The 72,089-nt window shown below is 32.1% G+C and overlaps 3 protein-coding genes and 1 long non-coding RNA gene across 9 annotated transcripts in view; 3 read left to right on the forward strand and 1 right to left on the reverse strand.

The window, feature by feature from the left end:
* Positions 1-13,767: 13,767 nt before the first annotated feature.
* Positions 13,768-19,492, forward strand: LOC104880915 (uncharacterized). Its single transcript, XR_009467085.1, has 3 exons — positions 13,768-13,961; positions 18,755-18,806; positions 19,418-19,492. It is a non-coding gene; the product is annotated as an uncharacterized LOC104880915 (long non-coding RNA).
* Positions 19,493-20,440: 948 nt separating this feature from the next.
* Positions 20,441-21,356, forward strand: LOC132252627 (diacylglycerol kinase 6-like). The gene is made up of 3 exons (XM_059741121.1): positions 20,441-20,517; positions 20,681-20,797; positions 21,048-21,356. The coding sequence occupies exons 1-3, from the start codon at positions 20,455-20,457 to the stop codon at positions 21,258-21,260; spliced, it is 393 nt and encodes a 130-aa protein (XP_059597104.1). The 5' UTR covers positions 20,441-20,454; the 3' UTR covers positions 21,261-21,356.
* Positions 21,357-41,235: 19,879 nt separating this feature from the next.
* Positions 41,236-47,155, forward strand: LOC100251961 (uncharacterized). Its single transcript, XM_002265199.5, has 4 exons — positions 41,236-41,673; positions 42,283-42,406; positions 46,363-46,552; positions 46,661-47,155. The coding sequence occupies exons 1-4, from the start codon at positions 41,470-41,472 to the stop codon at positions 46,881-46,883; spliced, it is 741 nt and encodes a 246-aa protein (XP_002265235.1). The 5' UTR covers positions 41,236-41,469; the 3' UTR covers positions 46,884-47,155.
* Positions 47,156-55,240: 8,085 nt separating this feature from the next.
* Positions 55,241-72,089, reverse strand: part of LOC100257088 (protein LNK1) — a 35,815-nt gene continuing 18,966 nt past the window's right edge. For 4 of the 6 annotated variants that reach the window (XM_002264887.5, XM_010659100.3, XM_059741361.1 and 1 more), the window contains exons 3-8: positions 68,521-69,110; positions 68,012-68,363; positions 66,553-67,263; positions 65,356-65,504; positions 55,862-55,994; positions 55,241-55,780 (exon numbers count right to left, since the gene is read on the reverse strand). In XM_002264887.5, coding sequence (XP_002264923.1) covers positions 55,673-55,780; positions 55,862-55,994; positions 65,356-65,504; positions 66,553-67,263; positions 68,012-68,363; positions 68,521-69,110 — 2,043 coding nt within the window. In that variant the 3' untranslated portion in view covers positions 55,241-55,672. Of the gene's footprint in view, positions 55,995-65,355; positions 65,505-66,552; positions 67,264-68,011; positions 68,364-68,520; positions 69,111-72,089 lie in introns of all 6 variants that reach the window. The other 2 variants (XM_059741360.1, XM_059741359.1) reach the window with 1 other exon arrangement.

Raw genomic sequence — 72,089 nt, forward strand, 5'->3', positions numbered from 1 at the left:
TCTACTCAAATTTTCAAATCAAGGTGAACATTTCAACTATAAAATAAGGAACTAGATCTGTAATTAAACTTGCCAATAATATGAAGAATTTGTGATAGGAAATTGACTACTACCATAACATTCAAATTAAATGCTGTGAAGATGCAATAGTGCCAAAAAAAATTATAGAAAAAGAATGAATTTTTGAATTTCTTGCTAGGCTCAATTTATAGTTTGACCAAGTATGGGTCTAAGTTCTAGGAAAAGAGGTGCCTCTAGCCATGAATGAAATCATCTCCATCATTTGTACTAAAGAAAATTAGAGAGGTGTGATGCTTGAACCGTATTTTATTCATGGTTTTTCCATGGTTGCTATAATGCTAAACAAATTCAACTTAAATCTTGTCAGAGAAACTGGGCGTCTTGATAAGTTGAAAATTCTCAATCGTTAAGGACTTTAGTGTACTTACTACTAGAAGCCCTAAAACACCAAATAGAAGTGTAGGAAACTTAATGGAAAACCTTAAAACTTGGATTGGAATAGGGAAAATAAAGCATGGAAAAAACACAATCAAGAAATTATGGCAAATTTTGAAGGAGGCCCTCAAGAAAAACATAGTTTCAATGGTGAAGAATTGGGAGAACTAAACAAAGAAGAGATAGAAAGGCTAAGATATTTTTTGGTACTCTAAATAAATAATTATGTGTTCTTTGGCACAAACAAGTAAGTCTTCTATTTCTCATACTTTAAGGCAATCTTTTATTTCTCATACTTTAAGGGCCTCATATTTGTCCTTCATTGGCTCTTGGGTAATTGACTTAGGAGACATAGACTACATGATCTAATCTTTTCCTAATGCCACAATGCTTGAATTAAATCAGTTTTCAAAAAACAATGAATTGGATCTTTCTACTAACATTAGTCTAGAAACTATTGTTATAAAACCATTACAAGTTTACTCAACAAGAAGAACAATCACCATTGAACCCGTGTATACTCAAGAGTTTGAACTAAGACTAGGTAATAGCTCTATCTCTCCTAGTACTTCAAATGTTGACAATGATCTTGATTTAACCATTACCATTAGGAGCATCTGTTGTCATTATTTATGTCATTTGATAACTTCTTCCACTTCCACACAAATTTTCTCACTCATTTGTACACCATCACCACTCCACAAAACCTTTTTGAGGCATTAAATAATGAGAATTAGAGACAAGTCATGAGGGCTAAGATGGAGACCTTAGAGAAAAATAGAACATGGGAAATAGCAGAGGTGTCTAAGAGGAAGAAACCATTGGGTGTAAATGGGTATATAGAATTGAGTATAACTAGAAAGATATAAGATTAGGTTAGTAATAAAAGGCTAACACAAACCTATGAGGTTGATTACTGAGCAACCTTTGCTCTCATAGCTATTATAAATATCATAAGGGTGTTATTATCATTGGTAGCTAATTTTGGTTGGAGCTTACAACAATTTGATGTAAAAAAAAAATGTATTTTTGCATGAGGACTTAGAAGAAGATATCTATATGGAAATTCCTTTAGGATTTTGCAAAAGTCTTGGTAGAGCCAATGCGTGAAAATTAAAGAAAGCTTTATATGACTTAGAACAATCTCTAAGAACACGGTTTAGGAGATTTTCTAAAGTGATGTTTGCAATGAAATACAAATGAAGTCAAGGTGATCATACTTTGTTCATTAAGCATTTGACTTTAAAGGGAGTGATAACTTTGTTGGTGTATGTGGATGATATTATTGTGATTGGTAATAATCCAGAGAAAATAAGGCTCTTTGACAATATTTAACTAGAGAATTTGAGATTAAAGAACTTTTTAGATTAAAGTATTTCCTAAGAGTCAATGTGGCTCATTCCAAGGAGGGTATCGTTATTTCATAACCAAAATATGTTATTGATCTTCTTAAAGAAACCAAGAAACTTGGATGCAAACTAGTGGACAACCCCAAACCATAAATTAGCAGAGGCCCTAGAGGATAGGATTGTAGATTGTGCCATGTATTAATGACAAGTGGGCAAATTAATTTACTTAGCACATACTAGACTAGACATTGCATATGTTGTGAGCATTGTTAGTCAATTTATGCACAATCCCAAATACACTCATCTTTAAGCTATTTATTGAATCATGCACAACCTTAAATGAACATTTGATAAAGGTTGTTATTCAAACCAGCTATGAAGTTGTGCCTGAAAGCCTACATGGATCCAGATTATGTTGTATTAATTTTAAATAGAAGATCAACCTTAGGAGACTATACTTTTCTTAGGGGATATCTTGATACTTGGCAAAGTAAAAAACCATTAGAGGTCACAAGATCTAGTGTTGAGACAGAGTTTCAAGTAATGGCTCATGGAATTTGTGAATTGTTATGGCTTAAGATTATTTTTGATGATCTTAAAATCAAGCAGAGACACCCTATAAGAATTTACTGTGATAACAAGTTTGCATTCAACATCACTCATAATCTGCTATAGTATGATCGAATAAAGCATGTGGAAGTAGATTGACATTTTATAAAGGATAAGCTTGATAGTGGTCTTATTTGAATTCCAAGTATTGAGACACGTGGCTAACTTGTATATGTTGTAACTAAAGATTGGCTAATACCACATTTTAAGGAATTATAGGCAAGTTGGGAATAAAGAATCATTTTTCACCAATTTAAGGGGAAGTGTTGCAAGTTTGGGTCTTATAATTTAGGATTCTTCTCTTTTTAGGACTCTTCTTATACAATTGTAAATTAGTTAGGACTTTTTCTCCTTTTAGGACTTATCTTGTACAATTATAAATTAGTTAGGACTTTTCTCCTTTTAAAACACTTCATGTACAACTATAAATTAGTTAGTAGGAGATTTGAAATTGATTTGAATTACTATGTATAGAAGGATAAATGTGTGTGTGTATATATATTTATATATGGCAATAATATATAGAACTTGCCAATATATTTTATATTAAAATAGTAAACTATATAAAACATGATGGTATAAGTGTAATAATATTTTATTAAAAAAATATTTGTAGTTATATCATAAATTTATATTTATTTTATATTTAATTATTTTTAGTATCATGTATTTTATATTTTTAATAATTGATAATGAGTTCAATGAAATTTGAAAATTGTATGGATATAATTATATACATAATTACAAAAAATGTAATAAGGGTAGTTTATCTTTTTAGCTAGATGCTTGCCATTCTTGCCCTTTGAATTCTTACCAAACATGGCACTAAAAAATTCATGCCAAACATGGAGCACAAATGGTGAGAACACGACACACAATGAGCTAATTTCATGTGCGGTAGTGAATTATCTGAAGAATTCCAAAATATTAAGAAATAGGAAAAAAATCGTGAAAAATGATGAAAAAGTAAAAAAAAAAAAAAAAAAAAAAAAAAGTCCATTGGATGACATTTCTCCACTAATTTGTTAGAGTTGTCTAATGCATGATTTGTAATTTTTTAATCAATTATCATATTAATATTTTGACCTTATTTTTAACCTTTAGCCACTAATATTGCTTTGTAATGGTTTTAACTCCCATATATCATTTGTTGATAGCATCTCTCCATCTCTTTGTTTTTCATTCCTTCTTCAAACCTTATTGATTGGTCATAATAAGAAAATAGATTAAAATATATATTTTTTATTTATTTCTTTTTACCTCAAAACATTTTTATAGGCTTTTGTAATATTATGCACTTTTATTTGTACTTTTCAATAAAGACGATGGAGATGAGTCTTCATAAGTAGATGGTGGTGATAGAAGAGGAGTAATGATCTCTTACAACTCTTTATTCATTTGTCTTCTTCTTAAAAAAAAGGAAGAAATTCATAGTCATCTTCTTTGTCATACGAATCCCACATTTCATCAAACTTGCAATCTCTACTAGTGTTGTAATATTTAGAGTATGAGTCATAACAAATAAAAATAAAGTTCACTCTTGATATCTAACTTTTACTAGTTTCTTTTGGCACATGGGCACATTCAATACTTTAAAAAGAATTCTCAAGTGTGAGATACACAATATTCTTTCACTAAGACAATCCTATGTTATGTAGACTACATGTAATCAACCTCTTTGGTTTAAAATTCATTAGATATTTTCTTATATTTTATCATACTTCAAGTCATGTCAATAATAGATTTATTTTTTCTTACTCTTTATCATGCTTCAACTCATGTCAGGAATAGATCTATCTATTTCATTTTATTGTGAAGAAATGATACTCATACTTTAAAGGTTATAAGGTTAGTAAAGATACCAAGTTTAATGAAACATAAAATTAGGCTTTCGAAGAAGATAGCTATGAATTTTTTCTATTCTTTGAATGAAAAGTTCAGATGAATAAAGCATTGCAAGAGCTCTCTACTCTATCTCTATCATGACCACAATTTTCTTAGGAGGACCTATGCTTTTAGTAGATTTTACAACAAGGTTTTTACTTGAATAAATGAAACCAACTTAGTTGTTGAAACTCTTAGTCCTTGAACCAAAAATAAAAAGAACTAATAGCTTGTATAGTGGTTAGCTTGTCTCCATAGGGACTTCTACTTGAGAGTAGCAAAGGTAAAGAGCAAGAGGTATGAATGTAGTTTAAGAGCCCAAATAGAATTGCTTCTCTTGAAGTCATGGGATAAAACATGAAATTAAAAAACAAAAAACTAATAGAAAACAGACTTTAAGAGTAGAGATCCATTGAAATCACCACTTCTATCTATAATTCTTTTACAAGGCACTAAATTAGTGTTTGTGACTCCAAGTCTAAGCCAAGGGTTTATACCTAAAAGTACATACTTAAGAGGAATGGGAACCATATTAAAAAGGATTAACTCACTCTAGTTGTTCTTGTTTAGGTCCTTGCAACTAGAAGCTTTTGTTGGGTTTCATTTCAACTTAGTAGGTTTGTGCTCTACTCAAGGAAATCAATACTATGATCCCTTAGGCATTCTCCTAAGGTTTCTTAACTTGCAGCCCTCATAACCATGACAACATATACTTGCTCTGCATGGTTAGTCCTTTTGGTCATTATAACCACTACAAAAGGCTAGCTTTACTTGAGTCTTACACAAATCAAACCACTAGAGATTTGAACTGGGATATGGAAAAATCTTGGCTTTACTTACCCCTTGAAGTGTAAAGCTAGCTAAACATGATGAAAATTAAATGAAAAGCAAGAACTGTATAGGCATCCTTTACTCTTAGTTATACTGAATTCCTTAGGTTGGACTATGGGCAAACTTCATTCTTCTAGATTTAACTCATTGCTTTAACATTCCAACATTTTTTTCAACATAAAGGAATACAAACACTCTCATATCCTTGTTACTTAGCCTATGAATCCCATACTAGTTTGTCTAAGGAATTGAGTGATAAAGCACCCTTGAGGACCTACAACTAAGCTTCAAGTGGTGGAAATGGATTTCTCAAGTTTTTTGCTTCGCTAAATCCTCATACGGGATGCAAGTGGCATTAGATCTTTTTATTAATCTTCATTTCCTTTTTGCAATATATCATTATTTTCCTCAGTTTGCCACAACTTCCCTTCCTTGGGAACTTTAGTATTTTAACACTAACAGATGTGCACAATGTGTGAAAATGATTTAAGGAAAAATTCTCAATGGGAATACTTTTTTTTTTTTTTTCTCCAAGTACCATGAGATTCTTTACTATCTATCTAAATGTCTCTTTTTGTTTCTCCAAGGACCTTGAGATTCTTTATTGTCGATCTAAAGGCATCTAATTAGTCATTTGAGCAAATAAGTTCATAAGTGGAATTAAAGCAAGAAGGTTAAAGCTTAACTTGCTTTACTTAATCTAATTATTTCCCATAAAAGTAAACTAAAAGAAAATAAAAGATATGCAGGTAAAGAAGTTATTCTAACTAAGGACCTTTGAAAAACTCAATTGATTTGACACTCCAAGCTCCCTAAGGTATATTCCTCTACTCATTTCTTCTTTTCATTGTTACATATTTGAATTCTTCATTGAGTAAGAATCATCAACAAAATTCAATATCTCCCCTTTTTAGTTTTAGATTCTCATTATATGTTAATATTGGACCATGATTTATGCAATAAGAGTTGGAAATGAGGTTAAGATATATATATATATATATATATATATATATATACATATATAATGTTGTAAGTCTTTTTTGCTTGGATGTTCCTCTAATTGAACACTTTGTTGGGTTGTTATGATATTACGGCTAGCATGGTGACTGGTTCAACCACCTTGGCTTTCATAGATTGGCTTGGTCATTCATCTACAGCTCGCTTTCTTCTCTACCTTGTGCTTGACACTTAGTTCTTACCCTTTTCAAAGTTGCATGCTAAGCTCTTGTGTATTCTTTGGGGTGCATACAATGGTAGTAAAAATTCTTCCACCATCTTGTCTAGTGAATATCCCTGAAGTGCGCCATCATTGTTCTTCAAGGAGCGCCAATTGGTGAAGATGACTAGAAGCATGCATAGGATGTTGGAGAAGATGGTGTGCAAAAGTGGTAGTTGGAGGAGTTCCAATTGTGAAGAAGGATGCAAGGTTGGTTTTAATGAAGGTGAGCTACTTAGTTGGAGGAAAGTGGTGCATAATTTAAGCGAGTTGGGGTATGTAAGTTAAGTGAGTTAGAGATGGTGCCTAATTTAAATGAGCTTGGAGATGTGAAACTTGAGTCCCCTAAGTGGTGAACAATTTACCTAACCCATTTGAGAGGTGTGTGGCCTCAATCTGACGTGCCTCTTAGATGCGTCAACTACTTTAGATACCTCTTCTCCAATTCTTAAGTTTTCTTACTCTTTAAGCTTCATTCAAGTCCTCCCCAAAAATTCTAACACACTTTAAAATACCTTGAAGACCTACATAATTCTCACAAAAACTTCAAATATAAAAGACTAAGGTATTAAAAACAAAAGTAAGTAGTGGATCAATTATGAGTCCCTCAAACATACTAAAATAAGCCTTTTAGAGCCATTAGAGTGTTGAGTTTGAGTTCTTATCACATATCTCTGTCATTTGCTTTGAAAAGTTCAAATGAAATGAGACAATGCTATAAAACTTACAAGAACATTTGAAGGTAACAAAAAATCCAAACAATTAATCTAATTCTTTTTATCTATTCTTTTATTGTTATCAACAAATAAGATTTGAAGAATCCACAAAAATAAAGAAAAATAGAGAAATGTTATCTATTGTGACATTAAATTTAATATTTTTCATACCTTACCCTCTCATTTCATTTTCCATTGCTCCATCTTCTATCCTTCTATAGAATTACAATATTGACTTTTTTCATTGTTGAATGAATTGTAATTATGTGTTCCACATTTTCCATGTCTACCATCAAGATTACTTTGACTTATTTCATTATTATAAAGTAAGATTGATGATTACTACTCAAAAAGTGCTATTTTATAGCTTGTAATTAACTCTTTTAAACACTTTTGAGTAGTAGTTATTACCTTTTAACTCAATTGGTATGTTAAGGACCCTTGCAATCGTTTCTAATCAAATTGTGTTAAGTTTTGGTGTTTTTTATAGCTTTTTGATCACCAAAGCAATCTAAGATAAGGGAGATCTTTATATAATCCATGGCAAAGCAAATGAAAGCTCATTTACATGAAGAATCCAAGCTTTGGAGCTTTGCAGTCTTTTGCTAAAAGCAAATCAAGAATGCAAGGAGGAAAAACAAAAAGAGGAATCTAACATGAAGAAATTCAAGAGGACAGCAGCTGTAGGACACATTTCGAGAACTTTCTGGAGTCCATTTTATACATACTATATATCGTTTTGAATCTCGGGAAGTCAGGAGTCCAACGCTTCAAACGGTGTGCGAATCGGAGCTGAAATGAAGAAGTTATAGCCATTTGAAGATAATCGCACCAAGCTGAGCGAAAATTTCGCAGCTGCGAAATCATCTTGTGAAAATTTCGTAGCTGCGAAACCACCTACAGGCACACGTGTGCCACTTTGCAAGTTCAAATTATGTTTTCGCAGCTGCGAATCTTGTTGTGAAATCATCTCCAAACTGCGAATCTTGTTACGAAATCATCTCTAAGTTGCAAAATCACCTCCACCTTGCGAAATCAACATTTTCTTGTGAAATGGACACTTCCAACTTGCGAAATCCACCTGTGTAACCTTAGATATTTACAATCGACTCAGTTAGATTTTTTCTGAAGATATTTTGTGTAAATTTCTATTTTCTCCTTGTAATCAGCTAAAGATATTATCTGGATATTCTTAGAAAATATCTTATATATATATATATATATATATATATATATATATATATATATATATATATATATATATATATATATATATATATATCTGAACCAATGTAAAAAGATATATGTAATCCACGAGAGGAGGATCATAGTAAGAAATATATCTACAGAACACTTGCTCTGTTTTTTCTTCACATTTTTGTTTTCTCGTTATTTTTATTTCTAGCCAAACAAACTCTGAGGATGTTTCCTTAGAGGATGAGTGGCTAAGCTTTTTGTTTCTTGGAGTGAAGGGAGCTGGGTAAGGTGCCGAATGCAAAATTTGGAAGTTTTGTTGTTTCAGCTTTTAATGAAGAGAAAGTGTGACCCGTTAATGGTTTCTATGTTTTTAGTTAACTTAAAACGCCTTAAAATCACCTGGGCCAACACTTGGTAAGGCAAGTGATCTCCGTCCATTGAAATACACTAGTTTATCTCTTACGATCCTTTGGAAGGTGGTTTAAAGGTAGGATTTTCTAGAATAGCCAACACTTTGTAAGCTTTTGGACTCTAAGGGGACATCCATTAGTTATCTCTTGCGAGCTTTTGACGGGTAATCCAAGGTTAAAGATCACCTTGAATGGCAAATGCTAGGTGAGAGGCACGAGCCATTACAAGATGATTCAATGATAGGGAATTAGTGTTTGAATCCATTAAAGGGAAGCATCTGTACCACACTGGTTCAGGAAATAACTATATGTTAAATCCCCAATGTGAGGAAAAGATTCAAGTGACCAGAACTCCCTTTTTGCAATAGGAACCTGAGCCCAATGATCCAAAAACTCCAAGAAGCACTTTTCTTTATAAGTAATTTTCGTTACTTTATTTTTTGTTAGCTTAAAACCAATCCTTTTTCAACCAAAAATTATGTTTTCTTTTAAAGCTAACCTTGAAATGAAAAAGCACCAATTCAGCTTTGAATTAATATCAATTGTGAAGTGAAAACCCATCCCAGTGAACGATCCTAGAGCCACTATGCTATGCTAGTTGAGGTTATCCTAGTACATGGTGATATAGGTTATAAATTTTGTTGATTATTCCCGTCTAAGGACCGAAATCAAGGTACACCAGTTGATTGAGCACCAATCAACAGGACATACACCAGCTGGGCACGAAATCAATTGATTTGAAGAAGTTTCTCCAATTTTCTTTCTTCTTTCATTTTAATATTATTCATGGACTTGTAAAGATCCCATGAGTTGATCACTGGTCATGGGATCATGATTTTTGGACTTTTGAATAATGATAACAACATAATAACTTCTTGGATTAAAATATGAAAGGATCTTTTCAATCACTTGAATACCATTCAAACTTTCAATATTTCTTTTAATTGATCCAAAATTACTAAAACTTTCAATATTTCTTTTAATTGATCCAAAATTACTAATACTCTAGAAAAAGTAATAGGAATATTTTTTTAACTTTTTTAAGAGGTTTCCATTATCTCCAATGCATCCTTCATGGCCTCACATATTTCTTGAGTAAGGATAAAATTTTATCATTTATTGTCAATAATCATTGTCATTTACTGTCACAAGTTTTTAGATTAATTGTCGATCAATGGCTAAAAAAAGTTTTTAGCCATTGGTATTTTTTTTTTACGTGTCACGACATCAATAGTGCCCCTAAAATATAAAAATCCCTCTTGTATGGAAACACCTTACAAGTGGGGCAACTTTGCCCTTGTTATAATATTTATGACTTTAATATAATATCTATTTGTGATATATCAATGATATTTCTCATTTGAGTGATTATTGAAAATATAAAAACTTAAATACAAAATAAACACAAATATATATTACCAATTTTATCATACATATATTATATTTTCAATAAAATAATTTTATATGTTATTATTACTTGTTTGATGATTTCTTGGAATTTTTTTAATATTTTTTTGAGTCGTAATTAATTTCCTTCCTATTGAGATTTTTTTTATTACTATCAATATTATCTTCCTTTAAAAAAAAAATCCAACCATTAATATTTCATTAACTCCTAAATTTTGATCCTTGATTTTAAGAACCAAGTAAAGCCTTCATTTTGTTTTTTCAATTCTTGAATTTTTTTTTTCTTTGGTTGAGACTTCAAATGGAAAAATACCTATGCACCATCTTTGCCTTTTATTCATATATGTGTGTGTGTGTGTGTGTGTGTGTAGAATCAAATTCCTAAAATTCTATGATGTGCCTATTATACAAAGTCTATGGTCTTTCATAACTAAATATTCCTAAGTGTTTGATAGCATTTAACTTTCTAATATTACAACACAAGTTTTAAATTTGACTCCATTATTAATAAAATACATTAAATCTATTATGGCTAAACAATCACATTTAATTCCAATAGCCTGTGATATGGATAGATATATTATAATTACTACCATTGACATTTTTTTTTTTAAGTAATCCAATTAAACTAGTAAATTGGATCAAAACATTGACTTTTTTTTTCAGCAAATATATTAGGGACACTATAAACTTATCCATGCTTATCATGAATAGCTTGATAATGGAATAAGTGAAATTAACATCAAATGTGGACTTTATTTGTGTATTGCAAACTTATTGGTACATTTGTTGATCACTTATGAGATTATATAGGGATTAGATACCAATTCAAGCAAGAAGACAATAATGATTGGTGATTCGACTCATGGTAGCTTAGCTTTAAAGGCGTATCAACAAAATTTATACCTTAAATACTATTACTAAAGTAGCCAAGCTACTATAGCATAGTGGTTCTAGGATCGTTCACTGGGAAGGGTTTTCGCAAACACAAGTGATATTCAAATTAGGAAAATAGGTGATTTTCTTATGGATGTTAGCTTTAAAAGAAGATGTAAATGTTTTAGAAAGATTTAAACTAATCTAAGCTAAAATTAAAGACTAAAATGAAAGGGTGTAAAAACAAGTTTCTCAAAGATAGGATAGCTATGCTCTGGCTTTTATGCAAATTGGAAATCTCAGGATAGGCTCCTCGCGTTGGGGTTGCAACTATGGTGATGCTTGCTTCCCGAACCGGTATGGATTTAGCAAATCAAGTTTTAATCCTTTAAAATGGCAAAACAGATGGTAGTGAATTTCATCAATGGTTATTCAACTTAGACTTCCTTTGAATGGCTCATAAGAGATAACTAATGGTCTAAAGCCAAAAGCTTACCAAATATTGGCAACTCAAAGTCATTCCAGGTGATAAACTCACCTTTCAATGGCCATTGAAATTGGTTCTAATGGATTAATGCAAAACTTGGAATTGAAAACCTCACCTTCCAATAGCTCGTAGGAGATAACTAATGGATAGAAATCCAAAAGCTTATCAAGTATTGGCCGTTGGAAGTTGTCCAAAGGAAATAAAAACCAAACTTTGCATTAATGAACCATTAATGAAAAATGACTACCTTACCTTCTAGGTGCGAGAAATTTCCATGGGAGTGCATCCAAGCCATCACATAACATCCATACTTTAAGAAACTAAAAGTTTTAGCCAATCATCCTCTGAGGAAAAGCCCTCAGAGGCTGTTTGGCTACTAAGAAAATAAAATAGTAAAGAGAAAAGAGAAACGAGAGAGCTCTGTATATCACTCAGTGTAAAACGTAACACGCATGTTCTATATCTTCCAAGAGGTGATTTCCACCCCTTATATAGTCTTTACAAAAGCAAAAGCTTGTGATTGGTTAGTTACAAGGATAAGAAAGGAAATTACATCAAAAAATACATAGGAAAATATCTAAAGTGGAGTCGGCAAAAACAGAGGAAAATTCGCACCACGCATGGGCTGTGCGAATTTGGAAGGTGTTGTGCGAAATTTTCGCACAAGCCTAGAGCAGTTGGCTTCCGAAGGCCATATCTTCCTCATTTCAGCTCCAAATCGTACACGGTTTGAAGCGTTGGATTCTTGACTTCCTGAGCTTTGAAATGATATATAGCATGTAGAAAATGGACTTTGGTAAGTGCTCCAAAAGTGCAAAAGAAGACTGAAGCTACTGTCCTCTATTTTCTTCACTCTGTTTTCCTCTTCTCCATTGTTCTTTCCTTGCATACTTTGAACGACTTTGGAAAAGGGCTATGGAGCTCCAAAGCTTGGTTCTTCATGAATTTGAGCTTCCCAAAGCTTTGCCGTAACTTGTCCAAGTAGCTCCTCCATCATTTGGCATGCTTGAATTGATTCATAAGTTGATAAAAACATGTAAACTTGCCACAAAATGGTTAAAACCAATTACTAAGGACCTTAATGAATTAATTGGGTTAAATGAATATGATTACTACTCAAAGATGCTTAAAACCATTATAATTAGGTTTACAAAATAGCACTTTTTGGTAGTAATCAATTGGCTAATGAATTGATTGATATACTTCAAACTCTAGTACTCACTATGACTTTCATGTAGTTGTTCATGCATACTTTAGAGGGAATTAATTCTAACATAATTTAAGTTTGCCTAAATATTAACTGGTTAGTCTTTAGGGTTACAGACATGAAAATTCCTACATAAAAGTAGATTGGGAAAATGTTGTAGTGCATAACAAAATTACATTAAAATATCACACCTTTAGAGAAGTGGCCCATTTAAGAGTGGAGGCATATCCTAGAATCTATAAGGCGTGCAAAATAAAACCATGGTTAGTAGTGATGAAATGCTAATATAGTTAATCAATATATTGGAGCTATATATAGAAATTCTTTAAATACCAAATTATCAAGCCAATAATTAGGCATGACCTAACCAAGTTGCTTTTACAAAGGTTCTTCTTCACTACACTCTGGTGCACAACAAAACTATCTTATATTTTCCATTCAACTTGTTTAGCTTACCTCGACAATTGATAAGGTTTTATGAACTTCTCTAAAATACTACTTTAAGGTTAAAGAAAATTTATTTTAGTAGATGAAACGCAGATTTAGTGAGCGAAGACATTTATGCTACTCTCTACTAATTGCTATTTGCTATGGTACTTTTACTATAAAATATATTTGCATTTCATAGGTACATACTCTTATTTTCATAGTAATCATATAAGTACAAATAGTTTATCGAGCATTATTTTGAGCAAACACCCATAAAGGTGGAACATATATTTCAATGGGTGAAGACACTTTCTCCTGCTTTTTGCTACCTACTATTGTGCTTCAAAATATGTCTACATATCATACATGTGTACTCCTATTTTTATAGCAGTCACATTAGTATAAATGGTTGATTGGGCATCATTTTCAGTTGACTTATGAGGGTTTAAACTTGCTCCACCTCTTTTAATTAAATAAGTTTAGATATTACAAATTATGTATATGGGAGAGAGATTATGATCTATATCATACTAGTTAAGTAAAAAATGTATAGTTCACATTTTCTTTACTAGCTACATGGTAGCATTTTCTTTAATTGGTAAACTTTTTTTTTTTCCTTTGTCTCTTTTTTCCTGGTGGGACTCCAACCTATAATCATTTGTCTTTGCTAAGTGAGCAACTCTCCTAAAACATCCTTAAGATTTAATTTCTTCTAAGACAATCTTAAATTTATAAGAATTAATTAATTAATGAATAATTCATTATTTGAATTAATGCTTGAAGTGGATAAGACTTTTTAACTTATTAATCTGTACTTCTTATGATGATATCTTACCAGGAAGGTGACAAAGATCTTTGTGGGAGATTTTGGAACTATCTTATAATAGGTAATGGGTTTAGCTTGCTTATACTTTTTTTTTTCATAAATATTGTGCAATTCATTATAATATGAATGTTCTTAGGAAACATAAGTTGAAAGAAACAAATCTATACTCAAGAAACCTAAACCCTAAATATGAAGAGTTTCCAATTTTTATATCTCTTTAAAATCAAGGCTTTTGTAATTCAAAATGTAATTTGAAACTTTAAAACATAACAAACCATTTGAATGCTCCTCTTATGTGTTTGAACTTCCACTAAGTACATTCTCCAATTTCATAAGTTTCAAACTATTTTCAATTGCCTTTTCAATACTTTTGCATATAATTACCATTAAAAAAACTTTACCATATAAAAAATACATCATTTTCTCAAATTTGATGACTTTTTAGCTTCCTAAACTCAAGTCTATGGTACCTCAAAGTTTTTTTAGTTGTTAAGACCTATAGAGATAAGTTCATCGTAATTAATAAGAAATGGAAGAAAATTGTCAATTTATATCTCGTAGGATCTCCATCCCCAAGATATGCTTTGCAATACCCAAATTCTTCATGTCAATTGTCTTTGATAACTCTCTTTTTAGTTTTCGAATCATATCTGCATCTTGTCCTACAATCAACATATCATCAACATATAATAAGAGAATGATGAATTTATCATCAAGGAATCTCCGAACATATACACATGGATCTACAACTGTTCTCTTGTACTCTTGACTCATCATGAAAGAATCAAATTTCTTGTACCATTGTTATGGTGCTTGTTTTAGTCCACACTTTTCTTTAACCTATAGACCATGTTCTCTTACCTTTTAACCTTGAAGCTTTCTGGTTGCTCCGTAAAGATTTCTTCATCAAGATCACCATGCAAAAATGTAGTATTTATGTCGAGTTGCTCCAATTGGAGATTCATACTTCTAATCATAACTCAAACACATTTTCACAACAGATGACAATATTTCATCAAAGTTAATACCTTGCTTTTGACCGAATCCTTTTACCATTAATCGAGCCTTGTACTTTAAACATTAGAATATATTAATTCCAATTTCTCCAATTTTCGATTGGAATTATTCTAGAATGAAACTCTGTGATGCTTTCCAAATATACAATAGTCATAGGGGTTCGATTGCCTTTGGCCATAGGAATGAGGGACTATTTGGCCAAAAGTTGTAACATTTTCTCACTCATATGCGCCAGCCGTTTATGCTATAAATCTAGAGAAGTATCATCTTCAACTGCATTTAGTTGACTTCCACACACTTTCACGTGTGTTTTATACAATAAGCAACATAATTTGCCTCACACCACCACCAAAGATCCTTTGGTGAGTTTCCAATTGTTGTTACCAATAAAGTGGCTATATCCATCCTTGTCTAGCATCCATATAGAAATTAGGTTCAAGCGTAGACATAGAATGTGTCACACATCTTTTAATGTTAATGTGTACCTCGTACTTGTTTGTGTGCAGATGTCGCCAAGCCACTATCCACTCGTCATCTTGATCTGCTACATGAAAACAATCTTCTTGGTTGTAGAGTAAGGTCACCTCGTTGTCACTGGTAGAGGTGGTAGTAGTGGTATTCCTATCATCTACCTACTTCTGGTTCTTGTCTATTCCCTGTTTTAGAAATTTACAATTCCTTTTCATGTAGCCTATTTTACCATAATGATAACATTTTATCTTCTCTTTAGACTTTGATCTACCACTTGATTTGTTTGCCCATAACGTCCTTTGCTTCTACTTCTACCCATGTTCTCCATGACAAAGGCATGTGTGTCATTGCCCATCAAATCCTTCTTTTGAATTTCCTCATTGAATATGCCATTTCTAACCATACCCAATGTGACTTTTCCTTCTAGGGTTGAATTTCCCATAGTACCGCCAAAGTATTCCAGCTGTCGGGTAATGAACCGAGTAGCAAGCATGTCTGGGTCTCATCATCAAGAGAAAGGCTTGCAATAGATAATTGAGTGATCAAACCTTCAAAATAATTCAAATGTTTGACAATTGATCATCCTTCCTTTAGCTTTAAATTTATCAGCTTTTGCATCAATAAAATTTTTGTTTGTGCGTTTTTTATCTCATACATGCTCTCCAAATTCTTCCAAAGAGTTTGGGGATCCGTCTCTTCGGCAACATGGTTGTAAAGACTAATATCCACCGATTGGAAAATAACACCCAATGTTTTCTTATTTAATTTCTTTCAATCTGCATTTGGCATTTCACTTGGCATTTCACTTGGCTTAGCATTATCTTCCTCAATAGGATCATATAAATCCTTGCAATTGAGGAAATCCTCCATCATGGGTTCCCAAAATGAGTAATTTGTAGCTGTAAATTTAATCATGGGACCCAAATAATATTTGGCCATGATTCTACCCAAACTTGAACTTCCTAATCATGCTCTAATACCAGTTGTTAGGAATGCGTGTGACCTATTAAACATTACAGCAAGTAATATTTGAGTGGCTTTGCCAATCCACAATAATTTTCAATTAGTAATTAGTGGCAATGCTAATCCATAGGAAATTAAATGAACAAGTTGGATGGCTATGTCAACCTTTAGAAATTTAAATAAGCAGTTGGGTGGCTATGTCAACCTTTAGAAATTTAAATTAGTAAATGGGTGGCAGTGCCAATCCACAGAAAATAAAAGTGACAAAGAAAAATGAACACCTAATTTACGTGCTAAAACCCACATAATGAGGGAAACCTCCACTAGGCAAAGACAATAAAAGAATTCACTATGTGATAAAATTGGGACAAAATATTACTCAAGTATTATCCTTACTTGAGTTTAACACACCCCAGGATATGCTCATAATCCTCACGATTTTATCACTTAGTGATATCTTTGTGGAACACTAATTTTTTTTTTCTCATACACTCTCCCAGGTGTGATACCCACTACTCTTGTCTCACTTTTCTGCACAACTCTCAATGGTTGGAATTTTGTCTCACCAAATGATCCCTAGAAGCCTGTTATTTATATGCAATAATTGAAGGCCAAGGATTGCTTCCATTGGTTGAAATATAGGCAGGCTCTTATTAGAAGAAAAAATGCAAGATTTTACTAGTGTAAAAAATGGGATTTGGCAATGGCAGCATGGAGCGAACAAAAACCAAAATAAAATTTGGTTTCTTAAGATGTCAAATTAAATGGCTACCTACTGTCTTCATAATAAGGATGGACCCTACCAATTATCTTCACTTTGAGTTAATTCTATAGACTCGTTATCATTAGACTCGGAATCACTCTGAGTCATTTGCAATGTTTTCTTTTTCTTTTTAGGTATAGGGAAATCTAAATGAAAGTGCCCTTTACCTCCATAGTTAAAACACTCAACTTAAGATAATTTTATTAAGTACTTTTTTTTTTCTTAGAGAAAGATTTTTTTTTTTTTCCTTTCTTTGAGCCATCTCTTATGTTTGTCTCATTTGTATTCTCATGTACAATGAAAGTGATGCAAGGCCTAAATACTCAACATAGGTAATGCATGAAAATGATAGTGAATACGAAACCAAAATCATCTTTAAATAATATTGAAATCCATTTATTATTACATCAAGTCATGTTTTTAAGGGATTTATCCTAATAGGAGGCAAGTAAATATGTCATCATGATTAAAGTCCTATATAAAGAAATATGTTATCAATCCTCTTAAAAGAAGATAAGAATGTTATACTATCATAAAGCTATTGATACCTCCATTAATATAAAGATAGTGCTGACTTCCTTATTGATACCAAACGTATTAGAGGCTTCTAAGGAAAGTTTATTAGCATTTTACATAGTAGGCTTACACATTACTTATACTCAGGAGGGTTAGCCAATTTATATATGCACATGGAAAGAGATCTATGGATGATATATACTTGATTGTGAATGAAAAATTTAACTAATTATAAAGACTAACGAGAAATTAGATATGCACATATGTGTGTATACATATATGCAAAAGGTGGAGTTGTCAATAACAAGGATAATTTTGGATATGGTACTTTTGTTGAGAAAGACTAAGTTGCTTAAAAGAGAAATTTAATTAGGTTTCCCTTAATCCCAAGTAGATTTTATATATATATATATAAAACACTCATGAAGTATGTAAGACATTTTGTTTGAGAGTATTTTGTGGTGAAAGAGCTTCTCAACTAAAAAGTATGATGTTTTTGTGGTATTGAGTTTGTCTTACACATAATCTAATCTAGAATGGTTGAAATAAGCATATATATACTAATAATTTGTGAACTCATCTAGAATAAGTTAAAATTTGATTTGATTTTTATTTCATTTTTTCACATTAGAATCAACTTGTTGGTGTCTTAGTAAAAAAGGCATGGAATTTAAATTTTTTTATGGTACTCTTAAAAAGTTAGATATTGATGTTTCGAATTCATTCTATATAGGTGGTCAAATTTATGTGATTATTCTAACTGGATGTTCACATTGTTTAGTTATCACATTTTTATCATCTATAGTATATACCTTGGTCTTCAATTTTAAACAAGTGCAAAATATGATTTTAGTAATGAACAAATCACATTAAGTCATCTACATGACTTGAGTGCTTACATTTAAGTAATCATTTATCACGCTTACCTTTATTTTCTTTCTCCACATATTTCTAACATTTTCCACACCAAATAAATTTAAGAATGTTTCCAGATTTAGGCACAACAAGGATACAAATAATATTTAGCTCCTTGTGCATTAGATTACATGCAATAAGAATAGGATGATTGTTTGTACTCTATGCTTTAACTATATGACATTATATATTTCTTATATTTGTATTAGGGTTGGATGCTCAAGAATGTTTTGGTGATTCTCACTTTAAATCTTGGCCAAGGTAACTTTTTGATGCACAATTTCTATCATTATGATATTATTATACTACTATTTTTAATTAATTTTCAATGCTTTATAATACTTTTCCAATTTAGTGTAATAATCAAGGGGTATATGTTTACTATTTTGGAATACTTTGGGATATTATTAACTTGCTAATTAATTTGGATGGAATGATAGTAAAAGGTAAGAATTGTTTTATTTTCTTCAAGGACTATACTACTATTTGAATTTTTAAAATAAGTGAAAAATGAACTAAAAATATGCCAATAAGTGACTCTATGTTTGCCAACAATTATTTTGTCATTAATATAGACTAACACTATAATATATTACTAAGAGAAAATATAATAATGTAATAGCCTTGAATTTTGTGAGTTCAACTAAAACTTGAGATAAATGGGTACAATTGATTTCTGGAAGTTTGTTTAAACCATAACGTGATTTATTAAGATTGGTTAAGGTTGTTCAAGCATTTATAATTGGTTATGGTGTGGATCATATATTTTTCCCATAATCATATTTAAAAGTGTAGACTTTCTTTACTATATTAATATTACTATATTTTTATTGTTTGAAAAAAATGTGAGAAGAATAACTTCATTGATGCAGGAACATTACTTTGCCTATAATTGTTAAAATCAAGGATCAACAACATCAATGGAAGAAGTTAAAGTTACCTCGAAGGTAAAATTATGACATTATTTTCTATCCTTTTTGTCATGAGGTTGACATACATTGTAACTTCCATCTTTGTGTCACAACATCTTTATTTTTTATTTTTTTTATTGTTTGGTGTCTCATGCATATGTGCCTTTTAGATATAAGACAAGGTCAAAAATTTATTATAGAATAAATGATGTAGATGTGATGAGTATTCATTATCCTGCCCTATTTCCACCATGAAAATGAAGAAACATCTTATAACATAGAAAAAAAAATGATATTGCAAGGAAAAAGAAACGAGTTTAACATTTTCTTTAAGGACGAGCATTACTCAAACCTTTCATCTAGAGTTGGTTTTCTTTTAAATTTAGGTTTGAAGAATGTAAAATGCTTGAAGAATAAGTAAACTTAAATGAATATTAGATAAATTAGTGGAGCTTAATGAAGATTTGGCAACAATTATTAAAAATCAACTAAAAGACTAAAGTTGAGTGAGGATAAGGAAGACCAAAGTTATTTATAGAAAAGCAAGACCTAAAATTGTTTAATTCATCCATAAAATTTTAACTCAAAAACTAAAATGGATTGTGACCATCCTTAAGAAAATATACACAACAAAGTTAATCTCGTTATGAATCATTTTTCATGGTCAACAATAAAAGAAAATGATGAAAGGATTTTCAAATGTTTTTTGTTGTATACTAATTCTTCAATACATCAGTACTAGATAGCCTCCTTAACATTAATAAGAAATATATTTTCAAGTTTATATATTTTACAACAACATTCATTGAAAATGTCATCCTCTTTGACATGACCATACAAAATTTAATTATATTATATCTTGCAAGGCTATTTTTTTATTTTTTTTACTTTTACTTTTTGTAATTGATCTATTGTTAGCATTTAGTTCTCGTCTGAATGAACATTAATAATATTTCTAATTTTTTTTTTCATTTGTAGCATAAGGTCAACTGTTTGTCATGCCTAGTTTCCCTAGTCAACTAAACCCTTGGGGCAAACCAAATTTTAGGAGAAAAAAAGAGGTAAGCTTTTGAATGTTTTGTTTTACATCAAAAAAGATGAAAAATAGACACTTTTTTATTTTTTATTTTATATATATATATATATATAGTTTCATTCAAGCTAACTTTATCTTTCTTTATTTAATAGTTTTATTAAAAATTCTAATGGGACTGTAATTTTCAGAGAAACTTTACATCATCTTTTGTGGATAATGAACTTCTTGAGATTATAGGATTTAGAGATTCATGCCATGAAGAAAAGTTTCTTCCTTTGAATGGCCATGGGACTCGTCTTGCACAGGTTAGTTCTATGCATGTATATTTTCCTCAATCCAACCAGGCCTAAAACATGTTTAAACATTGATCATATAATTTTTGTTACAACTATATGTTATGCTAAATATTGATAAGTATTTGAAGTTTTAGTTTTGATTCACAATAGTGGTAGTGATGATGAAACCAACATGTTAATAATATCCATCTTCAAATGTCCAAGTATAGACTAACTTCTATTTTTTGTTGTTTTTCTTCTTGTTTACTTCTCAATTCAGGTACACCAAATTCACTTTGAGCTTTGCAAAGGGATAGCTAAGCATAGTTACATGAGTTTTGATGGGACAAAATGGAAACAACATACCCCTATTGATGATGACAACTACATGATCGAAATCTCTTATTCATCTAAAACTAGAATGCTTGCAACTTCAACTTCAAAATGCAAACACAAAGCTAGAAGTCCTACACCTATTGAATATTCTCAATAGGGTTGAAATCTTCATTGAGGATTTCCTACTAAACCTTTATATGTGGATAACATGATAAAATCTTTATATGTATCTATATACAAGCAAAAAGATTTGAAGGAGGATATTGATGAAATCATAGTTCACATAAATTTATAAACTATAAACCCATTTAGGTTTCTTTATATAAACTTCTTTTTTATGGTATTGATTTAGATATTCGATTGTACAACCTTATGATGGATATTTTATTGATTACATAAAAATCGAAGCAATTACCAAAATGAGAGAAACTCTTATAGTCAAGGTGAAGCTACTATTATACAAATTTATAGAAAGGCCAACTTCATAACCATATGATTGACAAATTAAACTATAAGAAATCTTGAATATGAGAGAATTCTACATAACCAAGATGTTATTCACATAACCATTTGTCATTGACTTCAATTTCTTATATTCGATTTCATTTGTCACATAACCAAAGCAATTACTAAGTTTGAAAATCCATTTCACATCATTGATTTTATATTCTTTTGTAATATCAATCACTTTTCATAAGCCATTTTAACAAGGTTTTATATAAAATTGTAGATTTGGTTACTAAGTTCAAGTTTTTATTATTTAATTTCATGCATTTAATTTGGTAGATTATCAATTGTGGAGATAGAGTCCTTCAAAGTATGACATGACATATTTATGAGTTTTTAGATTCACTTTACCATCTTACTTTTACATTATGGTTTATTTTATCATTCAAGACTGCATCATTGTAATATATATAACTTGGGTGTATTAGGAGTTGCACAAAAGATTGAAGTTATGGATTCTTTGTATTTTGACGAGTGGCTTATAGCTAGTTCATGGACATAGGTAATTCATTTAAGGTTACAACACACTACTTCCTAATTAGGGAGATGACTTGCCTTTGTCATTAGATAGGCTTTCCATGTTGAGTGCACTAGTGTGTATGATCACACATTAGACAAGATCTATGGTGAATTGTGACATTGACTATCATGTGATCATGATTTCATCATGCTACTATATCATATAGTCTCTAGACCATGACAGAATATTGTGCTAGTGTTAAGGTATTTATATTCCCTATGGATTAGGTCACTATTAATTAGTAGGTAGCAATAGGTATTCTTAAGACATGTACCATGATATCTCATAGATTTTATTTTAGATAGTGTCCTCTTAGGTTATCTTAAGGACTTGTAAGCCTAAAATTCCTTTAGTAGAGCTTGACTCATACTATTTGTGAGATAGATTATGTCAATTTGATCATATAATAGGAGGATTTGATACTCAAGAATGGTAAACGTAATCTTAAGAGTGTAATAGCTTTCACTATGTTAGATTATGGACCCTAGTTCAAACTCGAATAGATAAAGGTCACAAACTTGAGGAATTTATTAAATTGGATTTAATCAATTTTCATCTTAGTGTAATGTCATAGGTTATTAAAGTGAAATTGACTTTCTTTAATGGAATATTGAGTCAACTTTAGAATTAGATTCTAAAAGACAATATTTTCCTATGAGTCCTAGTAGGCCTCACTCAAGCTCATAGTCTTTATTAGCATAAAGTTTTAAAGTTTTATGGAGAATTGATCATTCATGTGCATAAGGACATTTTGATAGAAGTGAAAGATTGCTTAAGAATTATAATTAATTATTTTAAGTTTTTCTAAATTGAATTAATTAATTAATTAGAGTTCATTAAGGGACGGATTAAGACCTAAGCCCAAGTTGGGTCAAAGTCAATTAAGCTCACAAGAGAGTATATATAAACCCCTTGGGTTTTAAGGGTAGAATCTAACTTTCATACTAGTGGTCTTTCAAAAAACCCAACCCTCCTCTCTTTATCTCTCTCTCTCTTGCTCTCACTCATTCTCTCACTCAAACACTCCTTTGAACAACGACCAATACTAACTTGTTTTCTAGATTTAAGGGTTTTTGTTTTTACTAACCGTAATTTTTGTTATAAAGGCATCTTAGTAAATTTGGATTTTTAAATCCCAAGAAATATTACCAAATATGTGATAGGATCCCTAAGGCTAAGGAAAATTATTTGAATTTTCTTTTTGATATTTTTTTATGCCTAATATGTATATTTTTCATATTATATATGTTTTGCAAAAAAATAAAACTTAGTAATCTGATGGAAATAAATTTTTGAGAAAATTGGAGTCCAAAAAGATATTACTTATTCAATTTATGAATACTATAGATTAAGGAAATAAATTTTGTTAAAATAAAATTTAAATCAAAAGCGCAAAATTTTATTTTTAAAAATTATTCTCAAGGATTTTAAATATTTTTATTAAAGTTTTCCTTATTGGATAAAGTGTTGTCTAGATTTTTTATTTTTTATTTTCAAATTTTAGAAATTTTCTTATTGCACTAATCCTCAATTTTAAAAAAAAAATTGAAACTTTGTTTAAAATGCATAATTTATCTTTAAGAATATTATTAGAATTTATAGTTATAATCATTTTAATGAAATAAATTGGTATGAAAATTAGATTCCAAATCTAACAATATTTATTAAATTGAAAAGGTATAGAAATAAGGAAAGTATGTTTTATGAGGAATTTTTAATTGTGAGAGCTAAAGTTTTTTTTTTATTATTCTTAATGATTTTCAAATTTCTTAAAATATTTTTTTAGAATCTTCCAAAATTACATATTTCCTTATTGGATAAGATGCTCTCAAATTTTCATAAATTGAGGAAGTAATTTATCATTAAAGGACATTAATAAAATGATTTAAGGAAACTTAGTAATTTGATGAAAATACATTTCTTTGAAAATTTTTCCAAAATAAGATATTTATCAAATTGGAATTATGTAAATGACAATTTTATGAAAATAGATTTTAGAATTTGAGAGTATATTTCTTATCAAATTAAATTTTCAATAAAATACTTTGATGAAAATTTTAAAAGTTCACATTGCCCTATTACAAAATGTTTCTAATTTATGAACTAAAAATTGTCAAAATTTTTTAGACATAGAAGATAATTTATTCATCATCGTAATTACAAAAGCCCTAAAGCTCTTAATCAATTCAAATGATCAAGTAAGAGTGGTTCATAGGCAAGCCTATAGCCTCCAATATTAAGCCCATCAAGGGTATGGACTTTCATCATCATCTTAAAGTCCATCTCAATTCTCGGTCATTGCCAATTTCAACAGTGGTTTGGGCAAAGGAATTAAGGAATGAGGATTTTCTTAAACATAAGACTAGATAATTTAATAGTAAGCGTGGTCAATCCTAAAATTGGAACTCTTCACATGATAATATTGATATCAAGGATCTTTGTTAATTTAGATATAAAATAGTTGAATCACCTAAAGCGGTCCCATTTGCGTAGTGTGAGAGTTGAACTTAAAAGGTATGTTAATCTTGTCTTAGGAATTTTTCATGTTTATGTTAAAATCTTATATTTAAGCAATGAAAACAATATCAAAATTTCAAAAATGATTTTTTTGGGTTAAAGGACTAACCTTTAGGTTTAGATGTTCCCAAACCTTAAATTCCAAGTATTGAAGATGACCTTGAAGTTGTTGGCAATCTCACAGAGCCACGAGCTTCTACTCAATGACTCAACCTTGTTTTTAGCACACTTTGAGTGGGAAGGAAAGGAAGGTGGAGGTTATGACTCTCTTTCTCTCTAGATGGTGGAAGACAAAAGGTTATGGAAACTTAACCCCTATGAGGTATTTATAAAGTTCCGAACTAGGCTTAGGTGACTTGAGCACACATGGCTTAGGTCACTTAATTTAGCCTAAATTGGGTCCTAATTAATTAACCAACCCAATAAGGCCTACTAACTAATTAATTATCCTAATCTAAAGACCTTGTTCATTTACCCCTATGCAACCATGCGTAATTACCAAAACGCCTTTATTCATGAAAGTAAACTTAGAGTCAATCCAATCCTCATAACCCATGCCAACAAGGTATATGAGCTCAGAGCGGGGACCATTGGGACCCATAGGAGTATTGGCTCCCTTATAATCCAATTCTAAAATTGATTCAACATCTTACTATAAAGAATCAACTAAACTCCAGTATCCTATGTAATTAACAACAAGACTATGTGCTCAGGTTCGTGACCTACTACTATCCATTGTGTTTAGTCTCTCCATGAACTAATATCCATAGTTTAACAAGGTGAAAGCTATCAGCCTTTCAAGACTACCTTTACTATTCTTGAGTTATAGATCCTCCTATTGTGTGTTCAATTGACATACTTAGCTCTCAAAGAGCTTATGTCAAGTTCCACTTAAGGAACTACTATGACCATAGTTTCCATGAACACACCTCCTTTTGATCACCCAAGGGGACACATTGTCTCAATCCCATGAGATATTATGGTGTCTTCATTGAGAATACCTATTGCTACCAGTTTCCAACAATAGTGGCCCAATCAATAAGGAATATATGATTAGCTTACGATCTCAGTTGTAGGTCAAAACCACTGCTAACTTTAGCACAAGTTTAATATTCTCTCAAGGTTGAGAGATGACACAATGAAGCAACTTAGAGAGGTCAAGACTACTTGATAGCCTTAAGTCATGACTTATCATAGATCCAATCCAATGTGTAACCGTACACACTAGTGCACTTACCATGGGAAATCCATTCCGATAGCCAAGACCAATCATCCCTCTAATTAGGAGGTGGTGCCCTATAACCTCTAATGGATTTCCTAGACTCGTGAACGTGTTGTGAAAAAGTCATCTATTTGCAAGGAACCTATAACTTGGATCTTCCATGCAACTCCTACTGCACCTAAGTCACATACAATGAAAAATATCTAGGCAAGAATGCTCATAAATTGTAATACATGGAATAAGGATAGATAAAAGTGAAACTGGAATATTAATAAATAAATAATGAATTCCAAATTTTGTTACATCATGTCATGCTTTTAAGGGCTCTATCTTAATAGTTTAAGGCAAAGAGGTTAATCTGAGATCCTCTCTACCTACTAAATATTTTAAAATGACTTTTCAAAAGAAACAAGGACATTCAAGCAATTAATCCTGCTCAAGCGGTTTTGAGTCCACTCAACCGGTTTGAAGTCCGCTCAAGCGATCATGAGCATTTTGTCAAGTTTAGAAACAAATTTTGGATGATTTCACTCAAACTCTAATTTGGAAACTTATGATATTGAAATTGTTTAGGCTTTTGCTTGTAAATACCTCCCTGATAACCCATTAAAGGTTAGAGATTTTGCTTTAGTTGAGAGGGTTTCATTAAGAAGATCTTTTTAGAGATCTTAGAGAGAAAGCCTAACGTGACATTTCATTCTTGATATCTCATTCATGATGAAAACTTTTAAACCACACAGGATCACATGTAGACATTAAAGCATACAGTAAAATGGGAATTAATGAAATGTTTTCCATGGAAAGCCATTTCCATACTCCACTGGTTTTCAAGAATACGTTGAGTTTGAGATGGTGTGAAAATTCGGGTTCAATGAGCTCTTTCCTTTCAACACCCAAGATCCAATTTGTGTGTTCTCTTAAGAGTGCGTGCCATTTCTTTTCAACCCCCAAGAAAAACAGAACAATATCTTTTCTTTGCACTTATGTGTATATATATATATATATATATGAATAGATATATTCATATATATCACATTACACACACACAATTTGGACCACTTGACTTAATGGGCCAGTCAAGTGAATTTAATGTGAGCCCGTAAAAAATCAAGTAACAATGTGTCCAACCCCATTATGAACTACAATGCAAAAATAAAATAACATTGATTATGTAAGTCCACACATAAAAATTCCAACAATTCTCCCACTTGGACTACATAATCAAACATCACAACATATACATAATCATAAATCAATGTCCCATAGAATCTCATCAAAACAAATAATCAAAAGCAATCATACATGCTTCATTGCTTGATTCATAGCAAAATATCTAATAGTAGCAATCCTTCCTACAATAGCATAATATTTCAATACCAAAAAAAATGGCTCCCACTAACTTAATGCAACCTAGGCTCCCAACAACCCCATTTGAGATACATGTTCATTAAACACAACTATGGGTAAGCCTTTTGTTAGTAGATCCACCAACATACCTTTTGTGGACACGTGTTGAATATCAATAAGAGACTCTGCCAATTTCTCCTTAATAAAATATAACTTTACATCAATATGCTTGGAGCGAGAAGTACTCCTAGTGTTCTTAGAGAAAGCAACAGTTGCAGAATTATCACAAAATAATTTCAGTGGTCTTGAAATGGAGTCAACGACTCCCAAAGCTGAAATAAAATTATGCATCCATATAGCATGACAACAAGCTTCATAACATGCCACACACTCTACCTCCATAGTTGAGGATGTTGTAAGTGTCTGCTTGACACTTTTCCAAGATACAGTTCCTCCTGCCATCACAAAAATATAGCTCGTAGTGGATTTCTTATCATCTATGCAGCCAGCAAAATCAACATCACAAAACCCAACTACATCAAGTATGTTGGTGCGTTGATATGTCAACATTAAGTCCTTAGTTCATTGCAAATACCTAAGGACCTTCTTAGCAGCTTTCCAATGTTGACCCCCAGGATTGCTCAAGTACCTTCCCAACATGCTCACAACAAAAGCAATATCAGGGTGTGTACATACTTAAGCATACATAAGGTTGTCAACCAAAGATAAATAAGGAATGGTTCTCATTTCCTCTCTCTCATCATCATTTTGAGGACACTGAGCCTTTGAAAACTTATCACCCTTCACAATTGGCGCTCTAGTAGAACTACAGTTGTGCGTGTTGAACCTCTTCAATATCTTCTCAATATAGGTTCTTTGAGACAATTTAAGCACCCCATTAGCCTTATCACGAAGAATCTTTATGCCCAAAACATAAGAAGCCTCACCAAGATCCTTCATGTCAAAATGGGTTGACAACATGTGTTTTGTCTCAATCAACAAGTCGAAACCATTTGATGCGAGTAGTATATCATCAACATATAAAACAAGAAATATGTAACTACTCCCACCGACCCTTAAATATATGCATCTATCAACTGTATTCTCTTTAAAACCATTTTGGATGATAATCCTATCAAACTTCAGATACCACTGCCTCGAAGCCTATTTAAGACCATAAATTGACTTATTGAGCTTGCAAACTAAATCTTCCTTTCCAACTTCTACAAAACCAGTAGGTTGCTCCATATGCACATTCTCATCCAGATCACTATTCAAGAAAGTTGTCTTGACATCCATCTGATGTAGCTACAAATGAAAATGAGCTACTATGGCCATAATCACTCTAAAAGAGTCCTTGGTCGACACAAGTAAGAAGGTTTCTTTAAAATCAATTCTTTCTCTTTGACTATAACCTTTAACCACAAGTCTAGCTTTATATCTCTCTATTTGCCCGCTAGAATCACATTTGGTCTTAAAGACCCACTTGCACCCAACTAGTTTACAACCATGTGGCAATTCGACCAAATCCCAACACCTTTCATAGACATAGAGTTCATTTCATCATCCATAGCTTCTTTCCAAGAAGTGAATTGAGGACAATGAATTGCTTTTTGATAAGTGACTGGATCAGAAGCATTATAACCATCATACTCATGCTCCTGAAAATAAATCATATAATCATCTTAAATAGCCGGCCTACGAACCCTCTGTGATATTCTCAAAGGAATCCCATCAACAACAGTGCCATCAACAAGAATGCTAGGTTCCACTTGATCACCATGCTCTCTTTGATTAGTGGTTGGCTGTTGGACAATAGGAACATCCACATTTGGAACATGAGATGTAGGAAAAGGAATTATAACATGCTCTTCTCCAAAAGTATCTCACGAGGCACAAAATTAGGATCAACATTAACTTCATCTTCAAAGTATACAACCCTGTCTGACTCAATGATCCTGGTGGTATGAGATGGACAATAAAATCTAGAACCCCTTGATCCAATGCAATAACCAAAAAAGAAACCACTAATGGTTTTACGATCAAGTTTCTTTTACTTTGGGTAATATGAACCAACCTCAACCTTACATCCCCAAACATGAAAATGGTGAAGGCTCGGTTTCTTCCCTGACCATAGCTTATAAGGTGTCTTAGGCACAGACTTACTGGGCACTTGATTCAAAATATATGTCGCAGTCCTTAAGGCTTCACTCCACATAAATTACGGTAAGGAGGAATTAGACAACATGCACCTTACCATATCCAACAATGTGTGATTCCTCTTTTCTGCAACCCCATTCTGTTGAGGAGTGTTTGGCATTGTATATCTAGCATCAATGTCGCATTCCAATATAAATTTAGCGAATGGTCCAGGATTCTGTCCAATCTCATCATATCTCCCATAATACTCACCACCTCTATCAGACTTCACAACTTTAATGGGTTTTCCCAACTGAAACTCCACCTTAGCCTTAAACACATTTAGGGAGTCAGATTTCTCATGGATTAGTTCAACATAACCATATCTAGATAAATCATCAATAAAAGTGATGAAATATTTATAACCCCCTAAAGTAGTTGGTGTTAAAGGACCACATATATCTGTGTGGATCAAGTCTAAAGTACTTCCACACCTATCAATCTTCTTCTTTCTGGTCTTAGCTGTCATCTTCCCCTTTAAGCAAACAACACAAGTTTCGAAGTCTGAGAAATCAAGATTAGAAAGCACACCATCTCTAACCAATCTCTCTAATCTTTGTTTAGAAATATGACCTAGGAATTTGTGCCACGACATGGAAGAACTCAAATTCATTCTAGCACGCTTGCAACCAACAATAGAATTAACAGAAGATGAATCACATAAAGGGCCATGATGCAAACTGAGACTATAAAGATTGCCAAACAAAACAGTATTGCCAATTAGAACTGGGTGGCTAAAAATATCCATTTTTCCTCCTCCAAAGTGGAAAGTGTAACCTTATCTATCCAAAATAGATACAGAAATCAAATTCCTCCTAAGTGAGGGTATGTAAGCAATATTATGTAACAATAAAAAACTTTCTATGATCAATCTTAGCTTTATCATGCCAAAAAATTCTACTTTCACTTTGCTTCCATCACCCATATACACACATTCTTCATGTTTTAACGGCTTCCTTTTGTTTGTCATCTCCTACAAAGAATTAGTAACATGAATAGTGGCACCAGTATCTAACCACCAAGAATTGGCATGAACATCAACAATATTAGTCTCAATCATGTTTGCATTCAAATTAACCACAACCACAATTTTACCTTTCTTCTTCTTCTCTAGCCAATTTTTAAACTTGAAGAAATCAGCTTGCTTGTGCCCAATCTTATGGCAAAAGTTGCATTTTCCCTTGAATTTCTCATTCTTTGTAGCATTAGAAGAAGCAAATGCATTAGAGGTTCCTTGACTAGAATTCCTTTTTCTCTTGAATTGCTTAGAGCCTTCAAAATTCTTGTGTAGAGGTTTTTTCTTCATATTGCTCACTTGGTCAGTAACAAGAGCAAGGGAGTGAGTCTCATTTTTCTTTAGTGAGACTTCATGTTGCACCACAATGGACATCAACTCGTCCAAAGTCCATTCTTCCTTCAAGGCATTATAAGTCAACTTGACCACATCAAAAGAAGTAGGAAAAGACTCAAGTATCAACCATTTCAATAATTTCTCACTCAACTCCACTTTCATCTCACTTGCTTTATTAAAGTAGTGCTTTAACTTGATGATGTGATCTCTAACCCTACCTACTCAATCATACATAGTGGTTGTGAGAAGCTTCAAATAAGTTGTCATTTCTGCCTTATCAATCTTGGTATAATTGGCCTTCACATATTCCAAAAAATCTTTAGCCCTTTCCGTCTTTGGCACACATTCTTTAATAGATTTATCCATTGTATACTTCATCACCATCAAACAACTCCTATTGGAGTGCTCCCATTTTTCATAAAAGGATCTTTCATCAACAAAACTCACATCAGTGGGCTTACTTGGCTCATCAACTCTCAAAGCCAAGTCCAAATTGTGCAGAGTCATATGCACATTGAAAGACTCATACCATTCCTCAAAATTATTTCCAGTAAGAGACTTGATGGCAGATAATTGCAGAGTAATACCAGGATTGTTAGTAGCTAGAAAATAGCAAAATTAAACAATATGCATGTTACTATAATATCATGTTATTTGCTAGATTCCAGAATTTCTCAATCTAGCAATAGCTTGGAATTTTGAACTTCCACAGCAGTAAGGACAATTAATTAAATATCACAACCAATATGCACTAATTTTATTACCGAAAGGGCAAAAGAAACTTAGTACGGTTCATAATATATAATTAATTTCCTTCACCAATCTAGGCATCCTACTAAGTATTATAATCATCGATAGGACAATTACAATACCCGTATGGACCTTAGTAATCACAATAATAAAACAACCAAAAGTGGGAGATAAAATATCTCAACAAAGACAATTTGACACATAGGATCACGATAGGTAACCACATATATGTTCACTATTGTCATGATAAACTCAAATATTCAATCTGCACAACTTGACACACTTGGAATTGCGATAGGCAATCACACAAGTGTTCTTTAATGTCATAATAAATTTAAATATTTAACAAAAAATGGCATAGGACAATATTATTAGTATAAGATAAAAAAGTATACCATAAAAATAATAATTGTCCTAATAAAACCAAATTTAACAAATGCATAATAATTCCAACATATGCATAATTATTCTAAGAATACTAAGATAACCAAAAAAAAAAATTAATGATGATGTCATCATCTTCTCCACCAGGCTGAACACGACTTGGTTCTGTTAGAGAAGGAAAAAAAAATCGACCAAAAAATTGTGCATTTTCCGATGAAAGCAATTAGGTTTCCATCCTCAAACATCAATCTTTAATCTAAACACAAAAATTGCACAAAAGCGCATAAAAATAAGAACCATAACAAACCCTAATTTTTGAAATCCCATCAAATGAGCTCCAAAAACCAAATAAAAAAAAAAGATGGGTTTTGCTCCAAACAAGGTTTTCTACAAGTCTCCAACATCAATCGGACTTGAAAACAGAGAATCAACACCAAACGAAAAAAACCCTAAAAAAATGGCTTTCGAAACAGAAAAAAGGAAACCCAAAATAACCCAAATGTGCAACTTAAATGTCATCCATGTACTGCTCTGATACCAATTGATGATAAACTTTAAACCACACAGGATCACATGTAGACATTAAAGCATACAATAAAATGGGAATTAATGAAATGTTTACAATGGAAAGCCATTTCCATACTCCACTAGTGTTCAAGAATATGTTGAGTTTGAGATGGCATGAAAATCCGGGTTCAATGAGCTCTTCCCTTTCTACACCCAAGATCCAATCTATGTGTTCTCTCAAAAGTGCGTGCCCTTTCTTTTCAACCCCCAAGAAAAACAGAACAATAGCTTTTCTTTGCACTTATGTATATATATATATATATATATATATATATATATATGAATAAATATATTCATATATATCACATTACATACACACAACTTGGACCACTTGACTTAATGGGTCAGTCAAGTGAATTTAGGGTGAGCCCATAAAAAATCAAGTAACAATGTGTCCAGCCCCATTATGGACCACAATGCAAAAATAAAATAACATTGATTTATGGCATTATCACATTGATTATGTAAGTCCACACATAAAAATTCCAACAATTCAAAGATTTGATCTTTGATTATTGGGTTGAAGATTATCATCCTTTCGAAGTGGTTGAAGGATCTACTAAGGAGCAATAGGAAGTTACTGCATCGCAAACGTGAATCAAGTTGTAGGTTCTGTAGAGTAAGTCTTTAGGGTAAAGTGGTCAAGTAAATCTATGTAACTTGATTTCAAATAGTAGATTTAGATTAGTAGGTCTTAAACCTCATGATTTTTCATGTCCATTGTTTGTTGGGGTTTTCCACGTAAAAATCTTTTGTCTCATTGAATATTTTTATATTCCTACTTATATTCTGATTGATTATATTGAATTCCTTTGATTGATTTGTTAGGTTGTTATTGAAATTAGAGTGGTCATTTTGGTAACTATTATCATCCTTAACATCTCCTAGCATATATTTTGAATATTAATAATTATATTATTTTATCTCTAACTAATCACATGACATTTTTAAAAGGTAAAAATCAGTTTTTTATATATCTAAAGATTTTAGGTATAACTCATTTAGTTATTTGGGATACCCCTAATATCTATTAGGTTAAAAGAATTTGGTATAATATATAAATATTTATTTAAATTTTTTAATCATCCATTTACCTTATCTGGGTATTCCCTATTAAACTTTCGGTAGTTTTTCAATACCATTTTTAAAAAAATAATTAAAAAGGAAAATTATCTAATAAATTAACTAACTTGAAGTATTTAATAAACTAATATGCAATACATTAACTAATAAAACTAATTAACTTGAGGAACTACACACTATCAACCAATATATTTTTAAAGAATTAATTAATAAAGAAAACTTGGCAAACTTGCATCAAATAAATTAATGAATATGAAATATTGAATGAACTAACATGTATTAGGTTAACTGAAAAAAAATTAAATAATTTGAAAGATTATAAACTATAAATCAATGTATCAAAAACTAACCTCATTACTTATCAAGAATTAAACCCAAACTAGCTACAATATAAATTCAAATTAACTAAAATATTTATCAAACACTAAAATTTAAACCAACTAAAATATTTATTAAAAACTAAAATTTAAGTTAATGAAACTAAAATCAAACTAACCTGTATCGATCATGAAATATCTACTATTTTCTTAAACCTAAATATCATAAAACAAAAATAATCAAGTTTAACAAATGAAAATTTTCAAGGCACATGAACTAAATTACAACAATCAAGAAATACTTAATTAATTTCTAAAATCTAAGAAAGTTTTCAAGGCACATGAACTAAATTACAATAATCAAGAAATACTTTATTATTTTCTATAATCTAAATATCATAAAATAGCAAATTCAAAGGCACTTAAACATAAGAAGCTAGAAAACAAGCTTATACTAAAACTATAGAACTAAAACATGGGATTTTTGAAAGTATAAAATTAACATAACAAACTACTAAATTCATAAAACTAAATATGGGATTAACATAACCAACTACTAAATTTATAAAACTAAACATTGGATTTTGAAAGCATAAAATTATCTCAACAAACTAATGGAAACTAAGCCTAAAAAAATTTACTAATCTCTAATTAATAAACTAACAAACTGTATATAAAACAATATTAACAAAGGAACCTAAATATGGAAAACTAAGAATACAAGCTAACTCGAGTTTATAAAACTACAACATGGGGCTGCGAAAGCATAAAACTAACAACACAAACTAAAGGGAACTAACCTACATGGCTCAAGAACATATATACTAATCAATAATCCAATAGCAATTATTTATAAGTACATAAAATAACAATCAAAATAACCTAGACATGATAAACTAAATAATGCAAGATAACCTAAACTAATTAAAACTAAACATGGGATTTTATGATTAATAAAATAAACTAAAGGAGACTCACATAAGGGACTCAAAAATATACATACTAATTCTTAAAGCAATAATTATAACATATAAGTACATCAAATAACTCAATCAAAATAAACCTAGGCATCTAAACTAAGTAATACAAGTTAATCTAAAATAATTAATACTAAACATGGGATTTTATAAATATGTAATTAATAAAATAAACTAAAGGAGACTTGCCTAAGTAATTCAAAGATATACATATATACTAATCAATAAAACAATTTATTATTTATAAGCACATCAATTAACACAATCAAAGTAACCTAAGCATGATAAAATAAACAATACAAGTTGACCTAAAATAATTAATACTAAGCATGGCATTTTGTAATAACTAAAAATTTCTAAGGGAATGAGACTAAGATCAATAAAGGGGTAGATGTTAAAAGTATCAAACATAAATTAAATATCATGGGATCTCAAGATAATAACTAAAATTCCTAAGGCAAATAGACCAAAAAAATCAATAAAAAGGAAGATGTTAAAACTATCAAACTTTTACAAGATAAGATTTTTTTTTTTATAGCATGTGAAATAAACTAGTACAAAAAACCTAAAACGAATTAAATACCATCATCAACCTTTACAAGATAAAATTTTTAATAGCATGGAGACCATTCTAATGACATGAAACTAAGCATGACAAAAGCAAGTAAATACTATATCTATTAAACTTTGTAAGATGAAAAATTGGATAACATGAAGAGTGTTCTAATAACTTGAAACTATGAACAATGAATAAATAAACAAGTAAATAAAATAATATTAAAACTAATCAAACTTTATAAGATAAAGATTTAAATAGAATTGCTAAAAACAAGAAGATTAGATTCTAGGATTGTAAATTGTTCAAAGTGAGACTTTTAAATGCATGGAAGACAATCTATGCATGAAATTCAAAATGAAGCAGTCATGATTTCTATGTCTAGCCTTGATTCCAAAAATCCAATAATCAAAACAAATAAAGATCTAATAAGAAAAAAATCCCAACAAGAACAATGTGTCACCCCATCTTAGGATTGGTCTCACATGCATATGTGCCTCTAAAATATAAGATGAGGTTAAGAAATTATCTAGAATAAATAATGTAGATGTCATGAATCTCTACCCTATTTCTACCATGAAAATGAAGAAACATCTTACAACATAGGAAAATAGAAAAAAAAAATATTGCAAGGAAAAAGAAATGAGTTTAGAATTTTCTTGAAGGATGGGCATTGGTCAAACCTTTCATCTAGAGTTGCTTTTCTTTTAAATTTAGGCTTGAAAAATGTAAAATGTAAAATGTTCAAAGAGTAAGTACTTTTTAGTGAATATTAGATAAACTAGTAAAGCTTAATGAAGATTTGGGAACAAGTATTAGAGATTAGCTAAAATACTAAAGTTGAGTGAGGATAAGGAAGGTCAAAGTAATTTAAAAGCAAGATCTATGATTGTTTAATTCATTAATAAAATTTTAAATCAAAAACTAAAATAGATTGTGACCATCCTTAGAATATCTGAACAACAAAGTTGATCCCTTTCTGGATCATTTTTCATGCTCAATAATAAAAGCAAATGATGAAATGATTTTCAAATGCTTTTTGTTATTTACTAATTCTTCAATACATCAATACTAGACAACCTCCTTAACATTAATAACAAATATATTTTCAGCTTTATATCTTTTCATTTAACAACAACGGTCATTGAAGATGCCCTCCTCCTTGACACAACCATACAAAATTTAATTACATTATATCTTGCAAGGCTAATTTTTCTAACTTGTACTTTTTGTAATTAATCTATTGTTAGCATTTAGTTCTCGACTAAATGAACATCAATAATATTTTTCATTACTTTGGTCTTATTTGTAGCTTAAGGTCAATTGTTTGTCTTAACATGCCTAGTTTCCCTAGTGAACTAGACCCTTGGGGCAAGCCAAATTTTAGGAGAAAAAAAAAGGTGAGCTTTTGACAGTTTTGTTTTACATCAAAAGAGATGAACAATGGAAACATTTTTTTTCAGTTTCATGCAACTAACTTTATCTTTCTTTGTTTAATTGTTTTATTGAAAATTCTAATGGGGTTGTGATTTGCAGAGAAACTTTACATCATCTTTTGTAGATGATGAACTTCTTAGGATAATAGGATTTAGAGATGATGAAACTTCTTGGGGTTGTAATTTTTCTTCCTTTGAATGTCCATGGGACTTGTCTTGCATAGGTCAGTTCTATGCATGTATATTTTCCTTAATCAAACCAAGCTTAAAACATGTCTAAAATTGATCATATCATTTTTGTTACAACTATATGTTATGCTAAATATTTATAAGTATTTGAAGTTTTGGTTTTGATATATAAAAGTGGTAGTGATGATGAAACTAACATGTTAATAAGATGCATCTTCAAATATCAAGTATAGACTAGCTTCTATTTTTTCTTCTTCCTCTTCTTTGTGTACTTCTCAATTCAGGCACACCAAATTCGCTTTGAGTTTCACAAAGGGATAGCTAAGCATATTTACATGAATTTTGATGGGACAAGATGGAAACAACCTATCTCTATTGAAGATGAAAACTACTTGATTGAAATCTTTTATTCATGTAAAACCAAAATGCTTGCAACTTCAGCTTCAAAATGCAAAGACAAAGCTAAGTCCTACTCCAATTGAATCTTCTCAACAAGGTTGAAATCTTCATTGATGTTTTCATGCTAAACCTTTATATGAGGATAACATGATAAAAACTTTATATATATATATAAAGCCAAAAATATTTGGTGCGTGGATATTGATGAAATTATATTTCACTTAAATTTATAACCTATAAACCAATTTAGGTTTCTTTATAAAAATTTCTTTGTAATGGTATTGATTTAGAAATGTCAATTATGCAACCTTATGATGGATATTTTAATGATTTCATAAAAATCAAAAACAGTTACCAACATGAGAGAAACTCTAATAGTCAAGATGAAGCTACTATTGTACCAATTTAAAGAAACACCAACTTTAGAATCATATGATTGACAAAGTAAACTATAACAAATCTTGAATATGAGAGAACTCTACATAACCAAGAAGTTCTTCACACAACCATTTGTCATTGACTTTGACTTTTGATATTTGATTTCATTTATCACATAACTAAAGCACTTACTAACTGTGAAAACCCGTTTTCCATCATTAGTTTTATGTTCTTTTGTAATATCAATCACTTTTCATAAGCCATTTTGACAAGGTTTTATATAAAATTGTAGATTTGGTTACAAAGTTCAAGTTTTTATTATTGAATTTCATGCATCTAATTTGGTAGGTCATCAATTGTTGGGATAGAGTCCTTGAAAGAATGACATGATGTATTTATGAGTTTTTAGATTCACTTTACTATCTCACTTTTACATTATGTTTTATTTTAGCATTTAGGACTGCATCATTTGTAATATACATGATTTAGGTTCATTAAGAGTTGCATAGAAAATCAAAGTCATGGTTCCTTGTATTTTGATGAGTAGTTAGCACCTAGTTCATGGACTTAAGCAATCCATTTGAGGTTTTAATGCATTACTTCCTAATTAGAGAAATGACTTGTCTTTGTCACTAGATAAGTTTCTCATACTGAGTGCACTGGTGTGTATGGTTATACATTAAACAAGACCTATGATGCATTGTGACGTTGATTATTGAGTAGTCATGATTTCACCAAGCTACTATATCAGATAGTCTCTCAACCATGATAGAATATTGAGATAGTGTTAAGGTTTTTATATTCCCTATGGATTGGGTCACTATTGATTAGGGTAGGTAGCAATAAGTATTCTTAAGATAGACACCATGATATCTCATAGGTTTGAGATAGTGTGTCCTCTTAATTATCTTAAGGACTTGTAATCATGAAATCTATAGTCATAGTAATTCTTTTAGTAGAGATTGACATATGCTCTTTATGAGATAGAGTATATCAATTAATCAAGTAATATGAGGATTTGGGACTCAAGGATGGTAGAGGTAATCTTGAGAGGGTGACAACTTTCACTACATTAGATTACAAACATCAGTTCAAACTCCAATGGATAGTAGGTCACAAACTCAAGGAATTTATTAAATTAAATTTAATCAATTTTCATCCTAATGTAACGTCATAGATTATTGGAGCGCAATTGACTTTCTTTAATGGATATTGAATCAACTTTAGAATTAGATTCTAAGAGACTAAGTATTTTCCTATGGGTCTTAGTGATCCCCACTTGAGCTCATAGTCTTTGTTGGCACAAAGTTTTAAGGTTTTATGGAGAATTGATCATTTATATGTGTAAGGACATTTTGGTAAAAATGATGGATTGCTTAAGAATTTATGATTAATTAGTTTGAGTTTTTCTAGATTAGATTAATTAATTAATAATTTAACTTCAATATGAAACTAATTTACAATTATTAAAATTATACATCTAAGTTAATTTGTCATTATTCTTAAACTTTATAAGTAACATTACTAATTGAAATTAAAATTAAAATTGAATTATGCATATATATGATATTAATTACACAAATCACTATAATTTAACTTTAATATGAAACTGATTTACAATTATTAAAATTAAAAAGCTAAGTTAATTTATTAATTGACATTAGTATTAAAATTAATAAAATTAGACCATTAATTTAATTTCTTTAAAATTATTGAAAAAATATTAATTATATAATATCAATTAAACTATTCTATGTTTCATAATATAATATTAATATATTACTAACTAAAAATAAAATTGAAATATGCATATATAAAAGTACAATTTACTATAACATACCTTAGTTAGCCTTGAATTGGAATTAATTCACAAATTCAACACCAAATTCCCAAAATTAAAGAATTTTGAGAGAAATCACAAATAAATATTGGAGCAATACAAGATCAAGAAGCTTTCAATTCACTTGTGTATGAAATGGAATGAAATTTAGGTATTTATAGAAATTTTTTTGGTCAAACTAGCCTTAGATGGTCAAAAAACCATTGCAATTAAATTCTAGCCGTTTGATCAAAATTTGGATGAAATACGACCATTAAATTTTCATCTAGCCATTGGAAACTCTTCTTAAATGTTGAATCAAGTCAAGATTCATTTCCCAACCTGGGATCATAAATCTAACCGTTGAAGGCCTTCTAAAAAACACGAGTGAAATTCTAGCCATTGGATCACCTTGGGTGAAATCTAGACATTGATTGGAGAAGGGAGAAGCAATGGAAACATCATCAACTTTTTGAGAAATATTTGTTGAAATATTGTCAAATTCCTGCAACCAACCCAATTCTTGGCAATGAATCGTCTATTTTGTCGACCACACTGATATATTGCCTATATTAACCAAATTTTCCATCAATCGAGCTTTCAATGAGGAATTTCACTTCAAGGGTCTCTAGTATCCAAAAATATCAATGAAACACTAATATCCAAAATATCAGTGAAATATCAACAATATTTCACAGCATTTCAAACCTTGATCTTATCTCATCACAAACCAAACATGGGATAGGATATGATATCATTTCTCTTATCCTATCCCATGCTATATTTAGCCAATCAAACATAGCCTAAAAGTTTTTTCATGTACCTAACCTAATTCTAGGATAAGGAACGAACATATTTGGGTATCTCTACAAAGATCATAGGGTTTTCGAGATTTGCACCATTCTCTTCTTCGATTGGAATTTATTTAGTAACATTCGTTTCATAGGTAATATTTTTTAGCACCTAGATCTAGAGTGTTATTTTTTTTAATGCTTTCATTGACTAAATCTAGTGTTCCTAGGAAGATAGTTGCATGCATCTCAATGATTCAGGACTTGGAATGAATTTTCCAATTATTCCAATATTTTACGAAACAAAGAGGATCGATCACCTTCAAGTCATGCATCAAGTTTTCAATACAACACCTTCAACAAAAGTTGAAAAATAAGTTGAAGGGATAAATTACACAACCTAGTAGATAATGATTTTATATTGAATTTAAGTTATAAAGTGACAAGTAATGTATTCAATAAGTATGTACAATTAGTAGCATAACATTTCAAATCATATGGTATCAATAACAACACCATAAGCATCATCAACCAAGGAAATTCAAATACACCAATCTCACAATAGCATTGGCCATTTAAACGTGCATTTTAGGGACATATATCTATGCCTCGACTATATCCTAAATAAGATCTTTCAAACCAATGCTAAAATCAGTTTTCTATCTTTTTTCTTTTTTTTTTTTTATAAGTGCTCTCACCCAACAATCATAAGGCCACCCTTTCCTTGGTGTCAATCTCTTTTCTTTTTTTTCTTTTTCTTTTTTCCAATTCTAACTTGTGTTCATTACCAATGCAGGATTCACCACTTCTTGTGCCTTAGAGCACCATATACAGTCCTCACCATTTGCAATGATGTTCATGTCCTAATAAAAGTTAACCACAAACATTATATATCCCATGACACATTATTTCCAAGCCATTCAAGTATTTCGAAAAATACACAAATAACTAACCGCAGGTAAGACTCATGGGTGTTTCAAATACAATATATATATATATACATATATATGGATTTTGTTTATTGTCCATAGTCGACTGTTTACAATAGGTGGGGGCGATGAGCTTGGCTCTCATCCAGGGCTATTCCTCCGCGGAAGAAGAAGAAAATGATAGATTTTCGCAAAATTCATCAGAAGAAGACGACCAAAACGACGTCGCTTACGCCCCTTTGAGTCGTCCGATTGGAGATAAACCCTCGTTCCATTTCCCCACAGCCTCCTCCGGATCTGCTCTTCCTTCTGCATTCGATGCATTCTCCGAAGTAATTTTTTTCCAAATTCTGTATTGCTACCCCTTTTGGATGCTGAGAAAATGGAAGAAAATAGAAAACCTAAATGATTGCGCCTGCTCTTCTTGAACCTTTATGTTTCCTAGGTCGTAAATAATGAAAATTTTGGGACTCGGAATCTTTATTTTCTTTGTTTTCCCTATTCTTTAGGAGGAAATTTTTATTATACTTTCTGGGTTTCTTTTCTTTTCCAACGTTTCCTTAGCAGCCGAATGAGAATTTTTATTACTGTTTGATGTTTTATTTTCTCTTCTCCGTATTTTCTGAGCAATGAAGTGAGAATTTTTCCATGCCTTTTTAAGCGACAAATTGAATTTTGATTACAGCTTCTTGGTTCCTTTCATTTGCCCATGTTTTCTCAGCAACCAAATGGGAATTTTCATCGCAATTTCCTGATTTCTTTTCTGGTACCATGTATTTTCAGCAAACAAGTGGAAATTTTGATTAAAATTTCCCCTTTTAGTCCAAAGTTCTTTCATATTTGATTGGAGATTTTATTAGACCTTGGAATCAATGTGGTTGGTTCATTTCCTACCTATTTTTGAGTTAGAAATTTTATTTTTTATTTTTTGGTTTTTGGAGATTTCAGGACCGCCGGATTTCCTGAACAATTGTGTCCAAGAGCAGGCTTCAGCTGAAGATGTAGAAAGGCAGCGACGGCGGCATGGTGGCTGGAAAAACCGTTCTGAGAAGGAATTACCCGCCGGTAAAGTGTCAATATAAATGTTAATATTATGCTATTTTATTTTGATTGATTTTAGAAATTCTGTTGGATTGTGGGACATTCAGGTTTGCTTGGTTTTGAAAATTTGAATGGTGGACATGTTTGTTTCTGGATTGGTTTCTATTGTTAAATTTCTTGTTTCTTGAAACTTTTATATATAAGTTTTAGGGTTTTAAGGCTATGTTTGATTATAGCAAAATACCAAGGTTATGTTTGGTTCTTAGAAAGTTTGAGGGAAAATTTAAGGAGAAGAAAATAGAGAGGGAAAGTGGAAGGAAAGAAGAACTAAAAGAAAATAAAAAATAGGTTCAAAGTCAATAAATTATTTTTATATGTTTCTTTAGATTCATTTTACTTATTTTCCTCCATTATATAAAGATTAAATAATTTTAAAATATACAAATTTTTAACTAATTTTAATTATATTTAATTTTCTTTCATATTTCTCATAGTGAAATCAATCATGAGAAAACTATTTTCCTTAGCATTTTTTTTCTTTCCTCCATACTTTCTAGGAACCAAATGTAACCCAAGTAAATTGACAAAGAAAAATGATTTTCTTGTGTTTGATTTTTTATTAATTTTAAATCTATTTTTTGTTTTCTTTTACCTTTTTTTTTTCCTCTTTATTTTCTTTCCCTCTCATTTCCTTCAAATTTTCCAATAACCAAACATAAACTAAAATTGCACCAATTTTAGGATATGTTTTTGAAAAAGTTGTTAAAATGTGTGTTACCAAGTGCTTGTTTGGATACACTTCATATTTTCTGATTTCAAAAATAAAAAATAATAATAACTTGACTCTTATATAAAAAATATGAACTTATTTTATATTCTTCAAAATTATCTTTAAATTTTTTAAAATTTGAGGTAGTAAAATTTTTTTAATACCTCAAATAGTTTAAACAGTTTTTTAAGTTATCATCTTTTTAAGGCAAGTCTTGAAGAGTTCTTATACATGAAAGTTACTATCATTTTCTATTTTTGAAAATAAAAAACAAGGTGTGTATACAAACGAGCACTAATTATGTTTTTGTGTCATTTTTCATTTTCTCTATTTTCGACAACAAATTGTTGTCACTTCAGCCACCAAATGGTCCTTAATTTCTTGCAGAATATCGATAAATTTATAATTGCTTGATCTTTTTTGGTTTGTCAAATCAGTGGTGTGAGCATTTCTTGGTTGATCCTTCTATCTCAATGTACAACAAATTTAATATTTTATTAACGCATGATTCTTTTAAATTTCTCTTAGTGTTCTTTATCTTTCAAAGAGAGCCCAAAATTAGCTGATTAAGTCACTTTTCTCACTTTCCCAGGATATTCCTGCTGTGTTTGATTCTAAGAAAGTACTAAAGAATGAAAAAAAATGCGAAAGAAAATGATTTTCTCATGTTTGGTTTTATTGTAATGGAAAATGTAAAATAAGTGAAATGGGTTTGGAATAATATAAAAAAATAATTTATTGATTTAAATTTTTTTTTTCTCACTTTTTCTTTCCTTTTACTTTTCCTCTCTATTTTTTTTTTCCTCACATTTTCTCTTAAATCTTCTAGGAACCAACCATGACCTCTCAATTTATTGTCTCTTGCTTTGCCCTAGACTTTGTTGTTATAAGATTTAGCCGCATCTTGCTTCTCTAAATCGTTCTTTTGATTTAGAGGAAGTGATGACTGATGGTTTAGTGAACCATCTTTAATATTGTTGGATGATGTTACCTGGTTTCTGGGGCAGTTCTGTAAAGGTCTTGGATGAGTAGTCTAATTTATATTGATATTCATTTGGATAGCAAATTGAATATGGACCTAAGGTTTCCCATTCTAGGAAATTGAAAATCTTAGACTTGGTTCTCTAATGAATCAAAATATGTTGTTTGGCTGGGTGGCATGAGCTAATGGAGTTAATAGAAATCCAATTCCAAGCTTGAACTTTGGATGCCTACATGATATCAGGATTTGAAAAGTGGTAACAATCATTGAAATATCAAGCCAAAGATATTCTGGTATTAAATAATGTTGTTTGGCTGATTTAGTTACCTGAACTGGGTATATGTAAAAAAATTGATCCTTTTAATTTCCTTGTGCCTTAGTTTACCTATCAAAAGAACCAAAAATAAAAAATCTATAAACTTGCTTAAAAGGAAAGGAAATCCTAGGGGGGTTGGGCTGTTAGACCAACGGTTCCCAAAATAGGTAGCACAAGATAAAGTACCTCTAGTTGGGGCATCGTTCACTCTACCTGGCTCCTCCTTAGATTTGGAAAAATTTAAACTTTCAATATTAGAAATGTTTTGCATGTTCTCTGCCAAATTAAGTGCTTGATTAGGATTTTTTCAATCTTTTCACCTTCTTGGTCTTGTTTGGTCCTATTTATTTATTTGGATAAGCTATGTTGCATGGTTGTGAGTATGATTGTCAGATACCGGTATGTGTCTAAGTGTCCGATCCTTCACCAATTTTAGGATATGAGGACTCGACTAAAAGATCCAGAAAGGGGCACAATTATAGGATACGACATAATAAAAGAAAAATCAATTAAGAATAAATATGAAGTGAAGATATCATTTTTAAAAGCTGCGATCTTTTCCTTCTAATTTCTTTTTTTTCCTCTTATCCTTCAATTTTTTTTTCAATAATTCACTTTTCAATTAACTCTTCTTTTTCTCTAATATGATTATTACTAATAAAGTTGAAAGAATAAAATGATATCAATGAAAGAAAATCAAACAGTCACATCTAAAGTAAAATAGGAGTGTCCTACAAGGATACTACACCCACACTCATGTCATTTTGTGTCAATACGGCTATTTTTGGTGAAATTGAAGGATCCACCTTTCATAGTGGATACGATGCTCTTATATAGTTATTAGATAATTTATTCCTTTTTTTTTCCGGAAGTCTCTAAATTTTAGTAGGAGATGAGTTTGAAAACTGGGCCTTATGGAAAGTTTTCTATCTTCTTCATTTGCTTTTCTTCTTTATTTATTTATTTATTTTATGGTAAGCTGTCCATCCTGCTCTACAAATAACCATCACCACTTAGTGCACTTTATTCTGAAGCCCTACCTTCAATCGGAAACCTTTTCCCTATTTTTACTCCATTACCAAACTCTTTAATCTTCTTCCTTGCTTGTCCAGAAATTCAACAAGCTTGTGAATTTAATTTCAATCCTTAAACCACTTAAAAGGACATAACCACTCATGAACTTTGTTTGCATCTACATCTCACACATACAACTGCAGTTCAAGCAGAATGTTATTTGGTTATAAGCAACCTTGCTCAACAGTTGAGGGATGTGCTACATCAAAGCCTTCAATATAATAAATCATACGCTATGGGGCTTTATGTCTGATTGAGATTTGGGGTGTTAGAAATTCAAATTATCATCAGATACCTTAAATTGATTATCTGTTCTAGAATTCTGAATCTCGGAAATGTCATCAGATGCCTTAAATCAAATCATCTGTTCTCGAATTCTGAATCTCAGAAAGTGCACCATTCCCATTACTTTCCTTGTAAGTCATAAATTTGTCCACATGAGATGCAGTTGCTGCACAATCTTCTAACTCTTCTCTCACCAAATATTTCCTTTGTAATGGCAGAATTGATGGGATTCTTCAGTGTGGTGCATATTTCTGATAGCGTTGCTTCACCTGCTAATTTGTTGAAGGCATTCAAGCCGGGGAAAAAGATAAAGAAAAACACCAAAAAATAAAATCCATTGCCCAAACTAATTATGGCTTTTAAATTCCTAAGAATTATGTGTTTCAAACTATTGACCATATATTTTCGGTGTTGTGAGATAGATTCAGCTCTTATGCGCTTCTGTCTCAATTTATTGTTTTGTTCCTCTGTAAGAAAATGGTTTTTGTCTTGATTTAATGTTATCCCTTGGATCATGAGAAGTAACTTTAAAGTTGGATCTTATATTACTTAAGGTGCTGTTGTGAAATCCAAAGCCCAGCTAGTCGGAATCCATGAGAGAGTGAGAAGTGATATTGAGGGTAACCTTGCTCCAAAATCATCAGTTCAACCTCCAAAGGGTTCTTTGAGCACAACACAAGGGGAAGGGAAGCGGGTGGCAACTGCTGCTAATCCTAATGCAGAAGATGCTGCTGAACTTCTGAGGTACATCATCATTGCTTTTTTTGTCAATGGGTAGCCCAAGTTAATGAACACAACCATCTATCTAGCTATTTATCAACCTATCAATCTCAATTCTGGTTTTGGTTGTAGGATGTGTATGCAGTGTGGAATACCCAAGACATACTCCAGTGCGCGAGGAATGGTCTGCCCACAATGTGGGGATCGCCCACTTGAAGATGCAAATAAAGAGACTGACAAGAAGAAGGGATCAACCATCAAAGAAAAGGAGAAGAACAAGAGGATGAAGGGGCAGTCATCTCATGCTTCTTGGAAAAGTGAGACAGAGATGCAGCTCCGGCAGCAGTATGATTAGTAGCAGAACCTAAAAGAGTAAGCTGGATCATGTAACATGTTTTAGGAATTTAGAAATAGGATTGGCAGAATCACCCATGTAGCTGAGTTGAATTAGCAGAACCCAAGTGCCCTAGGCACATATGTAATGTCTTTTAACGTTGTTGCCTTCTTTGTGTGGATTTTACTAAAATCTAAACTGGTGCTTTTTGTTGTTTTTTTTTTTAATCATAGATCAACAATGATGTACAATCAAATTTTAGACATTGCTGCAGTTGAAGTTACCTTGCTTGATGATTGAGGACTTTGCAGTTTGGTTAAACACCTAGAGGTGAAACACTGCTTGGTCACCTAGAAAAGTTTGGGTACTCAATCTGTTTTGTGTTCTTCTTTTCTCCTTTTCTCCTTTTCTAGGAGTATGATCATGGTTAGTTAGGCATGTCTGTTTAAACTCTTTCCTCTTATGAATTATATTAGTCTATCAAAATAGGAATCAATGGGCTTCTAGGGTTGATTATTGAACACTTTTTACTGTTAATTAGCCATATTATTGGGTAATGATACTCAGAAACTAATAAGACTACTTTCTTCTGGTCCTCAACCCTAAGAATATTATTTTATAAGAGTTTTAAGGCGTGTTTGATACATGGAAATGAGGAATAGTAATGGACATCTTATTCTTTTTCTCATTCATTCTCATGTTTAAATAACGTAAAAAAGTATAAGACAACACTCTATCCAAGGCTAATGTTATTACTGGTCTCAGGTATGTCTTGTTGTCAAAACTTGTCATAGGAAGATGATTGATCAATACCTAGAAATGCTAGATTGTTTAGTTAGAGAGTTAAATGAACTTAAGGCTATGTTTGATTTTTGAAAATTTTAAAGGAAAATGTAAGGAAAAGAAAATAAAGAGGAAAAATAAAATAAAGAAGTTTTTTTAAATAAAAAAAAAATTAAAGTCAATAAATTATGTTTACATGATATTTCAAATTTATTTCACTTATTTTAATTCCTCCATATAAAAATTAAATAATTTGAAAATATATAAGTTTTTAACTTTTTTTAATTATATTTTATTTTCTTTCATATTTTACATGGTACAATCAAACATAAGAAAATAATTTTCTTTAACATTTTTTTTTTCTTTCCTTAGTATTTTATGAGAACCAAACTAACCTAATGAAATCAAAGGACCATTGTCAAGATTGTTTAGTTGAAGTTCAACCTCAAATGGTAGCCAACGCCAAGATTGGAGCTCAAATCCCCTCAATTGATTGACTATAGGTCAATATGCTCCTCAACCATCTATAAATCCACCTATTGATCTAATTTTCCAAGATTCTATGAAAACTTCAATTTTTTTAGCTTAAAAACAATAGGAAAAACCTAAACAAACTCCTTATGATTTTGAAGACGTTTTATACATCAATTACAAAGGTGATTTTCATTTTAAAAAATTTTTATCCAATTTTGAAATTTAAGGTAAGTTTGAGTTCAATTAGATCAGTTTTGAATGTTTAAATAAATGATATGCAATCCTAACTTAGTATACCCATAATCTTACATAAATTAACCTAAAATTAATCTTGATAAATCTTCTTTTTTATTTCCTCTTTAGCTTCATATAGTTTTTTCTTGATTACTCCAAGGGAATCTTCTTGTCAATTACAATTAAAGATGAACTTTAGAATCAAGCCTTGTTTTTGTTATCCTCATGATATGAAATTAACCAAACCTTAGTCCAATGCAAAAAACAAGGCAAATCACACGTATCTAGCTCATAAACATAGTAGAGTGATCTCCAACTTGTAGAAATACAAGACTTCTATGACCAAGAACTAGAAGAAATAGTTAGTAAATTGTTGGAAACCTTAGACCTCTCCATTACCATACCTTGATCATATATGTGTATGCAAACTACCCTAGGCCTCTAGATCCTATGAAATGGAAGCAAAAAAAAAAAAAAAAAAGTCATATTTTTACAAATCTAGGATCAAAAGGAAAAGTATTAGAAAACTTTACCTTTGATTTGGATGTTCCTAAATCAATTCCACTCGATGAAAATGAAGAACAAAGAATCTGAAAGTCTCTAACACCTAAGATCTTTTGCCCAATGACTTGAACCATGATCTTGACATTCTAAAGTGTGGGCTTTGGATAGAGGAATCCTAAGTTTTCTCTCTTTAGAGGTGGAAGACGATTCTATCTCCAGCAATGAAGAAAACCCTAACCTCTAAAGGGATATTTATAGGGTTCCCTATTAGGCTTAAGTGACTTAAGCCCACCAAATATTGGTCACTTAATTTAGCCTAAAATGAGTTTTAATTGATTAATTAATCATATAAAGTCATCTAATTAATCAATTCGCTCAATCCAGATAACTTGTTCACCATCCCTTGTGTAGCCTTACACAATTACCAAAATGCCCTTATGCACAAGAGTAAACCAAGAGTCAATTTAACCCTCATAAACTATGTCATCATGGTATATGAGCTTAGAGAAGGAACCATTGGGGTCCATAGGAGTACTAGCTCCCTCAAAATCCAATTTTGAAGTTTATTCAACATTCAACTAAAGAGAATCAATTATACTCTAGCACTTTATATAAATAACAATGAGATGTACCTTGGGTCTATGACCTACTATCCACTACATGCAGACTTTCCATGAATTGGTGTCCATAATTTAATAAGATGGTGCTATCACCTATCAAGATTACCTCTCTAATATTTGAGTTACAGATTTCACTTATTATATGATCAATTGACATACTCTAGCTCCAAGGAACATATGTCAAATTTTCATTAAAGAAAATGTTATGACTATAGTATTTTAGAGCATATGTCACCCAAGGGAACACACTGTCTCTATCCATGAGATATCATGATGCCTTTTTTTAGAATACTTTTCCATCAATTGTGACCCAATACATAGTGATATATGACTACCTTAGGATCTCATTCATAGGTCAAAGCCTCATGTTGACTTTGACACAAACTCAATATCCTCTCAAAGTTAAGGGTTCATACAGTATAATAGCTTGGTGAATCATGACAATTAATAACCTTACGTCATGATTCACCATAGGTCCTATCCAATGCGCATTACATACACTGACACTCACCATGGGAAAACCATCTTAATAGATAAGACAAGTCATCCCTCTAATTAGGAGGTAGTATATTACAGTTTCAGATGGATTTCCCAAATCCATTAACCGACTATGAACAACTCATCACTCTACAAGGAACCTATGATTTTGATCTTCTGTGCAACTCCTAATACACCCAAACTATGTATATAATGTGAGTGATGTGGGGCATGAATGCTCAAATAACCAATTAATGCAAATGGGATAATAAACGGAAACCAATAAACATAAATAAATAAGTTTATAAATGCATCTATATCTATTACATCATGTTATGCTTTCTAGGGCTTAATTCCAACATAAATATTGTATAAAAAAATATCTAAGGGTCTATTTGGCCTTTTTTTTAAGAACTTGTTTTTAAAAAATATTTTTAAGTTTAAGAACAAAAAACAGTCTTTTGGTATTTTCTAAAAATAAAGGTGTTTTTTAAAAACATTTTTAAAGAACAAAAAAAAAATATTGTTTGGATATTTTTTTTTAGTTTTTTTTAATAATATTGTCTATTTTGATTTTATAAGATATTATTAATTTGATTTTTTAAGATTAATTAAATTTAATTCAAGTCTTATTAAAAATAAAAAATAAAAATTGTAATTTCAAATCGATCAACAAATAAATAGTTTTTTATTAAAATGTGAATATTAATATTATAATAAAATCATAAAGTTATATATATTTTTAAAAATATATTATTTTAGTATATATTATGAAATATGAATATTAACATCTTCATAAAGGTATAATTGATTTTTTTTTTGGTTAATAATTTTTTATTTGAAATGTATTGAAAAAGAAAAAAAAGAAATATCATAATTTTCTAATATCGTATAAGCCAAGTTTTATTTAAAAACAAGAAAATTTTCAATTTTTTTAATACCTAAATAAGCCAAGTTTTATTATTATTATTATTATTATTATTATTATTATATATGCATATTTAATACTCAATTACAAACAAAATATTTTAGATTGGTTTTTATTAAGTCTATAATTAATTAGGTCAACTTTGTGAACTCTAAAAATTAGTAGATCCATTAAAGAATTCAAAGCATTCTTACTTGATTTGGTCTCATATGATTTAGAATCTATTTGCTTAGTAAGAAAATTTGAAAAAATATAGTTGTGCAGAAGAGAAACATTAAAGACACAACTTTTTATGAATCACAAATTACTTTGTTCTCAAGCCTTGAATCTCATTTGGTGTATGCAATTATTCCTAGGGCCACTAGATCCCTATGCATAACGGAAACAATAACATTCAAAACTTAATAGGAACTAGTATTACGGGTAAGGAGTGCTTATCGAAAATTCGGATGTTCCTAGAATTGATCCTTGCAATCAAGAATGTTGTCGAGTGCACTAGTAGTTGAAAGTCTTCTAAACCCACTAATCTTCCACCCAATCATTTGTCCTTGAGCCTTAGCATTGGATGGTGGAGATCTTTGAAGGTTGGAGGCTAGGATTCTCCATCTAAACATATAGGAAAAAATGGAAGAGACATTAGTCTAAAGCCCTAACCCCTATGGGGGCATTTGTAGACTTCCCTATACACTTAAGTGATTTGAGCTCACCTTAGGCTTGGGTAATTTAATCTAGTCTAAAAGGATTCTAATTAATTAATAATCTAATAGAAGACTAATTAATCAATTAGCCTAGTTTAGAGATATTGTTTACTAATTTTTGTGCAACCTTTTGCAATCATCAAAACACCTTTATGTACATAAGTGAACTAAAAACCGATCCAACCCTCTTAAACCATATCATAAAGATATATGAGTTCGAGCAAGGACCATTAAGACCCACAAGGATAGTATCGATTCCCTTATAATTCAATTTTTAAATTGACTCAACATTCCACTATAGAGAGTTAATTGCACTTTATTAACTTGTGTATATTACAATGAAACACTAAGTGCTTGGGTCCATGACCTACTGTCCACTGTATATAGTCTACCCATAAACTAGTGTTTGTAATCTAATAAGATGAAAGCTATTAGCCTCTTAAGATTACCTCTACCATTCTTAAGTTATAGATTCTCTTATTGTATGATCAATTGACATATCCTAACTTAAAAGAGCATATGTCAAATTTCACTTAAGAATTTACTATTGTCATAGTTTGTTGACATCTTAGATCTATGCAACAGAAACAATATCAAACTCTTTTTAAGCTCAATAATAGCTTGTAGAGATGTTTGGGTAAATTGTACCTTAGCTCAAAATAAAACTTAATATGGAAACCAAGACAAGTATTTTTTTTTTTTTTTTGAATTTATCTAGGAAGTTGTTTAGCTCACCTTTCATAGCTGACGTTAGAGTCTTCTATGTGGGTGTTCATTTGAGACTTCTTTGACACTATTTAATCTCTCTCTGGTAGTCTTTTGACTCTGACAATCATGCATCCACGGTCTTTCAATCTCTTTGTCTTAATCTAAGTCCATTGTTTGGTTGTTTCTCTAACTTTCATTTGTGGATATCCTCATAGTAGAATGTTTATGGGATTTCCTATTGCTTTATGGAATTTGTTGTTTTTGGTTCCTAGTAATGCTAGATCTAGCCTTTTATTTGTTTATTGTGAGTGCATGCAACATATTTTTCATATCTCCAAAGTCCATGATGGCAAATCCTTGTGGCTTGGAATTCATTTCTATAGTAGTAGAACACCTTCTTGAGGTTTTAGATTAAGCCCTTGTAATGAGAGTTAAAGGAAAATTTTCCTTATTATATCTATTTTCATAGCTCCTAGAGCCTTTGTTAAGTTTCCATAGGTGGTATTCCATATTTATGCTTCTTAGCTTATGCTAGTAATCTATGTAGGTTTTTAGTCATGACCATCTTTGATACACTTTAGTTAGTTGCTTGGATAACCATTTTCCCATTTGCTAAACACTTTCTTCTTTTTATCATATTGCCATGGGTATGTTGGTGATAATTGCCTTAGATATTTATATTGATTGGCTAGTTTTGGGCTCCAAATGAGTTGATTTGATCTGTCATTGTTTATCTTTGTTTGGGAATATAAAGTGTTTGTTTGAGCACTCTTTGATTCACATCTCTACATATGTAGTAGGTTATATATCTCAATGTTCTCATTTTTCTTTACCACTTAGTTGTGCATATTATGGATATGATATTGTCAATAAATGAACTTCCCTTTTACTTTTTCCTAGGATAAGAAAGGGGAGAAGGATATTTACTGTTGTTAAATTATTGCATTGTGATACTTGTTTTATGTTATACTCTAGTCTATGCGCAAGTGCTACTAATTGTGTACTTGTTGATCATTATTTGCAAGGTTAATGGTACCTAGTTTGTGAGGTTGATTAGGTGAGTACTCCTTGTATGAGAGTGGATGAGGTGTGCTTGTACTTATTTGTGTTGTAAAGGGTTTTGTACCAAAATAGTCAAAGGGGAAGATTGTGAGCGTTTTAGCTAAGTTGACAATTATGGACAAAAATCCCTAAGTGTACTTTCAAACTTAGGTCTTCTGAGTTCTCCCTAAGACTACTTCTCTAATGATGATGAAGGTGTTGAAATTGTTTGAAAGTTTAGATATGCAATTGAGGTGGTGGATGGATGAGATCGAATTAATCAGATTTTTCAAATTAATGGTTATCTTGGATATTTTTCAGAAAGAAACTTTGGGAGTAATTGGATAACTCTTTTTGGCTAAGTCTTTTATTTATTTATTTTATTATTATTATTATTATTATTATTATTATTATTATTATTTCTTTTATCCTTTTTCAAAATAGATCCAACCTTAAATAGGATCAATCCAACTTCACAATGTGAGATATTTCCAATTGTTGGATTGAGTTTTTTTCTCCCTACATAAACCCTAATTGTTGTTTTCAGGTTGGAGAACACTAGGCAACCATGACATACACTCCATTGAACTCCCCTTCCCTTTCAAGCATGGGTATGCTTGTCTTCCAAGAAAATCCAACTCATTTTGAACTTCAAAACAATTTTGATTAGATTTTATTTTAAAATGAGCTTGATTTGTTTGGCTCTTTCATTATTGTCTTTTGTTGTTATTAGATCATGGTAAAACTCATTTTCTTTTTTATTGGGATTCAAAAAGAGGTCAAGATCAAACTTAATGTAAACTCTTAAGTATACTTTGGAAGATGTATAACTTAAGTTGAAAAGTACTACTCAAATAGTCTAAAAAGGATTGATGAACTTGAACTAGGTAAATCTTATAGGTCGCTTGTTTTTCATCTCTTTGGAGATTTTCTATATCAAGACTTGGTATTACTCTCTCCCCCCCCTTTCTTCTTATTATTTCCTTGTGTTTATCTAGTTTTCAAAAAGTTACACTGTTTTAATGAGTAGATTAGTTGAGAATTTGAGCTAATATTTGATTATTTAATCCTTGAAATGGTTTGATAATTTCTAGCTTGGTTTTTAAAATTAAAAGATATTTGAAGTTGTAATTAAAGTAGCTAAAAGTTGAGGTATATCTTGCTTATGGAGTTTTTTTTTGTTACATTTGCATGTGAATTGCATTAATTTGCTTGTTGGGAGTGTTGGTGTATCCTATTAAGTGTGAAGATTTGTTATTTGAGGACATAGCCTGCCAAAGGCAAATCCCAATTTGTTTGAGAGGAAAGCTCAATCATTCACGTAAATAGGGTTTTATTAAAATAAAAGTGTATCCATTCTTGCATGTGATTTGGCTAGTTTATTGAAAGTAACAGAAGGAGAAAAACATCAATGGTAAAAAATTTCGATGAGAAAGAATCATTACGAGCAAACCATATCAGCTTCTTAAAAACACCTATTCACACCCTCTCCCTTCTCTAGGTCAACTCATCATTGAAATTCATCCAAAAGAGCTATGGGAAACAAAACAGTCAATTTTTTTTTTTTTTTTTTTACTTTTATGCATAAAAGCTGTTTAATTGAACTTTCATAATACCAATATTACCCTCGAAAAATTATAATTTTAACTTCAGCTTCATCTTCTAGCCTCCACTTAAAAGTAAAGAACAATAAACTATCGCAAAGAAAATGCTTGCAATAACACAACATAAGATGCTAATTGTCAATAGAAGAAAGTGGCTCTAGTAATGAATTAGGCACATAACCAGAATAACAAGTAAAATCATTTTGTCAATGAACTTTAGTAACTGCAAAAGTAAACCTCTGCAATGAAGGTTACACTAAAAATTGAAACTAATACCCAAATCTAATAAAGCAACTACTACCACAGATCAGATGAAATCTTGAAGCCAATTTGATGATCTCAAATTTATTACATGAGTTCTTTACCATGCCTAAGCTTTAAAGGTTCGTATAGATACATGAGAAAAGTGAAAACAGAATGTCAGTCACCGAGTCTTAGTTACATGCGTAAGCTTGTGGTCAAGTTCTTTACATGTTCAAACATAAAGACAAATGCATCTAATAAATGGTTGATATAATTAACATGAAGAGGTTAAGATGCAAATATGACTGACAGGTAAGCAAATAAAGATCTTGCCCAGGAGACTACAAAACAAATCTCAGCAATGACATCCAAAGCATGCGATTAAATCCGGCATCCATGCTGGGGCTTGTTGAAATGGAATTTATACATAACTATCTGCGACAACTCAAAATAGACATAATTCCATTGTATTTATGCCAAAGTCAAGGATTCCTTATTATTTTTTGTCAAGATCAGCTACATTTTTATCTGAACCAACAGCATTTTCTTCCAGACTAACCAGTTTCTCAGCCACTACCGGCGGACTGGTGATAGAACCTTGCATCTGTAAATAAAATTCAAAGGAATCAGTCATCATGGGAAAAAATGGTTGTCTAGCATAAAGAATGCAAATGTGACTGCTTACCATGTTTTGAGACTTCAGAGATAATGCATCATTGGGCACTATAGATGGGTCTGAAGGCCGGTGAAACAGTAAGTGTGCTATAGACCGATCAATTGGATTTGTATCAGTTTCCATATCCATAAATCCAGTGCACCTGAATCAATAAAAAGAAAATGAAAAATCAAATCATTTACAAAAAAAAAAAAAAAAAACTGTAGAAAACTGAACTTCATACTCGACCAAAAAAAATAAAAAAATAAAAAAATTCTAATGCAGATTGAATTGGTTCTCAAGGGTTAGCAAAAAGAATGGAGTTCATATTGACACATATTCCACCTGCTACATCTTTAAATTTTTTTTGAAGTTTGAATTACTATAGTAAAGAAGGGGGGACAAATGCAATATTTTATTGTCTTTTAGAAAGTCAAAACTACTAAAATTTTTTATAAACTCTAAAAATAATTGCCAATTTTGGAATTCCACATATGATAATTAATAAAATGCAAGATTAGTGATTCCTACAATTAAAACCTTTTAACTCTTAGTAAAATGAGGGTAACACTACAATTAGTGCAAATCATGAAGCAACTTTCAAAGATTTATAGTGTGTGAACAATTATTGAGAGGAGAAAATATCACATATCTCTTAATCCTAATATTATTTTGGGAAAGTTATAATATGACCACAAAACGTCCTAATATTCATTTAGTACCCACAATTAAATAAACCTTAAAAAGCTTGCCCTAAAGTTAAAGCATGCATCCCACAAATGCTAAACTTGCCAGAACATAATTAATGTAGTCATTAATAGAGACTTGATAGCAAGTTTGAATAGTCAAAGGTTTGCATGGGAAAAGTTTGTGATTAAATCAGAAGTCAAAGGATCGGTTTTTTTTTTAGTTTTACTAGAACCATAGTAAATGAATATATAAAGGCTACTAAATGCATTTCGGAAACCATGAGAAAGTAGTTGAGGCTAGCATTATAAAAGGGAAGAACCTACTTATTAAAAGAATTTATTTTATAATTTTCAAGAAGAAATATACTATGTGATTATCCAGAACTTTCTGGATAAAGCTTATTATGCAAAGGGTTTTTCCTAGATTTTTCCTTAAGAAACCTTGGCTTTGAAGTTGTTTGAAGTAACATGGTTGTAGTCTACTTGGACAGTAGCTATAATAACTTCATTATAAAAGTTGATAAGAGTAAGGTTAAAGCAATTAGAAGTTGAACTCATTTTGTAGACCCTTCATCAAGAATAAGAAAATAAAGAAATATATTCTCTAATGTATCTGTGTATTGTTTATCCCTACGAGATACCAAATGAAATAGAATGATCTTAGAAGGGATATAATGAAATTCTTTGATTGGTTCTTCCCATAGGCATAGGAATGATCCATTTTATTTGACTAATAGGTCCAACAAATAATAAGAAATATAAAAAATTCGAAATAATAAATAGTGTTTGTATTCGAAACGCCTCGTGATCTTCAACCAATTATGCGCTTCAATATAATTACCAGGAGTAAGTGATATAGCTTGTTTCCAATACTCAGCGGCTTGTTATTTCATATTATACAATTCCTTTGTTTGTGGGATTCTTTTCCCACAAGAGGTAATGAAAAGAATTATAGAATGGATTGCTACCTATGCCTAGATCGCGGATAAATGGAAATTTTATTGACAAGACCTTTTCAATTGTAGTCAATATCTTATTACAAATAATTCCAACTACTTCAGGAGAAAACGAGGCATTTACCTATTACAGAGATGGTGCGATTTGACTTTTTTATTTACCTCTCTCTGTCTTAGGAGAAAGACACATGATTCAGGATAGAAAGAAAAGACACTATTGAACCCTCATTATATAAATGCTTCCTCAAGAATTTCACCACCATAATTGCTCCTATAATTGATTGCATGAAGAAAGAGAGGTTTCAATGGTCAGAACAAGCTAAAGAAAGTTTTCAGAAGGTTAAAGTGATGCTCAGCTCAACCCCTGTATTCGTGCTGCCAGATTTTAAAAAGCTCTTTGAAGTAGACTGCGATGCTTTCAAAATTAGGATTGGAGCTGTTGTAAGTCAAGAAGGCAGACCTGTGTCATTCTAGAGCAAAATTGAATGACACAAGGAGATACAACACTTATGATAAAGAAATTTTATGCTATCATTCAGGCTCTTAAGCATTGGGAGCATTACTCGATACATCAAGAATTTATTTTACATGTAGATCATGAAGCTTTATAGCATCTCAATAACCAACAAAAGTTAAGCAAGAGGTGTGCCCATTGGGTTTCTTACTTGCAACAATTCTCATTTGTAATGAAACACAAAGTTTGGAGCAAATAACAAAGTGGTAGATGCACTTAGTCAAAGAAGTTTGTTGTTATTTAGTATGTCTATTACCATTAAGGGTTTTGATTCCTTCAAATATCTTTACCCGGGTAACCTTTCTTTGGTTCAATTTGGAAAGATTGTACTAATGGGCAGCCAAGAAAGTATTTGTTGCATGATGACTTCCTATTCAAAGGAAATAAAAAAAAAGTTCCAGATTGCCCCTTAAGGGAAAAGATTATTCAAGACATGCATGATGGAGGCGTAGGTGGACATTTTAAGCAAGGTAAGACATATGCTATGATTGAACAAAAGTTCCTTTGGCCAAAAATGAGGAGGGATGTTTACAAACTTGTTAAAGGTGTGAAACGTGCAAGGAATCAAAAGGAAAAGTTTAAAATAGAGGTTTGTACACTTCCCTGCTAATTCCTGCAGTTCTAAGGGACTTTGTGGTGGGGCTGCCTAGCAGTTAATGGGAATGGATTCCATCTTTGAGGAGGTTGATAGATTTTTAAAAATGGCTTTTCTCTTTTGTTGCAAGAAGACTATGGATGCATCAAATATAGCAATTCTCTACTTTTGAGAGATTGTTCAATTGCATGGAGTTCCAAAATCAATCACATTAGATTGAGACTCCAAGTTTCTCTCTCATTTTTGGAGAACTTTATGGAAGAAGCTTGGAACTAGGTTGCAATCCGGTACTTCCTATCATCCTCAAATAGATGGACAAATTAAGGTTGTCAATCGAAGTTTGGGAGATTTGTTGAGGTGCTCAATTGGAGAAAATCTTAAGCATTGGGAAGCTTTGGTTGCACAAACCAAATTTGCCTATAACTATGAAGAGAATCGAACCACAAGCAAAAGTCCTTTTGAAGTTATTTATGGGCAGCAACCAATGGATCTCTATGATTTAGCTCCATTACAAGAAATTGGAAGAGATAGCTTAAAGGGCGAAAATATAGCTAACTTAGTGAAAAAACTGCATGAAGAAATCAGATTGAAGATGGAGGAGTTGAATAAAAAGTAAAAAAAATATGCAGATTAGAAGAGGCATAGCCAAAGCTTTCAAGAAGGTGACATGGTGATGGTGCACCAACGCAAGGAAAGATTTCCAATTGGCATTTATTCCCAACCTGCCATCTTATTTACAACCTCTCAATGCTATCCTTGTCCTTCCGGGATTAGCTAAACGAGGTCCAGGTTACCTTAGTAGCTGCTGCTCCCATTTCTGCTATCATTCCTGCTTCATTCTGACCTATCCCAACAAGCCCATCTAAGAGTCTATTTTTCTACCAGCAATTCTCTTCTCCTGAACAGCCTTCTAATTTACTTGCAAAGACCGCTAGGCAGTCAACACAGCATACAAAAAAAGATGGGACCCCACTGAATCATCAGATAGATTGGGAAGAATGCTTATGCGGTTGATTTGCCAAAACATATGGGAATATATTCAACAGTCTACACTTCAAGTTTATATTTCAAACTCATGAGAAAGTAAAAGAGCTCTCCAACAACACCAAACTTGAGGACGAGTTTCTTCTAAGAAGGAGAGAATGATACAGTCATTAATAAAGAATTGATAGCAAGTTTGAATAGTCTAAGGTTATCATGGGAAAAGTTTTTATTAAATTAGAAGTCAAAAGGTCAGTTATTTTTTATTTTTTTAGTTTTACTAGAACTATAGTATACGAACACATAAAGGCTACTAATTGTATATTGGAAACCATCAAAAAGTAGTTGAGGCTAAAATTAAAGGGGAAGAACCTACTTATTGTAAGGATTTTTTTGTGATTTCCTAGAAGAAATATACTAAGTGATTATCCAGAACTTTCTGGTTTCATCTCATTGCAAAGGATTTTTCCTTAAGAAATCTTGGCTCAGATAGTGTTTGGAGTAACTTGGATAGTAGCTACCTAGCTTTTCAGTTTTCATCAATAATAAAAGGTTAAAGAAGCAGCAGCTTGGTTAGATATTTATAGACTGTTTCTAATTTTCCAAAAACTATTCAACCTATGTAGCATGGAGCAACTAATTACTTAGCGCCCATCTACTGCAACATGGTTGGAACACACCAAATTTGGTTGTGCACTTGATTACCACAACCTTAATATCAATATACAACTTCATCAGCAATGGGCCACGTGATTACTTTCTCTCCTTGGAATCACCACCAAAGCCTAAAATCAATTAACACTTTTCCTTCAAACCTAAGGAGTGAGGAAGACAACCCTATACGGATGATCACACCAGCAGCTGCAGATGTCAGGTGCTATTTCACACCACCACCTAGTGCATCTCTCTATCTTGCTGGTGAAGTCTCGCTCTGGTGGAAAAACTTTTACAAGGGTTTCAAACACATGTTGAGGCAGTGGCAAAGTAGGCATTTAGTCTACTATTCCAGCAACTATAAGAACCTTGTTTAGTATTACAAATTCAGTTGGTCTCTTTTATGTTTATGTTATAAACTTGAGTTCTTCATTCATTCCTTAACAAACTAAAATGGTATGATTATGGATCTTTTTGGCCAGCCCTTTTTAATAAGAAATATCAATCTATTTGCATCGAAAAGAAAAAAAAATACATGGAGGATGAGTTATCACTTAAATAAAAAACAAAAGATGTGAAGAGCAACCTAAAGGATTCTGTAAGAAAAGCCTATTAGGGATTCTGTTAGCATAATATTAGGGATATCTATGTCTTCTTTGACATGGTATCAAAACAAGGTTTGCACCACCCCTAAAAACCTTACCTTAGTAGCCACAAACCTAAATCTTCTAGCCCATAGCACCCAAAACAATTAAATGCACCTTTATCCTGAGTTTTATATATTAATCTGCTCAGCACATCAATCACAATAGTAAAGAGAAAAGGACAAAGTGGACCACCCAATCCAATTTTTTTGAAGCCTACCTCATCTTCTTGTGCTGCCATAGACTAGAATTGAATAGCTAACCAAAGTCAAAACTCCCCTAATTCCTGATCATCTTCTTGACTGAAAACCTTTCCTACAAGAAACATGATCTGAATTTCCTACATGAAACATGATCTGAAAATTCGCATTTCACATGATCATAAACATTTTCAGAATCAACTTGAAAGATCATCACTTCTCCTGGTTGGACTTTTCATCTACCATTTTTTCTGGTTGCAATTACAATTGCATCCAAGATCAGTATCTCATCCACAAGCGCCCTGGAAGGGAAAATGTTCTCCTGTAAGACAAATAAAAAACATCATGGTAGCACCTTGAGAATAATCATGTGGAGGCTTGTTACCAAACTAATGTGCCTGAAATCTACAATCCTATTTGTGGAGACTTTCTTAGGAACCAATGCAATGAAAGTTCTATTATAGCTTTTACTGAAAACCAACCATTATGAAACATGGAGAATAATTTCAGAAAGTCCTCCTTCATAGTCAGCTGACATTTCTAAAAGAAACTGAATGAAAACTCATCAGGGCATGGAGCTTTATTCTTTTCCATACTAGAAATAGTCTCATTTATTTCTTCCTCTTAAAAGTGTCACTCTTACTAGCCTGATCTTTCATAAGAAATTGGGGACTCATCAGGACTTGGTGCCTTATTCTTTTTATACTAAAAGCAGTTTCCTTTATTACTTCATTTTAAAAAGGGCAATCTTACTTGCTTGCTCTTTCATCGGAAATGGGGGACAATCCAACCTTCAATCCTTTCCTGTTCCTCAACTGACCTGAAATAAAGGTGACCAAACAAGCCGAAGACCTCCTTGACATTGTTAACCTGATTATCCATAATTGACCAGTTCTAGAAATTAGTAACTTCTTTCCCCTACCATAGGCCACTTCATGGAAAAATTTAATGTTAAAGAGTCTCCTTAACTCACTCAATTCTAATCTATTGTCTCCAAAATACTTCTTTCTTCAACAAAATATCCTCTAGCTCCAATTTCTTAGTGGCTTTTAGAGTTTCCAATTCTTTACACAAACCATCTGTACTTTGCTAAGCATCCACATCAATAATATCCTCAAAAATGGACTCGCACTTTTTCTTCTTAGGTCTCAGATTGTAACTCTGTTCCAGACTTTTAGCTTATTGTTAAGACACTGCAACTTTTACATTGTTAACCTGATTATCCATAAGTGACCAGTTCTAGAAATTAGTAACTTCTTCTTTCCCCTAGCATAGGCCACTTCATGGAAAAATTTAATGTTAAGAGTCTCCTTAACTCACTCAACTCTAATCTATTGTCTTCAAAATACTTCTTTCTTCAACAAAATATCCTCTGGCTCCAATTTCCTAGTGGTTTTTAGAGTTTCCAATTCTTTACACAAACCAACTGTACTTTGCTAAGCATCCACATCAACAATATCCCCAAAAATGGACTCTTTCTTCTTAGGTCTCAGATTGTAACTCTGTTCCAGACTTTCAGCTTGTTGTTAAGACACTGCAACTTTTACCTGAACCTTAGGCCTCCTAATCAATGATCCGGGATCCTTTCAACCATTCATTAATTAATTTTTGTAAACGATGGGTGCATCCATGTCTATCTTGATGGAATAATAGTCAGAGACTGGACAGAGAGATCCTTCTGAAGGCACTGGGAAGCAGGTTCTTTGTATGAGAAAGACATGAATCAAGTCAACCACTTACAATGGTTGCCTATAAATTTGAGCAAGTGAAATTGGCATTCTTGGGAGGAGGATCAATGAGCAAATAATGCCTGATCACTCTGTTGAAGCCCCACATACTTGGGCCAGTTCTAGTTTCCCATGATTTCTTTACCCCACTTCTAACGACATTAAATTTGCTCCCTACACACTAAGTGGGATAAGTTAAACCAAATGGTCTTCCAATTCCACCCAAAAATCCTTCCAAGTTCTTAAAAAAATTTTCTTATAAATTGAAGAAATCAAGAGCCCCTTCTCCTTTTAAAGACAGACTAACTGCTATAAAAAAGGAACCAGCCACAGTTTACTAAATTGGGAAGGCCTTAAAATCTCAAATGATCAAAATCCCCCATGCAGCTTCATATGCAGGTACATATGCCCATTCTCTATCTCTAGACGTCCCAACACTACTTTTTCCTGAAAAAGGAACCAAATGTAGACTATCTGCAAACAAAATCCCTAATGACTCAACTTTTTCCTTCTACAATCGTTGTGTTGTGCTTGATAATACCATCAAATGGATCGACTCTGGTGACTTCAAAGCAAAAATAGTGCTGTTACTAGTGAGAAATTTGGTGAAGAAAACCAAATGAGATGGATAGCCTTTGGTACAATTTCTGCAATAAAGCCAGGCACACTAGAGAAACTTGCAGGAAAATTCATAGGAAGCCCAGTTTGGTTGAAATGAAAGTGATGGAAGAAGAAGTCAATCTAGTCAGAAACCTGCTCAAGCACATCTCATGAATTCAGAAGAGAATTCTTAATTAGAAAAGGGAAACAAGACAAAGAAAGACTCAACAAGATATAGACAAGGCCAAAAACTTCCTTGCACAGTTGGAGAAGCCTGGTGCCTCATGTTCTTTGGCCTAGGCAAGTGAATTTCTTATGCTCTTATCATCTCAAGGGGCCCTTCTATGGGTTCTAGGTCGTTGACTCAGGAGCCACAGAGGATACAACAAATTCCCCAGATTTTTTCAACATTTCAGTCCCTATCCAGTAAATCAGAAATTACAATTGCAATGGAATGCTTGCTATTGCTGCAAGCTGGGGTACAGTCCCTTTAACCCATTCCATATCTCTAATATCTATTGCATGTTCCTAAACTTCTTGTTCATTCATCAAATTACTAATGATCTAAATTTTTGTCATCTTCTTCCAACTCCTTGTCTCTTATGGGATTTCCCTGTAGGGAGGACAATTGGTCATGCTAGGAGAAAAGGAGGGCTCTACTTGAAACCAAAAATAGCAATGATATTTTCACCCTTATTTCCTTTTTTTTAGGAAAATTCCATCCCAAGAAGAGATTTGGTTAAGGCACTTAAGATTAGGTCATCCTTTTCAATACATTATAAGGTGTTTGAGTATGCTAAGCATCATCATGTACCTTTTCCATTAAGCAATAAAAAGGTTTCTGTTCTTTTTACTTTGATTTATAATGATGTGTAGAGATATCCTCAAATTCTTAATATTTCAGGCTCAAGGTAGTTTTTCTCTTCTATTGATGATACCACAAGGGTCAAGTGAGTTTATCTCATGAAAAATAAGTTTTATGCCACTGCCATTTTTGCACTCTTCGATAAAATGATTTGCATACAATTTCATGCTAGGAGAAGGGGATACCTCCAAAAAGAATAGATCCTACCCCCCAATCTTCATACATTGATACACCCCAATAAATAAAGTGGCCGAGAGGAAAAACAGTCACTTAATAGAACAAGCAAGAGGCTTATTATTCCAAATACACATTCCTAAATCCCAGTGAGGAAAGACAGTGTAGTCTACAGCTCATCTCATCAATCGACTGCCTTCATCAGATCTTGACTATAAGAATCCTATTAGTCTTCTCACAGTTTTTTCCTCATTTTGTTGGGTTTGGTAACCTGTCTCTTAAGTAGAAACTCAAACAAGAAAACTGTGAGTTAACCAAAGCTGTGATACCATGTTAAGAAAACAATTTGACGCAAAAGCTTAAGGTATTACATCATGGGTTGACAATATGACTAACAGTAATAGGAGCAGTGCAGGTCAGGCATTCTGGAAAAACTGGAATCCCTAGTTCTTTCCAAGCAAAATCTATTGACATTGCCTCAATTCAAGATTGGACTAAGGAAGATTATGCCTATTTAGCACATCCTAATCTTACCAGGACCTGAACTTAGGATGAGGCAAAATTTTCAAACCAACCAGTGAATTTGTTGTGTCAGTATAATAAACAGGGTTTAGGTCAGAAAAGGTGGTGCGGCAATTCCAGCACTTTTTTGCCATGTTCAGAACTTACCAGGAGTTAGGAAATGACAGTTTGTCAAAGCCAAATTTCTCCAGGCCAGACTAGGTCGGCCAAACAAGCCAGCAAAAGAATTGCCAGCTATAGCATTGTGTTATACTTGAAGCACTTCTAGACCTATTGCTAGACCTATGCATTTTCTTAACGTGAAAAACAAAAAGTAAAAAACTGTTAGAAGTAACATCTAAGTAAATATCAACAAATTAATAGTGAGTACATCATCAGTAAAAACCAAGCAGTGGATACATACTTATTTGGCTCTGCAGCCATCAATAGTCCACCTGTATCCCCATCATCTCTGCTGCTACTATTCAGACTTCCACAATTATGCCTTTGTTCAGCACTTCTGGCCAAGCGATACAGGCTGTCCCTTATGCAAAGTTTTGTCCTAATATCCAACTGGAAACTTTCATGATCAGCTCATTAATTCAAAATATAGAGCATAATCGAAGCACATAACAAACAACACAGTACTAGTAAACATGCAATGCTTTAATTGATACAAACACAAACCAAACCCAGCACCTCCACCCCAAACACACACACACACACCCAAAAAGAAAAAGGAAAACTGCCTAGTCCTTGTTCATGTTTTCCAATCACCATATTCACCTCCAGCCCGCAACACACACACACAGAGAACCAAAGAATTCTTCCTTGATTGGACACAAGGAATAGAAAGTGCTACTGCATAGTTGGGCCTGAACATTATATCATACATAGTTCGCACCCAAGCACAAGTGAGAAATGCATTATATATGTGTGTGTGTGTGTGTTCTCTTGTTTTCCAATCACCAGATTCACCTCCAGCCCACAGCACACACACACACACGGAACCAAAGAAGTCTTCCTTGATCAGACACAAGAAATAGGAAGTGCTACTACTTATTTGGGCCTGAACATTATATCATACATAGTTTGCACCCAAGCACAAGTGAGAAATGCATTATATGTGTGTGTGTGTGTGTGTGTTTCTTTCTAGGAATGTTCAGGCCCAACCATGCAGTAGCACTTCCTATTCCTTGTGTCTGATCAAGGAAGAATTCTTTTGTGTGTGTGTGTGAAGGAAGAACAATGTATGATATAATGTTCAGGCCTGACTACACAGCAGCACTTTCTATTCCTTGTGTCCAATCAAGGAAGAATTCATTGGTTCCATTCACACTGTATTGTGATAAGACTAGTTTACTCTCCATGCTCAAGCAGGATTAATGTTCTAATTCAAAGCAACCATGCATTCCATAAACATTGTATCTCTGGTGGTGCTCGTGAAACGTTATGACATGCATAAGTTTTGAAAAATATAATGCATAACACAACTAGAAAATGTATCTCAACATACATTCTTACAAATACATGCACATGCTTATGGATTCTTTCTGTATAACTGTAATTTCAGAAGTAGCTAAATTCAAATTACATAGTAACAATTCTTAAAATCGTATACCTGTTCCGTGACATTTTGAAGTTGGCGGAAACTAGTTGCTTCTAGTGAAATTTCTTCCAACATGGAGCTCATACAAGAGTTGTCCTGTACATTTGAAGAATTCATTTCCATTGGAATACTTATGCTACCTCCTTCTACTTCACTATGACCTTCAACTTCATTTTCAGAATGATTGAGTTGCTTCTGCACTGAAATTGGATCATAGCATGCAGCTTGAACCACTAAGTCCTTGTGCTTTGAACTGATAGCGAAAGAGGTTTGAAAACCTTGTTTTCGATACAGCTTCTCCCTCTTCTCATCCACTTTTATAGCAGGAGTCTCAAATGAAGCATCATGAGAGCTCTCCATGGACTGTATATTTGATGCATAAGAAGACTCCTTAGGAGAAAAGGGTGAGTGACCATTGTTTTCAGATTTGACACAGGATGGAGTTGGACTGACTGGAAATTGATCAGAAGGGTGAATGTAGTTAGAATGAGTATAAGGGATGTGTGAATAGCACAAGGAATCAGATCCAACACTTTGTTCCTGTCTTCGAATGCCTGAGGTGGCAAGAACTTGGCAGGATGAGTCCCCAAATGGAAGCTTTACATCAGCAAATTGCTTGGGGTTGGGAAAATGATGAAAACCACCTCCATTTTCTGTGAATCTATCTTTTCTTTTTCCCTCCGATAGATTCTGATGCTTTGACTGCTTCTTGTGCAAATAAACCTGTCATGTCAAAGCGTACGTAGTTATAGAAGTGAAGGTATGGTAACATAGAGAAAAATGCACATCTAATTGATGATTTCCAAAGATATCCAGAAAATCAAAGCAGAGAGTCTCAATTGTAAAAACTCTAATACACCACCAAGACAGACTATACCAAAGAACATATATATACATATAAATTGAAGAATAAACCAAGTTCATCATTACCCATCTTGGAGGGATAGTCTTCACTGGTGATATGAAGAACCATCAAAAGTGAATTGCTAAGAATAAAACATGTCCATTACAATTCATTTTTAGAGAAAAGAAGGCCTGCCAAAAACAGAGAGTTAATACCAACAAATGCCGTAAGTCCAAATGCAATCTTATGTAGACTCACAATAAAATGTGGTTTGATTGTTGTCCAAAATGCTTACAGCATAACATTTACATCCAATAAAACTAACTGGGGAAGTCCTTTAAAATTAACAACTTAGGAGGGAAATAAATTCTCATGGATTACAAATAAATTCTTCTAACATAGCATCCCACTGATCATTACTCAACTTGATGATGGATGACTTTCAGCACCATTATTCAAACTACTTGGCAGTAAAAACCTATGGAAGAACCTAACAAATTTTTAACACAAACACAATTTTTTTTTAAAAAAAAAAAAAAATTAAGAAAAAACTGGAAATTGGAGAAATTCCTGCATCAAACAAACTGTAAATATAAGTGGTAATTTGATGAAATAATTTTTACTTACATGTTCCTTGGATGTGAAATCATCCTTACTTTCAGTTACCGTCTCTGACCCATCCATGAAAGATAAATGACTAAGAACATCTGGCTTATTAGATTCAGATATTTGAGGACTTGGCTTGTAACCAATGGACACGTTCTTCTTGATTGACTCAGAAATTGAAGGACTTGCATCATTTGGCCTAGAAGCTTCATTCTGTTCTGATGCACTTTTTAACACACTTGACTCAGGAGGAGGAAACTTAAAGCCCAACTTCATTGCATCTTCAGATTCTTCATTAGTATGCGAAGATGAAAACCAGCTCAACTCTTCTTCATTACTAGCACTCCCTAGCCCAAATGTTGAGTCGCAATTTCTGCAAGATTGGGAAAAAAAATATAATACACACATATTTAATAGATGGGTCTGAGGATATATGAAAGCACAATGTACCAGAGATATATTCTTAGACAATAAGGTTCAATAATCAGAAGGAAAGAAAGAAAATTCCAATGAAGTGAAGCAAGGAATACCTAAACATCCGGTCAACATCCTCAAAGTTTCCTATGTCAGGCCACCCACAATATAAAAGATCACTGCATTCTTTCTCATCCCGGGCATTATCAAAAAAGCTGAGATCATTGTCTGCTTGAGAAAGGTGACTGAGCGGATAACGATACAGATTATTGTCAACTGCAACACATCTATCACCAAGAATAGGATCATTTGCACAGAACTCATTATCAATGGACTCTATATTGCTACTTTTGAAGCAACGAGTAGACATCATAGTATCATCAGATGACAAAGTTGTCGTTTCTTTAATTGAGTCACTATCACATGAAGCAGGAAATACACCATCAGGTGTGCAAGACCATGAACCCTTTTCCAACATTTTATCCCTTTTGTGTTTCAGAGTTGGTAAATTTGTCTCCTCCTTTCCCTGTCTAAAATATTTAGTAGCATTCCTGTCATCAGCATTATTATTGACACCAATTACTTCACATCGCGGTCTTTTGCAGTTATCACCCCGAACTGGACATTCGTTCCCATGTTCACCACCAGGATGAGGCACTATATGATCATCACTCTCAGCAAAATCATCCCACACAATATCTTCCAGCTGTAATACCACTAAAACAACTTCAGCCATAATGCAATTCCAAAATCATCTAACAAATTAACAAAGAAATAAAAAGAAAATATTACAAGTAGAAAATGTTCAATATAACAAAGCAATGGTAATATCATAAGCATAATAAACATTGAGGATTGCATCCACCACCTCACAAACTAAACAGACAAATCATATGGACACTACAACCTGCTAGAAAGAAGAGAAATTGATGAATATTAGTTATTTTTGGAATTCCAAAGACTAAAGGAGTTGCCATCCAGAAATCCCAACAACCAGTTTTTCAGAGTATTAGAAACTTCTAGCCTTTAAACTGTGTTATCATCTACCTATGGATGCAGTTTAAGAGAAGAAGGAAAAATTCTTACTATTTTCATAAAGAAAAATAGGAATATAGATGTCTATTTACATATAATTATGTGCTGAATTCTAGCTACAAAATAAGAACTAACAAACTCTACAACTAACTTCCTATCAACTAGGAACAACATTTTTCAAAATACAACAAAATAAAATTGAATTATCCTAACTATTTCAGCCCTAAAGTAGAAGAAACTCTTAAATATCTGAAATCTTCAACACTCCCGCTCAAGTTGATTCAAGGACATCTATCATTCCCAACTTGTTAATTAAGCAATTAAACATCCTTTTATGAAGTCCCTTAGTTAGAACATTTGCTAATTGTTCTTCAATAAGGTACATAAGGCATGCAAATTAGTCCAACTTCCAACTTCTCCTTGATGAAGTGACAGTTCACTTCAACATGCTTGTTCTATCATGTTGAACTAGATTATGAGCAATGTTAATGGTTGCCTTGTTATCATAGTAAAGCTTCATTGGCTTCTTACTAGGAATTCTTAGATCTTCAAACAGTTTCTTCAACCAAAGAAGTTCACAAATACCATGAGCAACTACTCTGAATTCAGCTTCAGCACTACTTGTAACAACAACTGATTCTTGCTCCCCCATGTCACTAGGTTTCCTCCTACAAAAGGACAATAACTTGAAACAAATCTCCTATCCATTATGCTCTCAGCCTAATTAGCATTAATGTAGGCTTCAATCTTAAGGCTATTATTGCTTCTAAACATTAAGCCTTTTCTTGTACTCCCTTCTAAATGTTCTTTGTCAACATACAATCTCTTTTAGTAACCCTAATTTGCAAGTAGGATCAATTGGAGTCTCGACTGTTTTACAACCTAGAAATCTAGTTTTTTTGAGCAAATCCAATTTATACTTCCTTTGGAACATAGAAATACTTTCCTTTGAACTAGCAAACTCCATTCGCAAGAAGTGCCTCAAGGTTTTGGATCCATAATCTCAAACTCTTCAGCTAGAAAATTCTTCAATCTCTCCAATTTGGATAGATTATATACAGTAAAGATGTATAATCCATGTACACTATTAGTGTAGCAAGCTTGCCACTACTAGAATGTTTGTAGAAGAAAAGCCCGCCATGGGAACCTAGTCGATCAGGGTTATTGCTAGAAGGCGTGATCCCAATAAGAGACACATGGTCTTAGGTTTGAATCTTGCCACTAATGACACCCCGATTTACCCGGTGCTGGTTGTTGTGGGCTCGATCAACACCCAGAGGTTTGGGTCCCTATGGAGAGTTCTAAGAGTTTAGTCATGGAAGGTTCCTCGCTTATCAAAAAAAAACAATACAAAACAAAGTAAAACAAAACGAAACAAAAAAAAAAAATGATTGTAGAAGAAAGTAAGATCTACCTAGCTTTGTCAGTATCCACGACTTCTAATGGACTTAGCAAATCTATCAAACTAATCACTTGGTGACTGTTTCAATCTCTAATGTGATTTTTTCAGCCTACACACTTCCAAATCTTCTTTCAAAACCTGGAGGCAAGGCTACATAAACTTCTTCCTCTCATTCACCATTTAGAAAACCATTCTTGTCATTTAATTGCTGTAAAAACCAGTTCAAATTGGTTGTAAGGGACAAGAAAACTCTTATTGTATTTAGTTTTACAACTGATGCAAATGTCTCTTGGTAGTCAATCCCATAGGACTATGTGAAGCCTTTCACAACCAGCCTTGCTATACACCTTTCAATAGATCCATCTGCATTGTATTGCATAATAAATATCCATTTATTTTTTTTTGATTGGATAATAAATATCCATTTATAGCCCACAAGTTTCTTCCCTCTTGGTGCATCCACAGGTTGTCATGTCCCATTATTCTCAAGTGCCCTCATTTCTTCCAAAACAGCTTGCCTCCACTCTTTTATAGCCAAAGCCTTTAGTATGTCCTTTGGAATTTCAACATTACAAAGATTAGTAGTAAAGGCCCTCAAAGTGGGAGATGGTATATGATATGAAACATGTTGAGCAATAGGATGTTTAGTACAAACCTTAGTATCTTTGCTAATAGCAATTAGAACATTTAGAGCATCAATAGAGGTATTATCTACACTAGAATTATCTAAGGACAAAGATTTAGCAGCTGGAATAACAAATGGAAGAGATTTAGGAGTTAGAATACTTGTTTCTTCCAAGGTACATACACTTAGATATGATGTTCTGTGAATTGTAGGAGGTTGATTTTCCATACCTTGATCTTTCTTCCTCCTTAAGTAGACACAAAGTTGGATGCGAGGTTGTTCGAGTAGTGTTTCTCCCCCTAAATTTGAATTTAGTGTAGGCACAAGTGATTCAAGTTCTGTTTCCCCCACTAAATTTGAATTTAGTATGAACAAAAGTAACAAACCTGAGATTTTTCAAAAAGAATCTTCTCTGGTGATTGTCTCCCCTTGAAGAGACTTTTTTATAAAGTAAAGCTTGTTTTCAAATAAAAACGTTTCATACTCACAAAAGATAAAAATACTCGTCCTTGCACAAACCACTTCAATCCCCAAAAAATACTTAAGTCTTCTCAAGTCTTTTATATCCAATTCTTTAGCTAGTTTCTTCTTAAGTCTTTCTATTTCCACAATGTTATCTCCTA

The sequence above is a fragment of the Vitis vinifera genome, chromosome 12, assembly GCF_030704535.1.
Source record: "Vitis vinifera cultivar Pinot Noir 40024 chromosome 12, ASM3070453v1".
Lineage (NCBI taxonomy): Eukaryota > Viridiplantae > Streptophyta > Magnoliopsida > Vitales > Vitaceae > Vitis > Vitis vinifera.

Bases quoted from the DNA above. Each gene is read 5' to 3' on its own strand.
- LOC100251961 (XM_002265199.5), top strand. From the start codon at position 41,470: ATGAGCTTGGCTCTCATCCAGGGCTATTCCTCCGCGGAAGAAGAAGAA. The intron at 41,674-42,282 runs GTAATTTTTTTC...TGGTTTTTGGAG, and splicing joins CATTCGATGCATTCTCCGAA to ATTTCAGGACCGCCGGATTT. The intron at 42,407-46,362 runs GTAAAGTGTCAA...ATATTACTTAAG, and splicing joins TGAGAAGGAATTACCCGCCG to GTGCTGTTGTGAAATCCAAA.
- LOC132252627 (XM_059741121.1), top strand. From the start codon at position 20,455: ATGCCTAGTTTCCCTAGTCAACTAAACCCTTGGGGCAAACCAAATTTT. The intron at 20,518-20,680 runs GTAAGCTTTTGA...TGTAATTTTCAG, and splicing joins ATTTTAGGAGAAAAAAAGAG to AGAAACTTTACATCATCTTT. The intron at 20,798-21,047 runs GTTAGTTCTATG...TTCTCAATTCAG, and splicing joins ATGGGACTCGTCTTGCACAG to GTACACCAAATTCACTTTGA.